This window comes from Rhea pennata, chromosome 1 (assembly GCF_028389875.1).
Source record: "Rhea pennata isolate bPtePen1 chromosome 1, bPtePen1.pri, whole genome shotgun sequence".
NCBI classification, from domain to species: Eukaryota; Metazoa; Chordata; class Aves; order Rheiformes; family Rheidae; genus Rhea; species Rhea pennata.
In genome coordinates, this window is record NC_084663.1 from 150,944,786 (window position 1) to 151,005,733 (window position 60,948).

General features: G+C 37.2%; 2 protein-coding genes across 2 annotated transcripts; both read left to right on the top strand.

Moving 5' to 3' along the window:
• The first annotated feature begins 15,348 nt into the window (after window positions 1-15,348).
• Window positions 15,349-20,943, top strand: SULT1C4 (sulfotransferase family 1C member 4). The gene is made up of 7 exons (XM_062575224.1): window positions 15,349-15,520; window positions 17,080-17,217; window positions 18,527-18,624; window positions 18,942-19,068; window positions 20,181-20,275; window positions 20,497-20,677; window positions 20,831-20,943. The coding sequence occupies exons 1-7, from the start codon at window positions 15,349-15,351 to the stop codon at window positions 20,941-20,943; spliced, it is 924 nt and encodes a 307-aa protein (XP_062431208.1).
• A 7,734-nt stretch (window positions 20,944-28,677) lies between these two features.
• On the top strand, window positions 28,678-60,724 carry GCC2 (GRIP and coiled-coil domain containing 2). Its single transcript, XM_062601646.1, has 23 exons — window positions 28,678-28,761; window positions 31,488-31,550; window positions 32,205-32,289; window positions 33,355-33,422; window positions 34,284-34,388; window positions 35,215-37,710; window positions 38,385-38,454; window positions 39,171-39,271; window positions 39,348-39,446; window positions 41,307-41,426; window positions 42,606-42,770; window positions 43,139-43,243; window positions 43,865-44,027; window positions 44,695-44,795; window positions 44,936-45,013; window positions 46,665-46,802; window positions 48,886-49,007; window positions 50,764-50,940; window positions 52,393-52,610; window positions 53,697-53,891; window positions 54,718-54,857; window positions 55,691-55,892; window positions 57,034-60,724. The coding sequence occupies exons 1-23, from the start codon at window positions 28,756-28,758 to the stop codon at window positions 57,102-57,104; spliced, it is 5,088 nt and encodes a 1,695-aa protein (XP_062457630.1). The 5' UTR covers window positions 28,678-28,755; the 3' UTR covers window positions 57,105-60,724.
• The last annotated feature ends 224 nt before the right edge of the window (window positions 60,725-60,948 follow it).

A 60,948-nucleotide genomic window follows, 5' to 3' on the forward strand; every position in this document is an offset into this window, starting at 1 on the left:
ATCAAAGCACAGCTCAGACAAGTTCCACACTTCAAAGGGAAACAGATGCTTTGAAAGAAAAACCTCTACAACCAAACAATCTCAGGTTGGTTGATTCAGAACATGACAAATGGCTACAGCTGTGATGGGAAACTGCACAGAGGGATTGAGATAAGGCGCATCTAATATCCTCCCTGGCCACGAGGAGGCCCACAAACACCTATTTCAATCCACACAACAAGAGCCACGCAATACTATTTGTTATCTTCACCGGATCCAGTGGCTCCTAGTGCTACCTGGCTGTCTGTAGGAACAGACATTTTCATTTCATAGACAGGTTCCTCTGTCAGTTCTCCCAGGCTCCTACATCAGTGATTTAAGAGCTTATTAAGGAAGAAAGCAGCAGGTAATAAATAGAAAAGACTGAATTTAATAAAGAAATTAGAGCACGCGCAGCACCATGCTTGTGAAAATGGGTGTGTTGGTCCTCTAAGAGCATAGCAGGAGTGCAAGCATGAGGACACTTTGGCAGCAAAGGAGATAAGAGACAGACAAGCTTTGGAGACCAGCCAGTCTTCCTTATTTGGGGGAAAAAAAAAGAAAAAAGAAAAAAGCTCTTTTAGGCTTTAGACAAGGTGGTTGTTGCTGTGATCTGCTACCAATGTTGTGCGACAGTAAGTGAACTGGATGAGTGACTAACCGATGTGGGAGGTAACACGAAAGGAGCAGCTACCACTAGAGTAAATAAACACTCAGTGAGAGTGGTGGCCCTCTAACTGGAGGATCACGGAGTGCTCCCAGTACACTGCTTGGAGGATGCTTTGGCTGACTGTTCCCCAAATAAACCACAGAGATTCAAGTCCTTCACTTGATGAGACACAGTGTCTCTTTCTATAGAAAGGAAAAACAGAGTCTGTCTGGGAAAGTAACAAAAAAAAAGTAGGGAAAATGAGATTTTTAGGATTACTTCTGGGGAAAAATGGGATTTTGATTTGCTTCATTTTATTTGGTATTTTACAATTGAAATTTATTTTATTCTGAACTAAAATAAGGAACTTTTTTTCTGGAAAATAAACATAATGGGGAGTCTTAGTGCAGGTCTCAGTTACGTAACATATACATACACATGTACAGATATACATTCTTATGCTTTGAATCCAAACAGTATATCAGACAATGCCTCTTAACATTAATGGACTGCCTCTGGAGCAGAGGAACAAGAGTTTGTTTGTGGAGTTAGTTTCTGCAATGTGCAATACAGTGGCAACTGACCTTTTAACATGAGAAAAATTACACCACTGTCCGTTTATATTCTCCCTATTAAATTTAATCTCATGTATTTTTATAGCTGTCACAAATAGATAGGATTATTACTGGGATTCTTCCACCTGTATGAATCAGATGTATTATTATGTCTTTAAACACAAATGGGTCTGTCACTGATGCCCTAAAGCATTTTGCAGAACGCAGTGCCCGGTTACTTCCCTACCCTCTCTCAGTTGCTCCCATGGCAGAAGACTGTAACACTAACGATCATTTTTAGATTCACAAGCACAAGAGAATACTATATAATCTCCAGTCAGGTGTTGTTGCACAGTCAGTCTGAACTGATCTTAGGGAGCCCAGCCAAAGAGCAAGCACAAGCCTAATGCGCTCCCTGGCCCAGCTTTGCAGGTCCGTGCTATCATCTGGTTCTCATGGCATGTTGCCACAAAAGCAGATGCAGGATGCAGGAAGGCAGCCAAAAGAAGAGGAGGTGGCTGGGGTACTGCACACCTAGTTTCCTCCTCTGGTAATCCCTAAGAACAGCTTATAGTCACTGCTGCATACTGTAGAGTCCTGCTTCTCCCTGAAGCACATAGCCGGATTTGCTTCATCCAGGGCTAAGAGAAGGGAGCTGGAAGGTGCCCAGGTTACCTGTCTAATACAGTGTCAGGCCAGAGCTGGAGCCCTCTGGTTCGATAAAGCCAGAACACTCCCTCCTGGGACGGTCCTCTGAGCTACAACTACCTGCTTGCTCACATGCAGTGGGTGCTAGACAGGGGTTTACAGTCTTGATGAGGCAATGCTGGCTGCCATTATATGCTGAAAAAGGAAACAAACAGTATATCATATTCAACCCGGCTGCACAGCAACTCATTCCAAGTTTTTGTCCCTATAAATTTACAAGTGGAAGCTCTGCCAACACCTATCACTTAAATAGAGCAGGTTGTTTGCTTTGAATTTTATGGGGACATTAACATAGAAAAATCTTCACTTCTCACCCACTTCTGCACTCCTCGCGTCACAAAGTGCTCACACTTCTGACAAGCTTGAGAAGGTTTCTCATCTGAGCATTCCCTGACCTTACATTTGGAATCAAAGTGTTTGCTAAGTGTTTACTAAGCGTTTGCTTCCAGCTCATAAACGAGAACTGAAAATAGTGTTGGATTCCTGAACATATTGTTCTGATACAGCAGCTTCAGGTGCTAGGTCTTTAGATCAGTTCCCTGCAGATGTGAAGATGATAGAGTGTTTTTAATACATTTTTTATCTCTAAGTATATCACCTACAGTTGCCTTGAATTGACAGAGCTATTGTCTACATGTTTCGGGACATATCTACAGTCTCTGCACAGTAAGGGATGGTTGAGCTACATTCATCAACTTCTTCAAGCGAGTTAGATGCTAATTTAGCGTGTCTCTAAGTTATCTGCTGATAGTTTTAAGACCCATGGGATATTTGTGCCCTTCTAGAAAGGCAGCTGGAGGTCAGGCTGGAGTACCCAAAGTGGTTAAATCCCTGTGCTTAAGCAACTGAATCCATGCAACCTCTATGCCGTACCGGCCACAGGTTAGTCCATCCGCATGCCCTGGAACCAACTGGAGAGCGCAAAGCCCTGCCACAGCCTCACCAGCAGTCACAAAATTCCCTGGAGCCAGCAGAAGGTGCTGCCTCTGAAGAGCCATGCAAGCCTTAGCAAGCCCCTGGAAATCAGGGTAGATTGGTCCCAGGGCATTTTGGTTCATTACAAGGCATATAGCAGTACCAGACTTAGAAGAATGCACACAGTGCTGCTAAAATTCATCCAAGTGATAATAGATAAACTAGGGAAATGCCTTTGTGATTTAAAAATATTAATAGTTTTTAATAGAAAAGGTGTGCTTAATGGCCATGTTGAGCAGGCTACTTGCAATGAAAGATTAGTTAAAACACCCAGTAATGCTGCATGTAAAAGGAAGAAAATTAATAGCTTCTTTGGAGGGAAAAAAAAAAAAAAAAAAAAAAAAAAAGAGTTATATCTTCAAACTCTCACCCCCAAAAGAACAAAACACTTACACATATTTTTGACTCAATTACATGCTGAAGTCTCAAAAATCAGAGGAATCAAAAATCAACGGGATTTCAGAGAGTGTTTTGAAATCAGCCACATACTTATTTTCCCTGTTGAATCAGAGGCCCCCCCCCAAAAAAAAAAAGCTTCCTATTTTATTTATCTTTCATCATAAAATGTGGAGGTCATGGGGGGAGTTTTTAACTGCATTTGGTATTTCTGAACAAATTTCTGGAATCAGACATCTTGTATAAAATGGATTTGCACGATTCCTTAAATTGAGAGCTCAGTAAAAGTCACTAACCTTCTGGCATAAAATTACAATTCAGCCAGCTGGCAAACTCCAGGTCCAGCTTTTGGAGTAGAACAGTATTGCTTGCATTTTTTTGTCTTAGGGTTTTTTTTAATGGTTTATTTGAGCTAAGAGATGGCAGTTTTCTTTACTTAGCTTAGCAAATCTGCATAGCTAACTGTATCAGAAGGGCACAAAAGACAAAATCAGACTTATGTAAGCCTGGAACTGAAGAGATACATGTAAATTACGAACATTATATCACTATTTTAATTTGCCAGATTCGTGGTTGCTGTATATGCCAGTACTCACCTTGTAACTACTAGCTAGTGTTACAGTAGAACAATTAATTTAGAGTAAACCATTTTTAGTTAAATGTCATGTCATTGAAGTGCAACTCAAAAGTGTTTAGGGTCATTTTTCCATATGAAAATGCCATGCCTGAAGAAACAGTGCTGTCACATAGGTCATCCACTTGTTAAATGTTTAGAACCAGGAGATGTGGGCAGGAACTCAAATCTTGGAGCTCCACTGTCACATTATAAAAATGATTGATATTCCACAAGTTGCGCTGTGAACATCATGCACAAAGATAGCCTCAGGAATTCAAAGCTTAGACAAGAGTCATCTTGTGCTGATTGATGGCCCTTTGTCGCTCTGGTTTACGGGTTATGACCATTGGAGACTTCAAAATGAACTAAGTCAAACAAAACAGCATCCTCTGCTCACTGAAGCAAGGATGCAGGATTGAGAAACCAAACTTGTGTCAAAAAATAAAATACTTAGCTCAAAAAATCTGTCAGACTTTCAACACTTTTGACAGCTTCCATATTCAGTGCATACCAAAGTCAGTCTGATGAATGCAGACAAAGCATCCAGAATGTTTCTTTGACAATAAAATAACCTAATCTGGTATATCACCCTTCAATAATTCACATATCTCTTTTATGTAGGTCTCTCTCTCCTGGATGTTCTGTAGAAGAAACCGCTCTCTCTTCATTACAGCAACCAAAAATAAATCACTCTTCTTATATTGGGCAGTACTAGAAATTGTCCTCACACACAATGCAAAAGGAAACTAGTACTTTAATGACACTGATGAGCAGCATCTATTAAATGAAATATAGCTTTTTCAACTACTATAAATATCAAATATACTCCTTCTATATGAGGACTAGCATTTATTGTGAGTGGAAGAATTTTCTCAGCATGTTAAATGCTGAGAAATGTTGAGAAAGTATTATATTAACAGTTGTAAATGCCCAACCCTTAAAATTCAGTCATAATTGTCATTTTTTTTAATTTGCTACCTCCTTTTCTTTAATTTCATTAGACATCCTTAATTTGTCATGTGATTCTTGTTTAAAAAGAAAAATTAAAAAAAATTGGATTAAAACTTTTTTGCTGGAATTTTCCCATTTTGGAAAGCTGCAGTCAGTCTAGAGTTTATGAATGGACTTAGATCAGATATGAACAAGCTAAGAAAAGATACCTATGCAAAGTGTTAAAAAAAAATGAGTAGTCTCAATTTTCTTAATTTTATCCTGAAGGCACAAAAATAAAAGATTTTAACTCAAATTTAATGATCACTAGTGACTTTCCAAGAGACTTTTTCATGAAGATTAGAAGAGTAAAGAATGAACTTTCTGAAAAGATAAGAAATTCCTAATAACACAGAAACTATGCTGTCAAACTTTTGTCATTCATATGATTTAGTCCAAGGCACAAGCATTCTATTGGTCTTTTGTTTTATTTCTATGGATTTCTTACTTCCTATCTGTTCTCTATTTCTCTTGTTAGAGAAAACTGACAGCAAGATCTTGTCTTTCTGTCTTGCAGGTGACATGTACAATCGTGTACTTCAGCATCCCAAGGAGCATGGATGGAGCTACAGGAGCAGAAAATATGACACAAAATACACAAAGAACAAGAACAACCTCCTTTATAGTCTTTGGACAAAGGATTCTCCTCTAACAGATAGGATTTTGTAGCAGTATCCGCATACTGCAGAATTTTCAAATGTTTATAAGATTATTAAATGTCTAACACATTCCCATATTTTTGAATACTCCACCATCACAGCCTAGTACTTCTCCTGTTAAATTAATAGATATATTGCCCTAGATTTCTATGGCAGCTGTATTAGCCATGTACTTTACAAATGAGGGTATTTTCTGGTGTTTTTCTTTCAAATCTTCTTTTCAACATTTGGTCAGACAATAAAGATCAAAGAATTTCTTAGTTCCTGCATATATAGATCTCTATATATACTTAAAATCTACCGTTCTGAACCCATTGTATTGGCAAGCACATTAAATCTACCTTGCAAAACTTCAGGAACCTGAAAAGGTGTCTATGTTAGGAGTCTAGTTGCTTCAGCCGCCTCAGCTGACAATGAAGAGAGGCAGAAATCCACCAAGAAGGGGATTCAACTGCATCTAAAAATGCTGATATCATACTTACATAGTTTTAATCATGTAAAGGGGCACTGACATCTGGCAAAGCCACCAGTTGCTACTAAAATATGAAGGAAGTACTATGGAACCCACCTTGACTGTTTAATTCAAGCTTTAACTGCATAATAATGAATTATACTAGCCCTAATAGGCGTCTCATTGAAGTGTCTAAAATGACATGGGCTGAATCTTAGTTTCTTAACCTTTTCAGTATTTCTAATGTAACCATTCATCTGAACGAGGATCTGAAGAAGACAACTGATTTCTTTTACAACGTTTAATCACTGAACTTGAATTATTACACTTTGCAGCTGGTATGGAAATGAATGACTACATAAATAGTATCTAGCTGTAGTACTCTAACGTAAAAAAACAACTTGTCAGACTTGATTCATACAAATGACCTGTTCTGGGAAGGTTTTTCTAATACACTTTTCACTCTTGTAGAGTTGCACAAGAACAGAACCGTATCGACACGTTGGGTGATGTGAACACTCTGGAGGCTCTTCTGGAGTTTAACACTTCAGGAATAATTTTTGTTGCTGTTGTATCTTAAGGGAAAAGGTAGTAGATATTTTAACCCCAAAAGCAATGTCTTAAAGCATGAGAGCTTCTTCCTATTTGAAGTTCCCACAACAAACAGCATAGTCCCAAGCCTGCCCCATAACACTGAAATACAGATCATTCATTTCAGAATGGTGATAATTTTTCAGAAAAGAGGAACACTGCTGTCTGGTTTTATTTCAGCTGCCTGAAGCAAACAACTCATTCATTACCCTATGGGAAGAAATATATATGGCAGCATCAATCCTATGAATTCTATGCCAGTCTCTCTCCTCCTAGTTATCTATGGGTGCAGTTCTGCTGATGTGAATGGAATAGTCTCTGAAAGAGTGCCCGTAAGAGGGGAGAGGCAGATACACAGTACTAAGTAGATTTTATCAATAAGATGAAGAAATCTAAAAGAATATTTAAAAAGGCAGAATACAAATTTTTCACTTAAATATTTCAGTCCATATGAGTTCCACCAATGTCACAACAGGCAAGCTCTGATGGACATTGAGGTGCCTAGACTCCAGCTTTCACCAACACCAGGTAACCTCATCCTGACATTTGGCCAGTGGTACTGCTAATTTGTTAGAGGATTTTTTTAAATCTGTTTCAACTGAAATTCAGGGCTTTTCAATCAGTCAAAATTTCTTTGTGACTGAAAATGTTAATAGACTTTTCAAAATAAATAAATAAAATCCTTTCAAAATGTGTACCATTAAGGCATCATTGTTGTAAGCTAAAGCTTCTTTCCTGTATCAGAGCATGCATGTGAAGTGAAAATATCACTTGTTTACTTATGGAAAGTATAAGATTTTGATCTGCTAATGAACGTTCCTGATAAAATGTTGGTGGTAATAATTTAATTTTTATACTTACAAGAAAACCTACTAAAAAATTTTACAGCCTTGCTTTCCGTCACTGAATTGTGTTTAACTGAGTAAGATCTTTTTATAACCATACATAAAGATAGTCACTGCCAAGAGGGAATTTTTTATAATCCTTAATAGTAAACATTTCTTAGTGCTCAGATATTTCACATATAATGTTCTTTCTGCTTCCTAACAAATATTGTGACACGTGGACCTATTGTTATGAAAAAATAACAGTGTATATGTTTGAAATATTGCTTGTTTGTAGTATTTGGATTATAAAGTTATGAAATATTCATATAAGGATTTCCCAGAACTAAGCAGCACCAGAGTGAAGAAGTACTATCATTGGACTTGCAGAATTTCAGAGAGAAATTTGGCTAATGATCACAAGTTTGACACTGTATGAAAGTTTCTGAAGCTGCTTTCTGATTCTTCACTTCCAGAGAGATTTCACTGCCTCCAAGCAGATGTTTGTAAAAAGGAGACTAGAGTTATAATTTGGTTGGATAAGCAAATGTCTTTAGATCTGGGAATGACAGCCTTCATGCAATGATGTCCCAGCTTGAACAGCAGATGTGCCACTTAAGCAAAACTCCATTTGATTGTTCCAGATGAAAGGTCAAGATGTTTTAGTGCCTCAAGTAGCCCAGGATAGCACTTGAGCATCCTCATACACTGCCAGAACATCCCAGAATTAAATTCCCAGTCTCCACTCTTCAGCAATAAAGAAGTGTGTATTTCTTCTCAGGAAATAATTGTAAATTGATCATCTTTGCACATGTCTTACTCAGTTTTGCTCTGATCTGATTTCCCAGGTTCACATAGCCTTTGAAGAGATCTAACTTACTGTGGTTGCCAGTAGTCCCAAGGGACCCTTAAGATGGTAGTGAAGCTACTTTTCCTCTTTCACATGCTCTATAAAGGAGCCCCTGCATACAGGTTCTTAAGAGCAGATATGTTTTCCTTGGCTTTCATGCTGTTTTGTTCTGACACTATAGTACAAACACTTAATAGATGATCAAACTGGAGCCTCAGAAAGAAATGCTAGTTGAAAGAGGACAGGTATGTCAGTTCACAAAATCCCTCCAAAGAGGGTTTGCTTACATCTGTAAAGAAGGTTTAATAAACTGAATCATGCAAATGGCCTGCTGAATAACTTCACCTAATACAAGCATAGACAGCTACAAGTAGCTAAGCCGCAGAGCAGATGTTTGGCTCATATACAAATATTTCCACATCAGTTTGACAAGACAACCAATAAAAGAAACCCCAGTACTACTGTGGCATGAAACATATATTTGGATCTGTAAATACAATGCATAACACCTTATTCTATCTATTTAGAAACAGAATTAAAATCCTGGAATTAACTTTAGGAATGAGATGCATATATTGATATAAACGAATCAATAGAGACCTATGGACAACTTGCACTATTTTTTAGAGTGCATATTTAAGAAAGCATTTCTTTTGTAGTATAATTTGGTAGCTGCAGGACAGGTTGACAAGCAGGGCCAGAGGAAATAAATTACTTTTCCATTTTGCACTGCTCTGCGGAGAAGGAAGGTATCTGCTCAGTTAGCATTTACTCATCAAGCTACGTATGCTGGCTACATGGAAGCTTGGACATATAAACCTGGCCTGAGCCTTAGGCTCTTAGCTTATATTGCTCTTAGGCTGCATCTGTCTTTATTTCTGAATGATCACAGCATGAACTGGGGTCTTGGCACACCAGTCCCCCAGCCACATCATATAGTCTGGGGCTTGCTTCAAGTGGGAATGAGGACACAGATGCGTCATGCACCTAAATCCAAGATACGCTCCCAAGTCCTCTAACGTAGATTTTTGCTTGAAGAAACATCCACCTTAAGCTTAAGTGTGATCCTGGATTCACAGGATTCAACACAAGACAAATGAATTGCTTTTATCGTATCTATATCAAGCAATGCCAGTTGTGTCAGCACTGTCCAAACTGAGCTCGCTAGCAAAGTGGAGTCTGCATACAACTGGGAATCATGTATTAACATGCTAAGTAATGCTTGCAAGTAAGTAAATTCCATCATTTCATATATAAAGGGCACCAAACTCTGTAACTGCTTATTATAAGCTTCTGTTTTTCCCTTGTGGCTCTAAACCAAATCTCATTTACAACGGAGAATGTGTTATCCTGCCTAGTGAATACTTGACCTTTTATTTCTACAAAGTAATTTCAAGAAACAATGCCAAAAGCATGTATTGCTGCTGACAGATTGACACTGCAGTATTTCATATGCATATTTTCTTGGAAAAAAATATTTGGAAAAAGCTGTAGGAGTCCAATTAAATTTTATCACCTGACTATTCATGCTAACAATAACAAGATTGTAAAAAAATGTGACTTTGTGACCCCAGCACATGCAGAGTTTGGTCAGAATTATACAAACTGTGGACTCCATCATTTCCTCTAACAGGAAACTCTGCAGGAGAGAAGATACTTAAAGCAAAAAAACAAAATCTGCAGTGTGATGGTAATGGAACATAAGTGCTTTGCTGATAGCAAATATTATTTAAGTATTGTGCTTAAAATTTTTGCTGAATCAAAGCTTTAGGACTTACCTTTCCATGTTTAACACTTACTGTTTTCCATGGTATTTATTTTGCTATTATATAAATATATGACTATCTCTACAGCATGTTGCTGTAACCCAGACATTCATTAATTAACCATCACAACATAAATTGTGAAGATTGGTAGCAATATTCCCTTTTTACAGATATCAGCAGGAATGTTGACAGCCAGAGTCCATTATGGGATATATTTGTGATTAACTCTAGCTGTGTCCCACCATACATAAAGCTTTCATTGCCTCGGGTTGTACCCTTCGACTGACAGGTCTTTTTATTTAGTTGCCAACAACAGCAAGAAGCACCCATCTTTAAAACTCAGAAAGTCTGAAAGTGAAACCTTGGTCTGTTCTGCATGTTCTTCTGTTTCTTCAGAGTATGCATATTTCTGAATGGAAAACATAAGTGAGTACCTCAGGATTTCAAGATATTTCAAATATAATATTAAAATGATTTTGTTAATATCTTTTGTCCAGTAGAGGGAGACGAGAGTTTTAGATAAATGTAAAATAAACACTAAGCATAACAAGGAAAAAATATTTTTAAAAGCTCAAATATATCAGCTGTAGATTTTAATATAGATTTTAATTTTTAATATATAGTTCCCTAGAGCATATAGGCAGCTAGATACAGACCAAATCTGAAGAAAATTAGACTTAAAATCATATTTGTAGTACTGGATATCGTTGCAAGACTCATAGCCTTCATCTCACTGCAAGTCTGACCTGGTATGACTAACAACAGAAAACACTCTTTTTCTAACACATTTTGAAAGTTCTGCTGTGATTCTTGATTAAACCTAAAATGCAACAAGGCTTAAATCCAACATAAAAATTAAAACAGTTATCTACAGTGAAAATGTTCTATTAATGATTTTAAAGAAATAAAAGATTCAGATAGTAATTGGAAGCACAGATTATATCCTAAATAATCTTTTTCATTTTTTTTGTTGTTGTTGTTTTTGATCTAAAAATGCCTAAAAATGATATATTTAGTAGGAGTCAAAGAAGAGATTCTAAATATCCCTTCTTGAAGAATCACAAAACATAACATAGACCTGGCTCCAGAGCCTGGAGGGCTAACAAAATAAATCTGTCTTTACTCATCTACTTTCTTCTAGTTTTGACTCCAGTGTGGTGGTGTGGTATCTTTGCTTAACTTCCCTCAGATGTTATGGTCAGTAACATCTGAATGTCTCTGCTCATATTAGTAGTCATATTAACGTCAAGAACAGCACGGTGTGGGCATGGAAAGTCATGAAGCATAGCAGCAACATGTATTAATGGGGTCTTGACTCAAAAAACTATTTAAGGGCCTCCAGGCTGCACACTTCTGCTTTTCATTTCACATCAAGGCAAAGCTAGAAGAAACAATAATAAATCTATGCCGCCGTATAAAAGCTTGGAAGTAAGTAGTGCAAACATGCCATTATCCCTGAAGCAGCTCTGGCAACCCTGTGCCAAGGGGAGGCTGAACCGTCAGAGTGAGCAAAGGGGGAAGCAGTTCAGCCAAGCACTAAGTACTCTGGAGCGCCACAAAACAAGGCTAGTTATCTTCTAAGGTAGTATTCCTGAAGCTCTCTGTGGCTGTTAAAAACTGGAAAGACAATTTTACACAGAACTAGATGAGAGACTCACAGACAGTTATCACCGGGTGACTTGCTGGCTAACCACATGTAGATTTAAGGAATGGAGATGAGGACAAATGTAAGATAAAAGCATCTCTATTCCTCCTTCGTCCTTCCTTTGCTGATTAGATACAGATTTTATTAACCTAATGCTAACCACCCCAGCCTCACTCACAATGCTGAACATCAAGAATGCTTCCAAGGGCAGGTAAGCCCTATTCCTGATTCACAGTCACTTGTATCCATGCTGTGAGTTACCCAACAGTATCTTCCTGTGACTGTCTCCATTGAATGGCTAGGTAAAGATCTAAGTATGTTCACGCAAGCTAAAATAAAATAAAATAAAACTAGTGCACTTTGCATGGGGAAGCATGAGGAAGCTCTTTGCAGGCAATGTCTGGTGTCTTCTCAGATTTGCCCACAGTCCTGACCCAGAAACCTAGACCATGGGCCAACCAGTTCACCCCCCACATCCCCTTTTCACAGCAGGAGAAATCCATCACCTATTGCCTACTTTGGAAGTAGTTTTAGAGCTGCAGGTGGAGTTTTCTGACCTTGCTCCAGGATACCTGACACAGCAGGCTGTTCACAGGCTACTCAGATTCACAGCTGCAATAGGGGAGAACCAGATGATAGGCAGCTCCTGAGTTTTTCTTTGTTCAAACAGGCTAGCTGGTTTACTTTGAGGATTAGTGCATTATCAAGATGGTTGTGTAACTGAAAGGGGTGTGAGTACCCTTTCCCACTAGACTCTGAACTTTCAGGTGAAGGTAGGTGTGAGAAGGACAAAGGAAATCAGCATCAGCTTCCACAGGGAGGAAAATTACAGCTCCTCTGATCACAGAACCTGAGAATAATGGTCACGGTAAAGTATCATGGAAAACAGAAAGAGAAATGTGACACCTTAACCTTATATTCTCTGTTTGTTCTATGTTACTTGTTAGTTCTGGTATTGTCAACCTTCAGGCTAAAAATCTTGTCTCAAAGCCAGAAAAAATGTTGTTGCCTTAAAGTCAATCAAGTGGTCACTTCAGTTTCTTTGTTTTCTAATTTTTTGGAAACTTTTCCTGAAATTGTACAGTGAATGCTACCTATTCTCTGCTTCCCACACCTCTTCAAAGGGGACCTTCTAACTCTATGTTATTAATTGCATGAAAAAAAAATCATTCTATCCCTCTCTCTCCCCTTCTCTCTGACAATTCCACTTTTTTTCCTACATGTCGTGTTTTCTGTGTACAGAGTATCCTGCAATCACCTTCTCTCTTCGTCTCTTCATTCATTTATAGAGACATACATAGCTCAGTACTTTGCTACATGCTCCTCATTTCCCACTTGTGCCCTAAAATAGAGGGTGACCCTTTGTAAGCTAGATACCTAAACTCCAACCGCAGTCAGTGAAGAACTAAGCCAACAGCTAACAGACTCAGCAGAACACGCCATCTCACATTTGGGAAGCTGAATTGCTCTTTGGACCCCAATGGCCATGCTGACTAGCCCCCCTATTAGGGTAGGATTAGTGCAAGGATGGCCACATCCACATTTGGTTATGATGTATGAATTTTTCTTTTTTAAAAAAATGGAGATGACAAAAAGCCATTTTACATACAAATGCTCCAGGCCATCCAAAGTATGACCAAACAGGACCTTGAGGACTCACAGCACTTGCGTGCATTTAATGGAAGACAGAAGCAATGCCTGTTAGCTATTTTTTCAAAATAATTTTCCTTCATGAACACAGTCAATTCAAGACTGTTTGAGTTCAGCTGAACTGAGCTACTTTTTGCCCAAGAAGAACATTTCCAATGCATACAAACATTTCAAGATGACTGTAGAGACTGGGAACTAGATGCTAAAATATCACCAATACTCTGTTAGTTACCAATGTTAGTATGCTGTTTGCAGCTAGTCTGGGGCACATCAGTATCTCTCCCAGTATAGATTTAAAGATAGGAAGGGACTTAAAACTTTGTAAAGAAACACTGCTTCAACATTCAGTGACCCCAAACCCTGTAATGCCATGCTAGTTAAGAAGTGAACCTGCCTAGATAGCACTTTAAAACCAAAATTGCTAACCTCAGTGATGAAACAGACCTTTAGACGTCTATCAAGTAAGCTGTGTGCAGTACATGGTGAAAATGGAATAAGATTTATTTTACTTCATGCAGTCCCATTGACGTTTGGTGTTAACAAACAATGAACTATTCTAGCAAAATTCAGATTAAATATTAGGAAGAAGATCAATTATTCTAAGACTACTGACAATGATACAGACAAGTTTAAAATAATCTTGCTGCAGCTACTGGCAGATGTTTAATGTTGTCATAGGTAAGGAATCATAGTTTAGATGAGAATTCTAAGTAGTATTCATTCACAGGATTAAAAAGGTGTTCGTAAACCAAGGCTGAAAATTTGTTCAGCTATTGGGTGTTGCTATACCTCCTTCTTCACCCTCCTCACATTCATAGGAGGAATAGAAACTCCACCCACGTTTTCATCCTGCTGCTGCCTGAAGATCAAAGTCAATGCACAGTTATCAATACATCCAAGGACTGAAGACATTCAAGCATGAAAAATTCTCTGACTAGTTCCTTTTTTCCTTTTTTTTTTTTTAATTTCACAGGTCAGTGCCCAGCCATCAACCTGATTTCTTGATCTGTTCGACAGAATCTATACAAAAACAGGTGTAAGTAGACAAGGAAACAAAAGGAAATATTTGTGGCAATGCTTGCTGTTGAGATTGAAGTGTTTCTTCTTTCTTTTCTGACTCATATTCATAACTGAGATGATTTCTGTACCCTCCTGCCCTTAACCAGAATTTTCCTCTGATTACATTCTGAGGCTCTGAAGGTTACGGCTAACAGCTTCTGACTTACTTGGGAGAACTCCAGAAATGAATAACTAGTTATTGTAAAACTGTATGATAGGCTGTAGACCTAACTGGATCGATTTAAATTACTAAAGTCTAACAACCTTTGTTTAATGTTCTATCTCGTTCAGGTTATTTATCAGCATCAAACTTCAGTGTACAGCAAAGAATTCTGAAAGTAGAAAGTTCTAGGAACAAAATACAGAAGAGCCCTGCAAATACTTTTGTGAGTATCAGTTTGTAGCAGACATGCTATTTCTAATTATTCTGTTGCTGGTGATGGTTAAAATAGGTAGGCCCAAGGTGTGTCAGCAAAACTTTATGTTGATTTTCTTTAAGAAAGAGGGGTTGAGTCTTTATGCTGACTTCAGTGGGAACTGTCATACTCTCTCCTCTCTCCTCAAAACTCCAAACTACTTTTTCTTGCCTTTCAAAGACAACCAACTTCTAGTCAGTATCTTACAGTAAATAGATTTGCTAAAATGTTCAACATGGAAATATGGTATTTTTTTCTCTTTTGGAATCTGAGAAAATGGAGTGATTTTTAGAGCTGCTGAGAAACAAGAGCAAAAATATGCCAAGAATTTCTGAAAACTAAATTGTGCTCTAAGGAGTCAATATAGATATAGATACAGATATGTCTAATCATAGGCAAATAAATTAGAAGAATCAGAAGATACGGACTTCAGTCAATAAAAGAGACCCTAAGAATTAAAGAGTAAATTTAGATTTCTTTACAGAACAAACACGTTCATTTCCAATCCTTTCCTTCTTCAAGCAGTACACAATGGCCTTGGATAAAATGGAAGATCTGAGTCTGCAAGAGATAGTGAGCAGCGCTGAGACAAATGAAGTGGAAGGTGTTACCTTAACAAAAATAATATGCAGCATATGGGACCAAGTTTGGAACTTCAGAGCCAGACCTGATGATCTGCTCATTGCAACCTATGCAAAAGCAGGTTTGTGTGTGTAGGAAACAGAAGAGAATTGTTTGGGATATTACTTACTACTGGAATTTAAAATTAAGGTTTTCTATTGCGACTGAGATGTGTTCCATCCCAAAGCAGACTTAACATTTTAAAGAGGTGAAGCTCTGACAGCTGTAACTGTAACTTCTGATTACTTTAAGGGAAATGAAATAACAATAATCCATTACTATCAAAGTTCAAATGATCAAAGCCTGATTACATAGACTTGTTGTTCTCTTTCATTTAGATTATGTGCAGATATATTAATGACAACACTAGAACTTTTCAATCAATAAGTAATGATTTAACAACACTTAGTTAAAATCATTGTTTACTAAGTAAATAATAGAACCTGGCTGAACTATTAATTTTACTATGATTTGGTTAATGACTTGGTATAAATCAGTAGTGATTCTGGGAATATCTTATGAATAAGAAATTAGCTCACTTAATAATGGCAGCCAATAAACTACCCACCATCAATCTACAGTCTACCTAACTCATATTTGTATTTAATTGGAGACTGGCCACTTAGCGCATGTATTACCATTTCTCCTCTTGACCAGCCCCATTATACTTATTACAAAAAAATCCCAATGAATAACAAATATCCAATATTAATTCTGGATGAACAAAAGCATGTACAGTTTAGGGGCTTCAAGAGCAAGTTCAGGAACATTTGATGATCACAAGAAGTTAATGACTGGAGTTAACAAGATTTTTTAAGTTTTTGTTCAGCAAAAAAAAAAAAGATGATTGTTATACAAATTGATTATTTTCATAGGAAAAGTAAATTTTGCTGAAAGCTTTTAGTTTATGTCAGGTATACTGAAAGCAAAAGATGTTATTTTGATCAGCCTGGATTAAAATACCTCAGCCTTCGAACTGAAAAGAAATAAACAGCTCGGAGTCAATTTGACATTACATTGCCACTTCCAAAACTGCATAGCACAAGCACCTTGTTAAGGGTACAGTTTCATGCCCACATTGTTGTCCACATTATCCCCTAGCCTGTCCTCTAGTTGATCTGCTATAGTACCTCAGGGGAAGCATGGTTAAGCTCGTGATCACAGCCATAAGGGAAAAGAGACACATGAGAGACAAAATTCTGTAACCCTTACAAGATACTGCAAAAGCTCAGGCAGATGAAGTTTGATTCAAAAAACTTGCATCGAAATAGCTGAATTTTTGAGAGGTATAAAAATAAGGAGGAGGGAATTTCACTCTTGCAAACAACACAACCTCCAAATAACAGTGAGTTTATGCCAGACCTTTTTTCAACACTGGAGTGCGCATGAGGGTATTTCTATCAACATGAAAAAAGCTGTCCCAAACTGGAGTCCCTGAAACTTTGCTTTGGAAATTACCTCTCTATTTCTAATAAAGCATTTCCCCACCACCACCACTATCATCTCTTTCCGCTTTGTCCATCACCTTCTGTGCTGTCCCTTCCTCCTTTAGTGTGGAATCTATCTTTTTGGTTTCCAGTCCTCTGACAGATTGACTCTCAGCTTTTCCTAAGGGAAAAATAAAAACACTAACATTTTCAGGTACCACGTGGACCCAGGAAATAGTGGATATGATTCAAAACAATGGAGATATGCAGAAGTGTAGACGTGCCAGTACTTACAAACGGCATCCTTTCCTTGAGTGGTGTATCCCAAAGTCTTCGATTCAGAGTTACTCAGGTAAATATCATAGCGATAAGATTGTGTTTTGGACAAAATGAAACAACACAGTCTACCCAGACAGTATCCACTGCTCATGACACAGGTCTCCTACAAGAGCTCTGATTTGCTTTGTCACTGTACGGTGCACTGACAGGCATCAGTGCTCAGTTTGGTCGCCTTAACATAAATATCTAGTGTTATCCAAGCCTAGGCAAGGCTAGCAGATAAGACACAGGCCCTATGAAGACCATGTCAAGCTGGGGTGGCATCTGAAAGCCATGTGTGATACTTCACAGTACCTGACACAGCAGCAAATAAAATAGCAAAATGCAGGCAATTAAATCTCACTCTGAGATTACATGTTATATGGAGCAGAAGCCTGTCTTGGATGTATTCCCAGAAAGTGATTGCTATTTTCAGTAGTTTTACTATTGTTTTTAATAAATTGTGTTAAATTCTAGAGTCTAGTCATCTAAACATGATATCAGGCATTCAGGCATCCAGCAACCCTGACTGTTCTGCAAAGAGATCTTCCTGCAAGACCCTTCCCTCCAGCAAAGAACTCCCACTGCACACTAATCTTTAAACCAGACTCTCTCCACATTTAAAACTAAGTTTTTCTGACTCTACAGTAGGAGTGTTAATTTTTCTCTTCTAAGCCAGACTGTGTGGACGTATACAAGACAAAAGAATGCCTCTCTCTGATAGGGGCAACAAAAAAAATGGGGAAAAATGGATGGGGGAAAAAAAGAAATAACACATATCTACATATCCCCACATATTCCCACGGATTTGTTTATATCCAAAACTATTCAAAATCCACTGTGCAAAGACTCTGAACTTCATCCTTTCCCCTCCTGGTCTGTCTTCCTTCATACAGCATTCAGAAAATCTGGTCACCCAGCATATTCTTTTTGTATCCTAGAAAGAAACAACAGTCTCTTACCTGCAAAGAAAATGGAGACCACCAAATGTCACAAAGGAAAAAGACTGATTGATTATATATAACTTGGTACTTATAACTATCCCTTGGGATGCAGTTAAGGGGGCTAGGCACAAACCCAGGGAGTCAAGAAGAATAAAGTGTTCCCCTTTTCCTCCTTGAAAACATAGGTAAAAATTCCTCTAGAAGCGCTGAAGTTGCTTCTGGATTCTTATGTAATGCTGTGTATGTGTTGCACTGCCACATCGTTTATAGCAGGTGAAGGTGAATTGTAAGGTGAACTGCTAAAAAGTCACAGTCAAAAATCCACATTATGAGAATAGCAAAAAAAGTATTAATGGAGTTCAGATAACAGGTCATTCATTCCAATGAAACATTCCACAGGCCTGGAATTAGCTGAAGCTATGCCTTCTCCACGAACACTAAAAACTCATCTCCCTGTGCAACTGGTACCCCCCTCCTTCTGGAAACAAAACTGTAAGGTAAGGTTGAGAGGTAGGACTCAATTCTACTCTACTTGGAGAGAAAGTGAGATAAAACAAGACTGAAAATGGTTTCCAGAATCCCTGTGAAACCAAGAGTTCTCCCCAGCAATATTCCCTTTAATGTACAATGTGTGCATGAAACTAAACAAGTCATAACTAAGTTATCATAGTTGCATTTCAGAAAATGGCAGCTTCTAAGAAAAATCTCTTCAGTCTTTATCACTCAGGCCCAAGAGAAAACTCCAGGATATGCTTAACATCTATATAGATATGAGGAATTTCATATTTCTCTCTTTTTTCTAAATCCAATAAAGATAATCTACATGGCAAGAAATGCCAAAGACAACCTGGTGTCATACTACCATTTCCACAGAATGAATAAAATAATGCCTGATCCAGGAACCTGGGAGGAATTTGTGGAGAAATTCATGTCCGGAAAAGGTGATGAACTGTAATAATTTGTATAAGAGATTTTATTCATTTTAAAAATATATGATGTTGATCTATTTATTTCAGCTACAGTTTGAAATCCAGTGCTGACAGAGTGATGGAAGGATATCTACTGAAAATGTTTCAGGAGTAATTTGTCTTCATTTGAGGGGTTTTATTAGTACCTAAAAGATGGATACACTCCTTACGTCCCCATTATGAAAAATGTGCTACTCTTTATTCTATCATCACATCCAATTTTCAGGTTTCATCTCTTCTTTCTTTGGGGATAAACAAAACCTGCTTGGAAGCCAGTGGGGAAGGAACAGTGGTTTGATGGCTGCACTCTAGCCTGATATACAAGAAACTAAGATTTAATTCTGTGAAGTGTGAATTTGAGTTAAGAGAGTCTTTTCACCTAAATTTAGCTGTCTAAAAAATTAGACATCGAGACAAAGCCTATTATCTAGCTAGAGAAAGACACCTCCAGAAGTTGATTCTTCCTTTCCTAAAAGAAATGCCTATATTCAAGAAAGAAAAACCTACTCACATGGATGAGAGTCTGCAATTTTTGTCAGTAAAGCTTTTGTAGATGCTTAATGTTTTGCCACCATATAGGCCTAGAGACACCACTACCTTGACCAGCATTGACAGTCTCATATCTATGGGAGACTTTGGGTACTATGTTTGACCAGCTATGACTGGGATACTTCTTGGAAAGAAACAGGCACTTCTGATTGCATACTAGATATTTAAACTAGGTAGAATCATAGAATAATGCAAGTTGGAAGGGAAATTTATCTTTTTCTGGTCCAGCTGATCAGATAAATCACACTCTAGAAATGTCTGTTTCTCTCCATTGGTTGTAAATGCAGCCTAGGCATTTCATTTGATGTATCTCCATTTGTTGCCATCAAAGTCAGACATGAATCCTGTTCTGAACATCCATATGCCTGTGCCAACGTGAATGCTATGTACAGGACAAAGCACAGTAGTCATGGCCACAGTGATTCAAAACCAGCTGGGAAGTGCTCAGACACCAGTTATCAGTGAAACACAGTTTCCAGGCATCGTTAAGACAAACCGAGCATTTAAAGTTGTTGACAATGTTCTTTCTTTTTCAGTGCTCTGGGGGTCCTGGTATGATCATGTAAAAGGATGGTGGAAGGCAAAAGACAAGCACCGTATTCTCTACCTATTCTATGAAGATATGAAGGAGGTAAAAGGATGAACATTATCTTTATAGAACTCTGTTCGAAACCTGGAAAGCCAGTAGCTACTACATACACTCAGTAGTTTTCTATTATAATGCCTGCTGTATCAGTAAGTCTTCAGATAATCAGATCTTTTCATCCTGACAACAATTATACCTTGAACATTACGTTTGATTTCTTTGCTTTTCCTGGCTCCGTATCTTATCTCACTTTGTTGTCTCCACAGAATCCAAAGCGTGAAATTCAAAAGATTCTGAAGTTTCTGGAGAAGGATGTAGAAAATGAGGTTCTAAGCCAGATAGTCCATCACACTACGTTTGAGACAATGAAGGAAAACCCCATGGCAAACTACACTAAAGATTTTGAGGGAATAATGGATCACTCCATTTCCCCTTTCATGAGAAAAGGTGCTGAGGTTTATTATTTTGCATGAGCTCTGCCTTCTTGGTAGTCTGTTTGTTTTGAAATAATCAAGTACAACTGTTTAGTGAGTTACGGTTAAAGGACTTCAAGAAATACCAGCAAATTGATCTTTTTAATTTTGCTTTGCTGTTTTGTAGGGGCTGTTGGGGACTGGAAGAATTATTTCACTGTGGCACAGAACGAGAAGTTTGATGAAGATTATAAGAAGAAAATGGCTGATACCTCTCTTGTTTTTCGCACGGAACTCTGAGCATTAGCAATGGGAACTATTCTTTGTGATCTATCAGCCTTTTCCTTTTTATACATTTTGCTTTTCCTCCACAAAATATCTGTGTTCCCAAAATCCCAACAGCTTTCTTTCACATACCACTGATTTTTCATTAGCATACAATTGCCCAAATTATATGGAGGTTTAGACTGATCTCCCTGAATAAAATAATCCCCTCTCTGGGTACTTCTCAATCATCTCTCCTCATGGTAACTTTCAGTATTAACAAAAATATTTCAGATATGCCTTGAACTTTTGTCACTGTAAAACTGTAGTTTGTATTGTTGGCATTTTCTAATTAACCTCTAACAGAAATTAAAGACCAATAGGAAAAAAGGTGTTAAAGGAGTGAAAAGGATGCTGTCAACATTGTATCTTATTCTCATGCTATACAAACCAATAAATAATCAATAAATACCACTAAAAAAATTGTAAAGATGGTAAAGTATAAACAAAGCACCAGAAGTACACAAAATAGAATCATTTTCTTTTTTTTTTCTTGTTTTAGCTAGACATCATAAATGCCATTGAGATGAAAGCAGCATTTTCAAAAATACTAAATACCCATTATGTCCATCAATAAAGCATTACTAAAGTTTCCTACAGGCATTTAGCTACAATCTAGATGTGGAGGTCATAGTTCCTACTGCAGTTAGACAAGAAGCTCTCTTCACTGTTCCCCTTTGAAATGGATAGCATAATCCCCCACTACTGTTTGGAAATTCTGAAGGTTGGTGTGAAGGAGGACAAGGGTCAGTGTTGCATATTCTCACTCCCTCTTCTTCACCTTTTTATAAGTTTTCTTCAGATGCATCATGCTATTACCTCCTCCTTTTCTTCTTTCTTCCCCTGTTGACCAAACATACACAGCTCCCAATGAGGACTTTCAGTTGCAACTTTAGCATTAGCAGCAGCGCTATGGCCGTTCTTAAAGCTGCAGGAAATGAAATAAAACAATTTATAGCCTACTTAATTATAGACAACTGTTTATCAATTTTGTTTTCAAAGGGCTGCCATTGAGCTTGTCACAAAAAAAATAAACCCTCAAAGAGCTTCTATTTCACTGAATATACTTGCTGAATGTCAGAGGGAAAATAATAGAGACAGGAGCATCTGCAGGAGAATGCTATCTTAGTCTTCATAGTCAGCTTAACACAAAAAAAAAAGGTTTGCCAGGAGTGTTTTTCCTTTGGCCAGTAGAGGGTTTCACAGATCTGGTAATAGAAGCCATTGCCGACATGCACAGTCATTTCCAGCTAGAGTTTTAATCCAAATATCTAAATTGAACACAGTTTTTTAAAGGGCATCAATATCTTGCATCAAGTTTGGAAACAATCAAAGGGGAAGGCTTGCTGTTAAAAGTAGAAGCTATGTTGTTAGTTCCTGGGCCATTATGTGTTCCCCAGAAGCCCAGGAAACACTAAAACTGGAACCAGTTATTTACTACTCTGGTGTAAACATGAGTATTTGAATGGCTTTGAGGCAACAGAGTAGGTTTCAGTAAACTGAGTACCTGAGAAAAAAATTCTAGCAGGGGTGCTGCCATTCCACAAGACAAGGCTACAACATCAGCCTGGGGAACACTCTGTTACTTCTCCGGTTTTGCTTATGATTAACTTATTTTGCTGTTTTTCTATCAGCAGTAGGAGGAAAAGGCGTTGTCTGTCCTCTGGCATATTTCCACTCTTCTGGGTCACTCAACAAACCTACGTAAATTAGCTCAGTTTGTCAGTCTAATCCAGCAGTGTCGTAAGAGCCACCAGAATACAGAAAACATGCTGAATTCAGTAGTTAGGCGATGTTTTATGAGCTGTGCTGAACAGAAGGTCACACACCTGACCTGTTTGCCCCTCCTTAGAAACCTCTGGATCTATCAAAAATGCAAAAGTGCTGTGGGTGGCTGCAGTCCCATCCGAGTGAGAGCCATATGGGAGGCACCATATAATAAGGGGCTTGTGTCACACTGGCTAAGCCAAATGCTCTGCCCTCCTTAGGCAAATCGTCACCTTCACCCACCTGGAATTCAGCTGCTCTGCACAACTGATAGAGACTAACACAGGTCAGGTAGTGAGGTCCCGGAAAAAAGGCGTAAAAAAACACTGGATATGTGGTTATATACAAACAAGATTTTCTGTATCTTAGTGATCTTATCCTTATATATATTCAAACACAGAAATGTTAACCTTTATGACAAAACACAGCTGGCAGGGGACAGAAAAGGAGGGTGTTTCTGTTTTTATGCTTTGTGGAGCCAGCATAGCTAAGAGATCAAGCTGTGGATTGAGTCATAATTTGTAATACGATATTAACTGCACCAGTGTAAACCTTCAGGGAACAATTGAGTGTGCCAGTGCTTCAAGAATCCATTTGTTACCAGTGAGAATGACTGGATCTGGAGCTACTGGCAAAGTTGGGGTAAAGGATTAATAGGCTTTATGCATCTCCAGTGTGGCCTGGAGACTAGTATGCTTTGGTGCCTAGTTACAACAGCACGCCAATAAACAGAGACGTGTGTATGCTTCTGGGAGGATGACTGGAGGGTGCCTACATCTAGAGTTATTTAACTTAGATATCTTTATGTTTGTTATCTGCTATGTACAGGGGAACTTTAAATGATGTGTGATACAGAGATTATTTTCTAATACCAACAAAAATTGTCGAGAAGTCTAATTTATATTTGACATAAGATACTTTAAATCAATGAGCATCTCCAGAAGGAGATTGCACTTAACTAAATTATTTCTAGTCAATTTAAACTATCGTTAAGTTTCCTGTGCAAACAAGAGCTTCTGTATTTACTATGATAGAACTCTACAGAGCTCTAGTTAGAGATGCACTGAACATACTCTGATGCATTACTTTCACCCACTTACCTAGAGGCATGATTTTACTAATTTGCTTACACATGTGCAACTTCCTTTATGTCAGTTTAAAATGGCCTTTTATCAGCTTAGCTGATGCACACACACACACCCCACACCCAGCAGCTTCTTTAATGCTGCTTCTCTCTCTCTTCCTTTATAAGAAAGTATGTCTGTAGGGTTTTGATAGCTCAGAAACCTTTTTATTCACCTCTAACAAGTGTTTGAGAATCAGTATTTAATACACATTAACTATTCACATGTGCCTGTTTTATAGCTGTGCAATAACAATTACCAAAACAAATCCTCTCAATGCAGTGGAGGAAGATTCTTGCTTTGATACGGCCTTTTAACAGAACTACTGATAAGTAAGACTTAATTCTAGGATAATCGCAATCTTCCTTTAGCTTTACTCTCTCTAGGAACCAGAAGAGGCATTTTACTACCACATGGAGTGCAACCTCTTATGAAGCTGACTAGAAGAAGCATCAAGTTTTTAAAAAATTAAAGAAAGTGGCAAAGAGGGCTATTCTGTCTTTTTACCTAGTATTCCAAGACATAAGAAACACTGTTTTACATTCCATTAATTTTATCTTAGATGATCTGCTTCATGCCTGGATTGAAAGTTATTATTTACCCAGACAGAAAATAGATGACAGACTAAAAGTAGGGTTTTTTTCTATTCATCCTAACATGCATATGAAACATATGATTTTTATAATGATTTGACTTATGTCAACATGTTCAGAAAAAAACTTATCTTTACAACAAGGTTAATTATTAATTTGGGACTAATCCAGAGGTATATTGCTATATTTTAAGCCTGGATATGAAGTTTCCATTTTCCTTGTTGCTGAGTGATGCAAAACTTGTTCCAATGTGGTCTGTAGGTGAGGCTAGAGGCACACCAAGAAAGTATAGCACTTCATACTGACAGGATGCAACGAAACTGCGCTGCCAGATCTAAATCCATGGGCTTTGGCTACATAACAAGGTGACTTGTTCAAGCTTTGCCTGTCCTCCAAACCAAGCACAAGCTTAGGGAGTGTGTGGGTGGACCAGGAATGTTGTCGTGTGGCAGCACCGATGGTTAATGTTGGAGAGGCAAATTAGCCATGGTTCATCTTCTGGAAGGGCTTCAGCATCACCTGCTGCAAGGGCAGTTGGTATTTATACGCAGTGTGAGCTCAGCCTACATTTAGGTGAAGTGTGAAGGCTCACAGCTGAATTATGGGCATCTACCATATGGTCACAGAGACAGCTTACGTCAAAGTCAAGTGACTATGGCTCCTGCTCCTGGTAGGGGCAGTATAGATTCAGGTAGAGTCTCAGGCTATACCCTTAAAAATGAAGGTAAATGGAATTTAGAAAACTTATTAAAATTGAGCCTCTTCGTTCATAGTAATCTGTTTGTTGCACTGATAACCCACACTGGTGTATATTTGCTACCGTTCCTGCATACTGGATTTAAAAGTGCTTTTGTGTTAGCTAACAATGGAACAGTCTTTAAAAGCCAGACCCAACCCTAAGTGCTCAAACAAAATGTTTGCTTCCTTATCTCAGTTTAAACTTAATCTTTGAATATGCTTGGTGGGCTCTGCAGATTAGTAGTAGAAGAGTGAACTTCTTAACTCTGTGTCCTGTTGCAATTGAAGGCCAGAATTAAAGACTGTATATACAATTTCTTCTTTAATATATAACCAATCCTTCACAAACAAAGCAGTAGAGAGATAAATACAGTGTACAGTGTAAAGGTAATTTTACCCCTGCATCTTACTCATACAAACATTCATATCAGCACCCTCTGCTCCCTTTTGCATCCCTTAAATTTTTCACTATACCTACAGTCTGTTTAGTTTCACTATAGGAAATACCCCAATGAACCCCAGCCAACAAAATGGCTATAGGCACCAAAGAGTTTAAGGTTCATTGCCATGAGGAAGAGAGAATATTTTGTTTCCAAATAGAGAGTCAGTAAGAATAATTAAAATGATGTAAATCCATACTTTGCCTTACTTTACTTCTGCTTACAGAAAAGCCATAAAAGCTGCTCAAAACAAAGATACAGACAAAAGAGTTTATTATCCTCTGAAGCTATTGGAAAGTCAGATTCTACAGTTGCAATTGTTTAAAGTATGAGCTCTGTAAGCTGAAAACATTCACTGGTTGCAAAATTATAGCAATTTTCTCATTCCATACCATTCAAAAAATTCCTGCAGGTCTAATAATTGCAGCAGAACAAATCAAATCAAATCAAATGCAGAACAAGCATTTGCACACCACCTAAGTGTAATGAACAATCTCAGTCCTGTGGAACTTGACCTTTTAATGAAAGTAGAATTTAAAGTTTGCTATGCTCTGCCCCATTGCAACTCATGAATGTCTTGGCAATCTTGGTTTACTTAAAAAATGCTTTTTAAAAACATGACTAATTGCCTTTTACAAAGATAATAAAATTATAGAATAAATGGAACATATAAATTATTCTTCTTTTTCTCATTTATCTTGTCCCAAATTAGCTCCATGCAATATATATCATCTTCCCAGCTCCTTCTGGATGGATAAGACATATTATTCATAATCTGCTTAAGAAAATTATGTAAAACAACTGCAAGTATGAATCAATTTTTTCCCATGAAATATGGATCAGCCTGTACTCTATTGTAATAAATTGAAACAATCAACAGTAAAAATCCTCAATCTTTTTTCTTCTAGCTATTCTAGAAACATTTTTTTTCTCATTCTCTACTGTCCCCTAACCAAGATGCTTTGCAATTGCTTTTGCAATTTAAGACCAAAATGAATGTCAGAAGTATTTCATCTGTAAAATATAACCAAATCCTTGCACAAAAGGAGGGAGGAGTGGAGATTGGCCTCTCTCTGTCAAATACATATCTCCCAGGAGTAGGGAGCTATATCGGGGGCCGAGTGCCTTCTAGTTAGAATGAGTTAGTTTCAGAAAGCCTATGATAAGTGAGCCAGTTGTTCTTGTCTTCTGTACAAACATATCTGAAAAATCTTTCTGTACCTGCCTTGGAGCATTTCCAAAATCAGTTTCTTCATAGACTAAACCATGTGATGATTGGATTGTCATATTTTTTGAGGATAGAAAGCAGGAACAAATTTCCATGAAACATTATTTTCTCTAAGTTTTTCCAAAAAGAAGGTAAGCTATCCTATAATGTTCTCTCCAGACTTGCAGCTTCAATCAGAGACTGAACTGGAAGGACAAATCAGTGTAGTGCAGTGTAGTGTAGGGCCAAAAGCTATTGCCACAAGAGGGTTTTGGAATGACTCATGCAAAAGTTTCTTCCTGAACCTACTTGAAACTCCTACGTTAGACCATGGCAGCACTGTCCTAGGTGCCCAGTTCTAAGTGTCCCAAAGTGGATGGGGAAAGAAAGTTTCTAGTCTACCTATGCTTTGGAATATAAGAATAGAAATTGAGAAAATGTGGCTTCTTGGGGTTTATCAAGAGCTATGTCTTGTCAACAATCTCTTTGAGGGCATGGGACTATACACTGCTACTGCAGTTGTTTATGGGCATACGTTGTAACAAGTATATACAACATATAATGAACATGTTGGAGGAAAAAGATACGGAAATAAATTTCTGAGGTATCTGTGAACAACCTTTCTACCTTTTGTCACTATTTGTCATTTGAATTTCAAAATAAGAATGACAATGAGGACACTTGGTAAAAATGCAAAATATTCCTCCCTTTTGAGAGCAGCATTTTGACTAATGTGACTTTTTTCATTAAAATAACAGATAATCTCTCATGACGCTCTAATTAATTTGGTGATATTGAATATTTATTTGGTGAATTGTAAACAGAATAATCTGCCTAAATTGTTTTTCCCAAGCAGCTTCTCATTAAAAACCAATTACTTATCATGAAAAGTCAGAGATCCTTCAAACACTACTGAAGTGCATGCATGATTAAAAGAAAAAATTAAATTAAATTAAAGTATGTGTACTCTAAAAATATTAGTAGGTACTGCTCCACTCATTCACCTACCCAGATGTGACATGGATTAAAAAAAAAAAAAAAAAGGCCTAATGAGAAAACTGAATTGCAGGCGGTAATACCTGTCTACTACTATTTGCTCTGCTAACAAGTCTTTCATATACCACTCTTGATAAACTACGCACTGCTTCCATCAGGATATTAAAACAGGATCTGAAATCTGGAAGTCCCTGGCTGAGCACACGGCTGCCAAACTCCCGCTCCCCTCCCGCAGCAAGCGCACAGACTGGTTCAGGTGAAGCCAGCAGCACTGTAGCCGTACCCATTTCCTCGGGCCATTTTCCTGACACGGAAACCGATTTTCCTGCGACAGGGCAATTATCACCGTACGGCTTAAGCCATCTCTCAGGTTGCTTTTGCTGCTGAAGCAGCACCTTAACAGCCTTGCCACGAAGCTCCGACATTGTATGTTTGCTGTGGAGGGCTGTGCTGTGCCTGAACCGTTGCCTAAGCCTCCCTTGGAACAAACTGGTAGCTGTCATCTCGTGGGTGTACGATACTGTGCAGGTAGGCCTGGTCTAGCGAGTTCGTTTTCAAGGATAGCATTAAACCTTCCCATCATAATAGCACTGGAAGAGGGCAAGGGGAAAACAGGGGAAGACTATTCCGGGCACTATTTGAAGGCGAGCGGGTTATGTGCGAGTTCATACGGACGGAGCATTCAGTGGGTTTTTTTTTTTTTTTTTTTTTTTTTTTCGGTAACTGGTGTGTAACCGCGTGGGGGCGGCGCCGCCGCCCGGTCGCTAATTATCATACGGGCGGGCATGGGGGGCGTTAGCGTCAGAGGCGTGGGGCGGTGACGAAGGCGGAAGCGCGGACGAGGACGGGAGGAGGGATGTAGCGGCGCCGACAGCGGCTGCGGCGCTGCCGTCTGCCCGCGCCCGCAGCGAGCCGGCTGCGCCATGGAGGTAACGGGGCGGGCGCCTGGCGGGGGCGGCGTGGCGAGGGTGGGGGGGAGGGGAAAGAGCCGTTGCGGGGAGCCGTTGCGGGTCGCGTGACCTTGGGACCTCCGCGCCGCCCCGCCGCGAGGCGCAGCCCCCTCTGGCGGCCCGGCGGCCGTTGGTGCGCGCGCTCCCCCCCCACACACACCCACCCGCGCAGCGCCAAGGGGGATCGGCCGCGCCGCTCGCCTCGGGGCCCGGGCCTCCGCCGCCCTCCCCGTGGCTTAACGCCCCCTTCCTCCTCCCCCACCCCGGGTCCGCTGCTGTGGGGAGCGGTAGGCAGCGGACTTTGCTCCTTCGCGGGGAGCTCTGCCTCCCCCCCCCTCCCCGTGTGTGTGTGTGCGTGTTGGGGACGGGCTCCCTTCCGCAGCAGGGGAGCCTGCGAGCCGCGGTGCGGGCTGCCCGAGGCGCTTAGTGCTTCCTGGTGGAGGTCATCCTGATCGCACAGCCTGGTGGCGAGCGACCAGTATTGGCGCAAGGGGGAGGGAGGAAAACGTTCAGATGAGGTGCAATGCATGTCGTGGGTGGTTACCCATCTTTCTTTAAAAACAGAGTGAATGAACAGGCATTCCTTTTTATGAGGATGACTTAGTGCTTTAACTGCGGGTTAACTATGAAATGCCTGCCGGCATAGGCAAATCACTGAAGTACAGCTGTCTACTGTATCTTTCATAACTACCAAGTTGAATCTGAAGACAGTCTTTTAAATTTATTACATGGAATTAACTCCTAGTAGTTGCTGAGTTGGGCACTTGCTAATTATGCCCCTGTTTCCTAAAGGAATCAGAATTAAAAATGTTTTAATGTGATTCAGTGTGTTTAACTTTGGTGACAGCTAAAACTCATGCTGCTCAGGAAATCACTATTCAGGTTGGTCATTGCTGTCACAGGTTATGTTAAAGTTCAATATATAGTATTCCTACTTTGGTTAGTCTTTCCAAAAGTATGTTCAGTTTTTGTAAAAGCAGTAGAGAGCAGTTAAAAAAATACAAAACATGTACACTGTGACTTGGAAACATCTTAGTGTAAATGACCTAGGCCTTAAACTTATAATTTTTTTTTTTTTTTAATCAGTGAAGCATGGAAACATGCTGTTTTTCAGAATGATAGAGTAGAAACTTGGGAATCCTTACAGGATTATATTCAGCATTGTGTTTAATAGATTATCTCTGTTGGCTCACAGCTGAGATGCACCTAATCCCTTGAATTTAAGTGTTTTTTTTTTAATTACCATCTTTCTCAGCACTCTTTTAATTAAGACAAATAAAGCCCTCTACATGAGCTGCTTGTGATATCTTTTTACCAGAACAACAAAACTGGATGTACCTCTTTGCATGATACAAAAGTCTGCCCTTGTGCGTATTAGCGTAAAGAAGAGTTAAAAGCAACATGCAGATCTATCTGGCTTCATTCTAACATCAAGACATATGTGATATTGTTAGTTTTAAACAATACAGACAATTTGTAGTATCTAAGTATTCTGTGTAGGCATATTTTTTGTAGCGGCAGTGTTTTGCTAACAACAATGCTCAAATATTAAGAATTTAAATGCTGAAAAAGTTCTGTGTCCCAAGAAAAGCTGAATCTTAAATTTCTTTACAGCATTATTTTTTTTTAAGTTCAGTATTTCTTTAATGAGCAAACTGTCTTCTCATAAACTTGTCTTCGCCTTCTCAAAAATTCTAGCCCATGTAGTACAGAGAGATACTGTAGCTGCCTTTGTCCTTGGTCTGTACTTGAATTCATATTTCTAATTATGGCATTTCTTATTATCTCTATCAGCTGTTCTCTCTGAATTGTTAATTAGTGATTATCCCTACGAGTAATATTTAGATCCAGTTTCTTTTTTCCGGAGTTTCTATTACAGGGTTTTCTTTATCTGAATAGGAGAGTAGCAAAATGAAACTGAAGGTAGTGTCTAGTCCAATAGTATGAAAGAAAAAGCAAGCTGAAGTCCAAAGCTTGGAAATGCTACCTGTAATATTTTGAAAGTGTCTGTCTCGTTTTTCTTTACTGCATTTTAGTTATGTTTATTTCTTTATGTTCCCAAGTATATGTAAGCATATCTTGTATAAACCTACTGTGAAGTAGTAGTCTCCCAAATTATATCTGAAGAGACTTACAATAAAAAGTGTTATACACTTAGGTAGAAGGGCCAGGCTTTACACAGTCTTTTCAAATGCAGTTGTCAGGCCACCTCTACCATATGCTTTAGTGCTAACTAATGTGCTTTTTTTTTTAAAAAAAAAAAAAAGAAAAGTGGTTGTTACTTTTTTCAAAAACTTCCCTAAATCTGATTTAACTGCCCTTCCTCTACAAGCATTGTCACTCCTGCCTTTTTACAAACAAGTGTTTTAGTAACAAATATTAAGTCGCATTTTCAGAACCAGTTCTAAATAAAATGATTTTTCTGTAGTACATTAACTCTGCATAGAAGCTAAGTAGTGGAGTTGTAGTATTATACTGATTTAGAAATTAAGTTTTCTATTCTGCTGTTGTATTGGACTAATCACAATAAATTTTCAAGGAAAATTTCTGCATTATTCTTCTGACTAGTCCTACAAATGGTTAAACTTTCTTGAGCTCCCACTATGTTTGCTTATTTACAGTATATGCAGACTTTCAGTTATGTCCTTCAGTAGTCTGCCAAAAAAAAGTTCAGTTCTCACATATTAGACTTGATTTCATTTTAGGTACAAGATGCTGGGCAAGAGATGGTGGCTTCTCCTGTCACACCAGGAACAGGCAAATCAAAGGTAATCTGACTTCACAAATTTAATTTGGATACAGTTGTTTATAGGGTTACAGCTTCCCAGTAGGAAAATGTAAAGATATTTATATACAGTTCTGTATCTTCTATACTTCTTGAAAATTTGATTTACAAATACTAGGCTCAGAAAGCCTGTTTTGGAAATCGTGGAACAAAAATGCATTTTAATGTATTTACTTCCTGTGATAATATTTGATAAGATATTTAAAGCCTCTGGTTCTGGAAATAGTCTCTTTTCTTATGTACCCACACTTGCCTATATTGGCACTAAATTAAAAAACACTAATGTTAGGTCAGCATGCTATATTTAAAACACTGTTCAAACTATATTATTCCAAAGATCCAGCTACTTTTTTTTTTTCTTACAGTCCTCATATTTCTTTTTCTGGTATCTCTCAGCCTATCTATTGTATTGGAGTCCTGCCCATCTAATGTTACCTAGTTATTCTAGAACAATTTTGGAAAAGCACCAGATTAACAGTAGTTTCTGATATTGCACTGTTACATCCTTGCAGATACATGATAAGACAGTTTCTTGCCCTAAATCTTATCATTTTGTAAATCAGATGCTAAAATACCTGTTTGCTGTTTATCTGTGGGTTATAGGAAGCTAGGTTTTGTAATATGTACTTTCTTACAGCTGGACACATTGCCCAAAGAAGATCTCATCAAGTTTGCAAAAAAACAAATGATGCTTATACAGAAAGTGAAGTCACGGTGTACAGGTACCTTACTGAAGGAGTATTTCTACTTTAATGCTTGGTACTGCTTGACTTTGTTAAATATCACAGCATGCTTATACTAGGTAGACTTAATTTCTAGGCAAATATCCTAGACTCTTCTTTCTTTTCCTGAGATTTCACTTTTTTATGGGAGGATAAAGACTGAAGTTCTTAAGTAAAGGGGGTGGGAGGGAAGAAACATTGCTTTTTTTCAAGTATTAAATTTAACTTTGACTCATCAGGCAATGTGGTATGATGAAACAGTAGCCTGTGCAAGTTGAAGGGGGACCTGTCATTCTGTTCCCCATACCTATTGTAGTGATAAGCTTTTCAGGAAGCAGATAAGAGGATCAAAATCTCTAATACATTTTGTGTAATTAATTGTGCATAATTAATCCTATTGTAGAGCATAATAGCATCTTTAAAATGGCTAGCTGCTTTATATTTGATTGATTTACTACTTTAATGAGAAACTGTAAAATATACTGAATGGAATTGTCTATTAACTACCCAAAAGACTATGTAGTTGAAGAAATATATTCTATGAGCAGCAGAACTAATGAAACATACTTTCTTAAGGTTTTATATTCAGCATCTACTGTGCATCTGTACTCTCGTGCTCTGTTCCCTTCCTCTCCTTTGTGGCTCTTCTTCTGGTGTCCCCCTACCCACACTTTTGCCACTTCCATTTGGTTAGAGTTATAGTTATGCTGACTGGTGATAACTTCCCAGCAGAAAAATAAGGCTAGAGATGGCTCTTTCTCAGTGGGGTCATTCATAGGTAACCCCTAGAAGGGCAAAATCTTATCTTTAGAGTATCCGTAGGAACTGAATATCTCTTCTCTGGCTTAAATTGATTAGGTCAGGACCAGGGAAGGAGTACTGGATGTTTGTGTGCCCACTCTTACTGTTTGCAATATTACTCAGTAACAAATGAAAATTGGTAGTGTAAAAGACATCTCAGATTTGGACAGGCGTGGTGTTGTGTTTCAGATTCATTAATAATTTGGTAGTTATAGAGCATCAGTTAATATTTGTTATGAAAATTCTATACAACTTCTTTTTAAGAACTAGAGAAAGAAATTGAAGAACTCAGATCAAAAGCAGCTACTGGAGCAGCTGATGATGTTATTCAGGTAGGAATACATAATGTGTTTCTGATACATATATGTTGTTACTGAAATAGGTTTACAGAAATATTTTCTTACGTATAGCAAATAGCTGTAAAACTGTTACTCAAATTTACTGGAATCAGTTTCAGAAATTCAAAATACTTTCCAAAACATCTTCTTCTCTTCTTTCCTTAATCTCCCCACCTCCCTGCTTTACTTTTCAGAAAAACAGTGTTAGTTCTGTGAGAAAATAACTGTATAGAATAGTACAGTCTCTTGGCAAGAGTTTGTCCATGCATAGTAGGTTAGGGAAGCTTTTGTTAATCTCGGAATGACTGCTATGGGGAGGACGGACTTCAGCCATCAAGGAGGCTTCTGAAACAGTCATTTGACAAGTTCAGAAATTCACGGAATTAAAGTCCTTGTCACAAGAAATCTTCTGGAGTGTAACTGATTTTTCTTTTTTTAATTTTAGTGGGAAGAATGCCTTTCTAAAAGTAAAGGCTATATAAAATACATCAGAGTGAAAATCTGTGTGTGATAGGGAGAACTGTCAACTGGAAACTTATTTTCAATAGTTTAGATGGAGATTTTATTTGCCTTCTAATGCAGGGGAGCTTTTTTCTCTTCTTCTCGCCTGATTGTAAATAAGTAACATGATTAGAAGAGAGATTTTGAACATATGTTACTCAACATCATTGTATTAACGTACCTATTCCCTATCTGTGGTATTTGGGCTGAAAGTAACTTTTAGATCAGACTATTTTATTTAATTAACCAAAAAACCCATTACCAATATCTGAGTTCTTAACTACTTTGCAACAATTACTCAGGCTTCCATTTTAAGTAACCCTTCTTCTAATGTTCTTTCTCCCTTAACCTTAGGCTCTCACAGAAAAACTGGATGTTCTACTTCTGGAAAAAGCTGAAAGTCAACAACAGTGTGTAGCTTTGAAAAAAGAAAATATTCTAAGAAAACAAGAGCTAGAGGTACTAAAATGGACAATCAAACATTACTAAAAATATTTCAGACTAATATTTAAACTCCTAGTCTTGTTTATCGTATATTGTTTTAGTCTTTTTCTTCATTCAGCTATGTTCTGTTGTACCTTTTAAAATTTTTTTTTGAAAGGTTGCATATGTTAAAGCGTATTTTATCTGTAGGCTCTAATTTATAGTAGCATTTATAGGACTGAAAATAAATGTATAATTCTTAGACTCATTGGTTAGATCTACAGAAATCCAAGAAGAGTTCAACCTGAGCATTAGTATCCTCCATATGTGGTGCCTTGCCCAGTCGATCAGCTGTGTCTGTCCATGGGAAACATTCAGACTCTTTCCTAAGGATAGCTGAATGTGAAACCGTAAGCCAAGATGCCTAAATCATGTCATTAATCTCAATTAATAATGAAGTGTAGTGTATAGAGTCAATTGTGTGGAATTGATAAACATTATTGTAAATGTAGTATTCCAGATACTTGGATTTGATGCAATAAAAATAAATTGATCTTTAATACATAATCAGAATAGCTATTAACTTTGTTTTATTAGAGCTGAAATTTATCATGAACATTTCATGAAAGTATACTAGTAAACCTGGTTTAATACTTAGTAGCTTTCCTACCTCATTTAAAAAACGATACTGTTGTACCTGCTGCACAGTTCACTGAGTTGAACTGTCCAAACACAGCTGGATGTTTAAAAAATGCAGATATTTCTAAAACTAGACTCCTAAAACTCATCAATTTAAACAGTTTATTTGGAAATTATTAAGTTAGCTGTATTTAATAACTTGAATTTTTTGTTGTTGTTTTAGGCTGCAGTGGCTAAGGCAGAAGAATTGCAGAAGGAACTGGAACAGTCAAGTATTGACTCTGTGAATGAAATTAAAGCTCTGAAGAGTGAATTAGTAAATGCACAATCCAAATACAGTGAGGGTTTAACAAAGCTGCTGAAAGAATTAGAAGAAGAAAGGAAGAAACAAAGGGAACTTGTAGAACAAATTGAATGTCATAGTAATAATCAAGAAGAAGTTAAAAAACTACAGGATGATGTTCAGAGAATTAGATCTGCTTATGAAGAGCAAATTTTGTGTCTGAACAAGCAGTTGGAAACTATGAATGATGGCAAAAACAAAGAATTGGCAAATCTGCAAGAAACTATTAGAAGGAATTCTCAGTGTTACCATAATGAAATCAGTAACTTGCATGAAGAGCTTAAAAAAATGAAGAGTGTCCATCAGGAAGAGGTTTCAGAGTTGATGCATCAGATTGAAATGTCCTCTAAAGAAAATGAAGAAAAGCAGAACCAGATAAATCAATTGCAGAGGAATTTGGCAGAGCAGGGTATAATAAAGGAGGAAAATATGAAGGATGAAGTATATGCTGGTACTGACCAGCGTGAATGTGACTTAGAGCAGTTAAGAGAAGTCCTACACAAAAATACAGAAAAACAGGTAGATGTTGTAGATGCCCAAGAAGAACCTTCTGTAGAAGCAAAAATGGAAGAAAAGGTTAGATACCTAGAGCATAGTTTAGAAGAGCTCCAGTCTCAACAAAGTATATTAAAAGATGAGCTAACCTATATGAATAATGTTAAACTAAAACTGGAAGAAGAAATCCATCGCATAAAGGACGAATATTTTCATGAGCGGGAAGACTTGGATTTTAAGATAAATGAATTGCAGCTTACTAAAGAAGATTACTGTTGTGTAATTGAAAAACTAAGATCAGAGCTTCAAGCAGCAGGACACCAACATGAAATCACTTTAGAAGAGCATAAATTAGAAACTCAAGCTCTGAAAGAGCAACATGAGAGAGAAGTTTCTAAACTGAATACAACTCTGTTATCTAATGCTGAAAAAGAAAACATGGCATTAGTCTTTGAAATGCAGGAACTAAAGGAACAGCTTGAAAAGCTAACTCAGGAGAAAGAAGAAGCAGTGTCCAATTACCACAGCCTGAGAGAAACACTGGAAACTCTACAAACTGAGCTAGGGGAATCTGCTGGAAAGATCAGCCAGGAGTTTGAATCAATGAGACAACAGCAAGCTTCTGATGTTAGTGAGCTGCAACAAAAACTCAGGGCTGCTTTCAATGAAAAGGACATTCTCCTTGAAACAGTAAATCGCCTCAAGGAAGAAACAGAAAAATTGTCATCTAATCAGCTTGAGGTAGAAGAACTTAAACAAAAAATTGTTAGTCTTCAGGAGGAGAATGAAACAATAACAAGCTGTGTCCGCCAAAAAGAGACTACCATAAAAGATTTGGAAGAAAAGATCATTGTTCTTACCAATAAAAATCAGGATATTTTAAATGAAGTAAAATGCTCAGGTAAAGAGAGAGAGACTCTTCAGGAAGAATGCAAGCAAGAACAAGAAAAAGTTCAGGAACTTCAGCAAGAAGTAGAAGTTGTTAACCAGTACAATAATGACCTGGAAAAAAAGGTAAATGAATTAACAGAGAGACTGAATGAAGCTTTAAACAGGAAGAGTGAAAATGCACAAATGCTAGAGCAATTGGAAAACCAGATTGAATCTCTGGTGCGTGATAGAGAGAACCTTTCATCTGAAGCAGATATTCTTCGTGAGGAAAATAATAAGATCATTCGGGAAAAAGATAAATTAAGTGAAGAGCTAGAAAAAATTGCATCTCAAAAAGAAGCTTGGTCAGTATTGCAAGAGCAGTCTGAAAATTTAGAAAAGAAATTACAAATGATAACTGCAGAAAAAGACCATTTGTCAACATTACTTGAAAGTGAGCAAGCGCACAGAGCCCTTGTCAGAACTCAACTATACTGCTTAATTGAGCAAGTGGGGTCCAGAGTTTCAGGTTCTGAGGAGGAACATGATTCTCTTAGCTTACTACAGACTGCAAATGAATGCTTGGCAAAAATGAAAGAACAACAATGTGTTACTCTACAGAATGAAGAGAAAGCTTTTCATCTGCAGCAAGAAGTTGAGAGACTAGAGCAAGAGGTCATAGCTCAATATACAGAACGTAGATCTCTGCTTGAGGACTTTGGAAAAGAAAAGGCTCTTCTAAGAGAAGAATTGGAAGGAGCATTGGCAGAAAAAGAAGCACTTCAAGTTGATATCCAGGAGCTGAAGAACGCCAGTGAAAAAACAAGGATTGAAAACCAAGATCTTTTGGCTCATATTGAAGAGATTTCTCAAAAACTTGCTTTTTATGAGAGTCAAATACAAGAACAGCAAAAAAGCTCTGCTACAGAAAAACAAGAAGACCTAAATTTCATTCTGGAACAAAAGGAAACTGAACTTAGAAATGTGAAAGACGAACTGAGTTCTCTAAAGGTTATATTTTGTTATTGAAGTATACAGACTAAACCTCTAAAGTCTTCAGAATTAAGGTTCAAAAAATACTTTCGTTCTTTCTCTTTTTTTCTTTCCTTCTCCTTTGGCTCAGAGTGAGTTTCCCTTTTAAAAAAAACACACGTTCTTAATATCCTAGCACCTCAGATTCCCCTCTCCTCTGCTGGCGGAGGAGGGGAGAAAAATAACAATGTTTACACTGTTTTACCAAAAGTTGCTTGTACTCTCTTCTCTTTCTATCAGTACCCCTCGCAAAGTGATCATTTAAGTAGATGGAATAAATGACCTAACAGTCTTTCACTCTAACTTTCTATGCTTGTATCTCAAACAATACTAACTGCTTGATCTGTAAATCTATTGCTAACTTCGGTTCTGTGGACTTGATGCTTATGTAAAATTGATAGCTGGTTAGAATCCCATTTTTTTATTCTTGGACAGGATGGAAAGCAGTTGTTAAAAGGTTGGAATATTTTCCTTTTGACATAAATATGCTTCTCAGTTACTGAGCTAATATAAAATTGTGCATACAAGCTTTCTTGGTAATGAGAAGGTAGATATAATTCAGCCATAGCTGGAAATTTATTGGTTTGTTGAGGAAAAGTAGTCATTATAAAGACATGTTTGTAATACTTCTTGTATGTTTGCTTATAATACAGGATATAATGGAGACATTGACTGGGAAAAATGATCAACCATCTTCAGTAGCAGAACTTCAGGAAAAAATTGGTATCTCTTTCCTTATTGTGATTATATAGTCAGTTTTTCTTTTTTGGATTGTGAAACATTTTAAATTTATTTTCCTCTGTGTAATTACCCTGTATTTCCTTATTTTTCTTTCTATAATTACCCTATATTTCCTATAGGTCGAGGGAGGTTGGAAAGTAGATACCCAAACAACATCCCTTCCATCAAAACAATGTTCCTTCCATTAGGGATTCAAAATAACGATAGCAATTGAAATCTGTTATGATTTGGTATTTCTTAAGATACTTTTTTTTGTTTACATTGGCTATAAATAATGTAGTGGATTTCTTTATTTTTTTTCCATATGAAAATAACTGTGTCTTTGGGAGGCTTCAAGGTGCTGAAATGGGAAAATAATACTTTTCCAGAAAGTACTACTACTTCATTGCAGTTATTCCAACACATTAGAAAAAGTGATTCTAAGTTGTTACAACTGTATGTAGTAGATGAGAATATGGCTTTTACTGTAAACTGTAATGAAAGTGTCTGAAGAAGGAGGTTGTCCCCAAACTACTGGGCAGCTAGATGTTTTATCTTCAAACTGAAGTGCTTAACTGAATGAAAGAGGAATATCTCCCAGTGGTACTGGATGTTTTGTTTTGGTTTGTTTCAAATTCATGCTGGTATTTGTGTCGTAATTGAATTTCATTTCTATTGGTAGGGGAGTGATATTATTTATTTTCTTTTATGTGCTTTAGGAAATCTGGAAAAAGAATCTGCAGAAAAAACAGAGAAGCTTAATAAAATTAAAGTTGTTGCTGTAAAAGCAAAGAAAGAATTAGATACCAGCAGAAAAGAGGTACCCTAAGTGCTTATTAATGTGAAAAACTGCATGTGGGATTCTGTTTTAATGACACACACTTCTTTGTAATAAGGTGCAGACTCTGAGAGAAGAATTGGAGTTGGTTCGATCAGAAAAAGATCAGTTATCCTCTTCGATGAAAGATGTCATTCAAGGAGCTGAAAGCTATAAGGTAAGATTAGAATCATGTCTACAGAAGACAGTTAAATGTCAGGAAAATACTTTGCTAAAGTATGTTTGACATGGCTATTCAGCTGCACTGAATTCTAAATAAAGGAATGTTCAGTAATGTAACTCTGCTGTCAAAAGAAAATAAGGTACTTCCTTTCTGTGGGATGTTATTTTTAGACCTCTTTAGATGTAGTATCATATGTATCAAAAAACAGGTTGCCAAGGCAAATCCGTTCTTACAAAATTTTCAAACTACATAAAATTGGGAATCAGTTAGAAAGTCTTTAAGTGGTAAAGACACAAGCTGACAATTACTGTACATTTCTGGGCACATGAAGGAGAAGCAGGTGATAGGGAACAGTAAGCATGGATTTACCAAGGATAGAGCATGTCTGACCAACCGGATTACCTGCTGTGACAAAATGACTGGATTTGTGAATAAAAAGAGAGCAGTGGATGTCATTTACATTGACTTTAACAAGGCTTTCGACAGTCTTTCATAATAGTCTCCTGTCCTAGTTAGGATGTTTGACATAGGTAGGCATCTGAATGGGTTTAAAAGAAAGAAAGGAAGAAAAAAAGAAAAGTTGAATGGCTCTGCTCAGAGTAGTGGTTAATACAACTCTGCTCAGAGCTGTATGATGCCTGGAGACTAGTAACAAGTAGGGTATTGCAGAAGTCTATACAGACACTTTTTGTGTTTAACTTCTTTGAGTGACTTGAAGTGTATGCTTATCAGTGATGCAAAACTGAACTGGGGGGAAGAGTCAATACACTTGAGGGCAAGGCTGCCATTCAGAGGGACTGGACAGCCAGGAAGAATGGGCCAACAGAGACCTTTGCATCTGTATTTGTTGAACCGAATCACACAGAAGGTTGAGGTTGGAAGGGACCTGCGGAGATAATCTAGTTCAACCTGCCTGTTCAAGCAGGGTCACCTAGAGCATGTTAGACATGGGTTGCAGGACAAGTTGGTGAGTGAGTGGCTAGGGAGCACCTGACTTGAAAAGGATTTGCGGTCTTGGTAGACAGCAAGCTCAGTGTAAGCCAAGAGTGTGCTCTGGTACCAAAGGTGGCCAGCAGCATCCTGTGTTGTATGAGTTGGAGCACAGCTAGTAGATTGAGGGAAGTCATTCTTTCCCTTTGGTCAGCACTTGCAAGATGACATTTAGAATATTACATCATCTAGTCTTGGGTACCCTAATACACAAAAAATATTGATAACCTGGGGTGAATCTAGTGGAGGGTGACCAAGATAGTTAGGGGGCTGGAATACATAATGCATGAGGCCAAGGGAGCTGAGTTTGCTCAGCCTGGAAAAGAGAAGACTTCAGGGGGGTCCTAATAGCAACCTCCTAGTACGTACAAAGAAGTTACCAAGAAAATGGAGCCAGCTTCTTTATGGCAGTGCAGAGTAAGAGACAATAATCAGAAATTGAAACAAGAAGTTCCAAATGCATGTAAGGACACAATTTTTTGCCTTGAGGATAATGAAGCATTAGAACAGGCTGACTAGTGAGGTTTTGTCACCTACTTCCTTGGAGGTTTTCAAGACCTGAAAGGACAAGGCCCTGAGCTGCCTGGTCTGACCTCACAGCTGACCCTGTTTAAGGAAGAGGCTGGGCTAGAGACCTCCTGGGATCTCTTTCAACCTGAATTACTCTGATTCTGTGGACTCAAAAGAATTTCTAACAGAGCCTATAATGGAAATATAGCTTTAGTTTCACTCTGTTTCTGATGTTGCGATGAGTTATATGCTGAACTACTAGAAAGTTAAATAAGTGCCTGAGGTTTAATGTGTACTCAAGCAAACAATGTGTATAGTAAAAATTAAAGCTTTTTCTAATGTGTGTGCGCTAAGAACCTTTTGATAGAATACGATAAACAAGGAGAACAGCTGGATTCTGAAAAAGGCAGAGCAAATAATCTTGAACGTCAGATAGATGACCTCACAAGACAGCTACAGATGTCATCCCAGGAGGTTAGTTCTATATGTGTGTCGGAGCTATTAATTAATATATATAAGTTATTGTGTCTGTCTGTTAAACTGAAGTTTCTTCCTTTGATTGTTACTGTATGTATTTTTATAACCGAAGTCCATTAGTTGAAATTCTTTGTTCCGTCCCTGCCTCCCAAATCTGGTGTCTGTCTGGGCTATGACAAACAAAATTATAGATATTCAGAGTGACTTCACTCTTTAACAAAAAGTTTAATTTACCTCACAGAAAAGAGCAGCTGATCAACACTAGCTTCAGCTGAACGTAATTCAATCTTTTTATGCCTGATACCTCCCATAGTATCAGATGGACATAACATCTGTATCAACATCAAATTTTCATTGGTCTTTCTGTGACTCTCTCTCTCATTCTTGTCATTAAATACAGTAACCTTAGTGCTAAGTTTTTTCCTTTTTTAAGTCAAAATATTTTTGTTATTTAATCAAAAGAGAATTAAAAAAAAACTAAAATAATCATGAGATTTTTACATCATTCACAAGAGTTCAAACTTTGGGGCACGTTGTGGAGTACTGTAGTAGAAGTCAAAAGAGTCTAAGATGCTAATTAAGGAGCTGCGAAACATGTTTTGTAAAGCTAACTGAAATAGTTCTGGGATTTGAGATTCAAACTGCCAAGCACAGAGAACTGCACTGCAGAACTCCGTTCAAGATACACCTGGGCCACTGTGTTCTTATAAATGGAAGCTAGTAATGAATAGCGTAAGAAGAAATAAAAAGTTGTAGCATATATTCTGACTATGATGGAGCTGAATTTTTCAGGTTGTTACAAAGTGTTTTGTAAACAAGATCACTGTTGAAGTGTTTGGCAGCTTCCTTCACTTACACCTCCTTCTTAACCTGCATGATAGAGACTGAGATAAAATACGGAAGATGTCAAAATAAACCTATTAAAATATTGCAATTGTAGCCCAAATACTCTGAACAAAATAGTCTAGCTATGCTAGTGACTTATTTTAGCCTATTTCTCAATCTTTTTCAAAACAATTAATGTGGACAGGATCTTACAACATCATAGTTAAGTAGGAGTGCTGTTTGTAAAGCAACTGCGTGGAAATCAGTGGGTTTTTTAATGTGGAATACGTGGAGTATCTTGTTGCACAGAAATTCAGCTTTTTTACACTCTTTCCACTATGATCATTTTAGCATGACCAGTTACAGTCTGCTAATGAAGACCTCCTAGCTCGTGTTGAAACACTGCAATCTAATGCTAAGCTGCTGGAAGCTCAGATACTGGAGATGCAGAGAGCCAGAGCAAAAGTTGACAAAGAACTGGAAGCTGAAAAGCTTCTAAAAGAACAGAAAACAAAGGTAATACTTCATAGAGACGGTAAGTGAGATGAAGCATTACTTTCACTTAATGTGACTTTCAGTAGAGTTCTATAAACTATTGGGTTTACTTTTTCATGGAACAAATTCCATACTTGTTGCCTGATTCAGCCTTTTTGAAGGTTCGATCTGTTCATTGACACAACTTTGCAAACCCATCGCTTAGAGTAGATTGGGGCTTGTGACAGAATGTGAAACTCCCTGATTTTTTGAGGTATTCTTTAGTGCACTGTCATTTCTTGAAGACTCCTATCTTTATTGTGCATGTGGCATATGTGTGCAAATTGGTGTACTATGCTGACATGTATTTTGAAATCAGACTGTATTACTGAAAAGTATTTAAACTTCAGGAGCATAGTGGTGCTGTCAGAGAACTAGAGGAGCTTCAGATGCAACTTCAGAAGGAAAAGAAGCATCTCCAGAAAACCATGCAGGAACTAGAGCTGGCCAGAAAGGTAGAGTAATTGTTGCTGTTCATGTTAATGTTTGACTACCAAAGGTTTGGCCCATTGTGCTATGTTGAATACTCTTGAAAGTATTCAGTGTTCTTGAAAGAACATCCACCTTGTTCTGAGGACCTTAATGCTCAAGGTATGCAAAAAGGAAGAGACAAGTTTTATCCCTGGTTTTGTGTTTAGAGACCTGAAGTGTGTGTTTTTTTATTTGGGAGGGAGGGCATGGTTACTATTTTTTTTAGCTTGTTACACAAAATACTGTGAGTAGAAATGGGACTAGAATTCTGGTCCCTGGGAATAGAATTCTGATCTCTGGAGTATTCTCTGGTACATTATCCAGAAGCTGTTTCTGTTTTAGTGAATGAAGGCGGTAGGGACTAGTACCTGCAAAACTTCTACTGGCAAAACTGCTAAAACTTGCTAAAACTAGTAACTGTTTTTCCATGTTTTTGATTCTTGTTTGAAAACGTATTAGTTACTGAAGGCATGAAAATTTGATGGGCGAGTGGATAGGTTATAAACTTTTTGTTAGCTGGAGAAAGTAGTTCTTAATGTATTTTAAGTCTTCAGCAGCAGCCAAGGCAGGTTTTCAGCTGTAACTTCACTGTGTATAACTTTCAGGATGCTCAGAAGAGTACACTAATGGATATGGAAATAGCTGATTATGAAAGGCTAGTAAAAGAACTTAATCAGAAGATTATTGATAAAGACAGTAAAATAGAAGATCTTGAGCAAGAAAAGGAGATTCAGAAACAGAAACAAGAAACCCTACAGGAAGAGATAAGTGAGTAAACAATAACAGCAGGAGTCACTATGGTATACTTAATAATGGTGTAACATACAACTCAGAAACACTTTCTCAAGTCATGACTAAGAGAAAGGATTACAGGAAATACTAAACGATTGCAAAGTCAAAATTCCTTTTCCATAAAATAAACTTGACTAGATCATAGTCGTCGTCTGGGGATTTAAAATCTGTCACGTGTTCATATGCTCTAGGTGACCCTGGCTGAGCAGGGAGGTTGGACTAGATGATCTCCAGAGGTCCCTCACAAACTTACTAATTCTATGATTCTATGATAAGTCATTTGATCTAGTACTCAGAAATAAAAGCCAAAGGGCTTACTTAATGAACTGTATTTCTTACCCATTAACTTAATCATAATTTTGGAAAGTGAGTAATTGACAGGTGGGTTCACTCTGGCATACCATTCTAATAAAATTTTACTATGTTTTTAAAATTTCATTTCTTTCTATCCTTAAGTATAAGTCTTAAAGAAAATTGCTTTATTTAGAAACCTACATGATACTTATGCTGAACTTAATCCAAGCTACTTGTTTGCAGTTCTCTTAGGAAATCTGCCAGAATTTGTTTAAATATTTTTCCAACATCTTTAAGGAAATACAGGGGGGAAGTTTCCCTTGCACATAATTGCTGTTTTCTGCATTAGAGTCACTTCAGTCATCTATGCAACAGGATGAGGAAAGAAATGCCAAGATAAAACAACTACTTGTGAAAACCAAAAAAGAACTGGCTGATTCAAAACAAGCTGTAAGTACAGCTCTTAATGTCTATATATTCTGCTTTTTAAACCAATTTTTAAAAGCTGGACTTGTAGCTGAATTATTAAGTTGCTAGATTTGGTTTGGGGTTTTTTGCTTTGTTTTTAACTAGCTAATTTTATCATGCAGGAAAATGACCACCTAGTGCAGCAGGCATCATTAAAAGGGGAGCTAGAAGCCAGTCAACAACAAGTGGACACCTATAAGGCAAGCAACTTCTTTCTGAGTAAAAGGCTCCTTATTTAAGTAATAAGGGTGTGATTGCATTAGGCAGGTGGAGCATTTACTGAAGAATGCGAACATGCTGTTTTTACACCTGGTCACTGTTCTATTTATTATGTTAACTTTGTCTTTTTGCTGCTTCCCACAGATACTTCCCCTGTAGTGTGCTTTAAATTGCCAATGTATATAGGAGCATTTAGATGATGCAGAATAAAGAAAACAATGGAAATAGAAAAGAAAGCATAAAGAGTGACAAAGATAAGCTGTTCCCATATGAGAAGATAAGTAGGCTAGAACTATTTTTCTTCCTGCCAAATTATTTTCAATCTTCATGAGCTTGGAAGAAAGATTTGAAAAATCAGATGCATTCCCATGTCAAAAGCATAAGAAGCTAAAGGAAAGTACAGCATTACAGTAGCTCCTAGCTTTGACAGTAGGCATCTCAAAGCCTTCCTAAGCTGTGGATAGCATCTAGCTGTCCTGTTTTAATAGACAATGATGAATCTTCCTTCATTAATGAAAATAATTCCTTTTTTAAGCTCATCTTATGCTTCTGGGATCTCTGCCTGTGGCAGTGGGTTTTTTCATTATTACCCATTACATGGCAAAATACTTCAAGTTATCTGGTTTATTTTAAAATATACACAGTATGAGACTTGTGCTTTCCCCTCCAACACCCTATGACTCACTTTGTTGCATTTCTGCTACAGAATTTTTTGTGCACTTTTTTTTTTAAAAACTATGAATGTTTGAGTTTCTACTAGATTTGGAAATAAGTGAAACTGTGCAGGCTGACAAGTTTCTCCCTCTGTCTAAGCTCTATTGATAGCTTCTAAAATGCACAGTTTGTGGGGCTGTTGTGCTTCTGTATGGCATCTTTGCTGCTTTTTTTTTTTTTTTCCCCAAAGAACAATAGTGACTTGAGGAAAAAAGAGCATACGTATATGAGTGCTTGTGCCTGCATAAATGCATGCATACAGAATGACAATCTTTGTATTCTCATTCAATATGTGGTCTTGGAATTTTTATTAACAGCATATAAAAATCTGTAAGAAGAGAATTAGATTTGGAGTTGTTAATTTGCTGTATTTTGAAGCTTCGTGTATAGGGTGTTCGTTGTTTTAAGAGGATAGTTAGCTTACTGCTTATTCTTTTTTATTTTTTTTTTTTAATTTTTTTTGTTCCTTTCCTTTCTCTTTCCCTTGTAAGAGAAGACTGATCAATCTGAAGCTTGTAACGGGGATAAATTTTAAATATTATTTAAATATGGAAGCTGTTCAATTAAAAAATGTAAAAATACTGTCAGTGAAGGCTTGGTAACAGGAATTGAATGTAATGAAAGGTAACAGAGGGAGGAAGGAAGAGGGGATGATTTTTCTTAACAAATGATACCTCCCATCACAGTATTTTCCTCAAGTTGTCCCTTTAAACACTCTACCTTTTATTTTTAATTAAGCACATTGTAACCTATATCCCTCCTTTATGCTATTTTTATTGGATTTTAATTTTACATTTACTCAGCTTGCGCAGAAATTATTGTAGTTAGGATTCTGTGTGCTCTGTGACATGCTCACTTGAAGGGGGAAGAAAAGTCTCTGTCATATTTGAAACTTAAGTTTCAAACTGACTTTTTCAGATTCAAGTGGCTATGCTTGCATCAGAAAAGCATAAAGTCCAGGAACATCTGCGAACTTCTTTGGAGCAGCACCAGCGTACATTGACTTCTTATCAGTTAAAAATTGCAGCCTTGCAAGAAGAATGCAGAACAGCCCAGGTACTCTGGTAGAAGAAACAAAGTTAGACCCTTTAGAAGGAGATGTATTTTACTCAGTGTCTGCTTCTCTAAACATATTTTGCAGATCTCTTATCTTGCTTACTTGTCTGTCAAAAATTGGGAACTATCCCAGTGTTTGAAGTATTTGAGTAGCAATATAGAGGACAAATGGACTCTGTCCTAATTGTTACGCATCACTTCTGATGAAATGTCTAGACTGCAGCCTTATATGCCAGTAGGTCTTTTTGTTTGCATTAGAACTGAAAATTTTGTGGTAGGGTGAAAGGGAGGGAGTTTAAGATGATCAGCAAACATATGCTGTGGAGAAAAGAGAAGTATCAATAAATCCTTAAAGAAGAGGGGGTAGGAGTAGGAACCCAAAAGACAAACAAAAATACCCTACAATGGAATATTATTTGTTCCATGTAAGAACAGTTAACATAACTATCCCTTTAAAAAAAATCCTCTATGGAAAATGAATTTGCAAGCACCTTTTAATACACTGCCTTATGAGCAGCTTTTTAATGGAAGCTGAGGTATGCATGAAATTGGCACTGTTGCTGAGTTACTCTTTGAATTATTTTTGGCCTAATATGAAACTATGTTGGTTGTTCCTGAAAGTTAACCTTTATGTTAAAAGTGCACAGGTGCAGAATATAGTAGGAATAATGTTCTGTTGAAACTGTGTTTATATAGCATACTGCACCACTCTACATGCTATTGCATGGTAGGTGCGAATAAATAATAAGATTTGAACAAAACCTCAAGAAATTTCTAAATTGTAAGAAGATGAAGTGAAATGGGCAAACTCTGTGGTTACTGCTACAGGAAACTTGCCTGAGTTGTACTGGAAAATATGGATTGCTATTTTACAAGTGCCATCTTTATTATTGAGGATTTAAGATATACTTATCCATGGTCACTTGCTCATTGATATCATGAGACTATTCAAAATACAGATCTACTGTGGTGACATGTCTTAAAGCTGTTGGGAGACCAGCTTTCCTCTTTAGGTGCCCTGCATTAAAAATAGGGGTTGTTGACACAGCAGATGGAAAATCTTGTCCAAAGGAAAGAGGGATATCAAAGCAATAGTAGGTCAGTAGAAAAGTTATGCTGACGTATAAGGGAGCATGCCAGACGACTTTGAAATATTGTACAAATACAGTTTGACTACAGGAAAAGAGAAGGATTAGTTTAAAGAAAATGCACACAAATCTTTCACGCTGCAGGAGAGCTGGAGCAGTGGTTAGTTAGGCTCAGCACTGTGGAAATTCACTTAGCAGTTCAACTGAAGAGAAATAGAATAAAATGTTCTGTTATGCAAGAGGTGGATTTTGGTAATCTCAAGAATGAGTAATTAATTCACCTGAAACTGACTCCTGTAAGCTTCTCTTAAGAGACAAGAATGAAAACCCGTGTCTGTGGTTTATTAGAGGAATACACAAGAGTATTTAAAGGTTGGTATTTTTCAGATGGAATAATTTTTACTTGCTGTATTATGCTAAAGGACAAAGCCACTTTTTTGTGGGGTAATTTTCTGTATGTCTGCAGAAACCAAACATATGTATTGGGTAAGTTTAAAAGAGAAGATGAACCAAATGCCCTTACAGAGGTCAACTAGAATATTATGCCTGCCATTATGTTACTAGCTCAAGAGTGACTCAAACATTTCTTTCATCTTTGAATTCTGACACTTGGGTAGTTTAAAAAGAAGACAGGATTATCCATTTATTTACTTATTTTTCCATCTTTGTCTTCCTTCAAAGCTATTTGATAGAAGAGTCCTTTGGTTGTGAATATCTGTTGAATGTAACTTTTGAATTTGAAAGACAATTTTTTGATAACTGGTATGTTACAATATGAGTGTCCTCTTATATTTATTTTTCAAATTTTACTATAGTTTGATTAAAAACTAAAGAAACATTGTTCTGTTATGATAACTGTCTTTTTAATTATCCATTCAAAAGAAAGAAATGCAACTTTATTTTATATTTTATGCAAGAGGCATTTCACTTCAGAGAAAATAAATGGGCAGTAGTCAATAGCACAATTTATTATGGGTTTGTTTTCTACATGATAGGTAGAACAAGCAACTGTTACTTCCGAATTTGAGAGTTACAAAGTCCGTGTTCATAACGTTCTAAAACAACAAAAGAATAGATCTGCTTCTCAGACAGAAACTGAGGGAGCCAAGCAAGAAAGGTAAAACCAAAATTATTTTATATACCTACAGAAAACACTGATTCCTGGGTATCATTTGTCAAAGACTAGCAAAGGCAAGCACAAGCAATTTCAAGTGTATAACTTTTTGCTAGAACAAGTAAAATGACAGAAGGGAGGTGGTTTGCCTCCCCAGTTTCCTTTAGTTTAAATAAAATTGAGTGGATAGCTCTGTTTTCCTATCTTGTCTCTGACCCGAGTTTCTAATTGTAGCTACAGCTGTCGAAAGAGGTCATTAATTTGTACCACACCTTAGTCTGTAGCTGGTACTATGTTAGTTTCTAATTCCTTGATTTATTTGTCTTTTGCTCAAACATTTATTTTTGAGCAGATTACCTGTTGTTGTCACAGTGCAAGAGAGAAGTGAAGTATTGGGAGGATTTTCTCTGTTTTTAAATGAGCAGAGTTAATCCTCACTTTCTGTGTAAAATTGACACATCATTTTCTCTGAAAAGCATTGAAGCAAAAACTCATTTCCAGCTAAGAGATTGCTGCTCTTCAGCTGAGCTCATTTTGAACTTTTGTAGGAAGTAAGCATTGTTTAGTGTAGATAAGGCTCTAGCTGCCACTTCAGTCATCAACTTAGACTTTTTCTATCAGATTCATGAAATAATAGGATTTTTTTCAGTTGTTACACAAGGGGAAAACTGAAAAGTTGCATTGCCAGAAGTTCTCTGAAAGTCATTTAAGCATAGTTGTAAGCCATGTAAATTCAGAGCCACTTCAGAAAATCTGTTCAAATACAAAAACAGATCTATTTGTCAAAGTAGGTCGTTGATAGCTGTCCTTGGTGACAAACTGAATCTTGATGCGTAAGATGACACAGGTAATTTCTGGCACAGATCTGAAAATAGTATGCACAATTACTGCTGAAAATCCACCAGAGGGAGACTTTTGTTAGAGGAATTAGGTGAGGGGGTTTGCTCTTCCATCTACCTCGTCTTTTCTCTGAGGCTAGCAAACTGTGAAAGTTGTATTTCTTTGTGTCTCGGCAGAATTTTAAGAAGTTGTGGTATTTTTAAGCTATTGTGAAAGAGGGTCACTTTGGAAACAAAGTAGACAGGTACTCAAATAATAAATAAGTGGAAACAGTTTTCAAAGAAATTATTTCTGGGCATCAACTCTAAAGGTTGGCTAAATGTGTAGTTTAGGAAATGATGGGGATGTCTGCATACAAAAATACAGAAAGCATAGAGTAAGAACATGTTTGACTTACAAAAGGAGAAGAAAGTCTGCTTTTGATTTGTGATCAGCAGCGTTTACCCATTTTTATGGATTGATGTTGCTTTCTGTTCCTTTGGTGAAAATCTCCTCCAACCACCCTCCTCTCTCCTGTGTTCAGTCTCATCAAACTGATATGTTTATTAAACAAACAAACTTCCCTCCCTTTGAAGCAGAAATTGATTTTTCCTATCTGCATCTGATGTTTTACTCTCCTTGTTTTATTTCTCTGAACTTCTTCAAAGTAAAAGTTACAGTAGTCACACTTTCTACCCCATTAGTTGTGTTTCCAGCCGTTCAGATAGGATATGATCAATCTTTTTGCAGCTGTGATGAAGTTCAGTCAGAACTCTCATAATAGTCATGTTTTAGGATTATTGTGGTTGTGCTACTGCATTGCTTGGAAAAAAGTACAGATTAATTCAGATCAGCTACCCAAAATGTTGTGGATGTAATGTAGGTTATGAAATAACATAATTCTCTTTAAAATTTATTCTTTTCATTTTTCCGCTTGTAGAGAACACTTGGAAATGATGATAGATCAACTTAAAGTTAAACTACAAGACACACAGCATAATTTACAGATCAGTGCAGCTGAACTCCAAGCATTGCAGTCTGAGCATGACACCCTGCTGGAAAGACACAATAAGATGCTGCAAGAGACTGTTGCAAAAGAGGCAGAACTCCGGGAAAAGTATGGTTGTTTGAATAGATACAGAAATTTTGTTTTGTGGGAGCTTTCTAAAGCCTGGGCATGCATCTGGTCTTGAACTGTGCTTCCCAAGAAAAGGGCATAATTGTTGAGAAAGTTAAAAAGAATTTTCAAAATAATTGTTTGCTACTCTTCGTCAACCTTCAGAAGTTTCAGCAATGAAAACTACGCAGCAGCCAGAGTTTGAGGTTTCTGCAAGTTTTCTACCTTCCTATTTAACTATCACATTTAAAAAAATATTTAAACATACTGATTTTAGTAACTATTTTTAAATGTGATGCTCATCAATACACCTGTGTCAGAATGATCAACTAAATTTTATGTACCCATTTTCTGTGAGGGAAATAACCTAGTTATAGGCAGAGCAAACAATTTAATTGACAGAATATACAGTCCTTTGTGTACCAAATGGCAGTCTTATGGAAGATAATGAAATACCTGCTTCTCACAGTCCTGACTTGTTATTTCTCGCAAAGTGAAAGAAATCTATATTATCTGTGTCTCATCTCAAAAAATCACAAGGGTATGGGGGTACCTAATACTAGAGCTCTCAAAAGAACCTTTCCTTGGCTTTGCCTTTTTTTTTTTTCTTTTAAGGTTACACAAACTCACATGAGACAGTTGTTGGAAATTACAGCTTAGTCTTAGGGATTTTCTGACTTGTCTGTCTTTGCACTGTTTCATCTGTTCCTTGTGTTCGCATGATGATGCACTGTAACCAACCAAGTCATGTCTTTCTGCAGATGTTTAGAAACTGCCTATATCACTGTAGGTTACCTGTATACCCACATAAACTAGCTCCTGGCTGCTAAGGCTAAATTTCAGTTTGCAGGCTTTTAAGGGTAAATCCCATGATTAGTTTTTCTGTATGTGCACTTGTTTAATTACTCTTTGACAGTATTGCTTCTGGAGTGCCTCCAAACTGAGTACAACTGCTATGGTATAGACTGTTTTTGTGTGTGTGTGCACTGGATTTTGAAGCTAAAAAAATCCATCTTAGCTTCTTGGAACCTTATGTTTTTGAAAGTCCTGCATAAATGTTGGTAAATGTTAAAGGAAGAAAAATATAAGATATGTGACCTGACCTGTGCAACACTAGTTAACAGTCATACTGCAGTTTCAGATTTTAAGAATGTGTAAACCAGAGTGTTTCCAATACTTACTTTTTTTTCTTTTTTTTTTTTTTTTAAGATCTTTGCATTTTGTGTTCTGAAATAAAACCAAATATTCATTTAGCACAATACCTTCATATGATAGGGAATAAATACATTTTTTTTCAGTCCCATGTTTGTTTTTTGAAAAGAGAAATTTAAATGAGAAAAAGTTGCATGATTATAGACACAAAAATTAAAACTACTACTCTGAAAGCTGTAACACAAAATTCACCGTCAGATTTTTGTTGTTTCTTGTGTTTTGTGTGTACACTGTTTTCAGGCTCTGCACAATACAGTCTGAGAACATGGTCATGAAAACAGAGCATGCCCAGACTTTGAGTCAGCTGACAGCTCAGAATGAAGCTCTCCGGAACAATTTCAGAGATCAAGTCAGGAACCTGCAAGAAGAGCACAGGAAAACAGTAGAGACGCTTCAGCAACAGCTGTCCAGGGTAGAAGCCCAGTTCTTCCAACTCAAGAGTGAACCAAATGCTAAAGGTAACTTTCAATCATAAAAACAGGTTTTCTTGGGATAGATGCAAATTTGTGTAGCTGAGACAGAGTCTGAAAGTTCACTGCTATGGATGGGTCTCTAATACACATGAAACTTTTCCCAGAGAATTGGCAGCATGCCATATAAATCCACTAATATCAAGTAAAGAAAGGGTCTTTTGTTATTACTGTCACTTCAGAATCAGCATCGTTTCTCTTTCTTCAGTATCTTTGTTGTCAGAAAGGTGGAGGAAAAATGCTTGTAATGATGTGCTCTTACCAGTTTGTCTCAGATTTTGGAGTTTACTGGACTTTGGCTAAATTCTTAACAAAGTTTGATTGCATTGTATCAGTTTAACTTTAGTAACCTTAAAAATAAAAGTATAAATATATTTAAAAAGTACTTCAACTTGACACAGTAAAATCAAAAGTTAAGACTCATACAGCAGGTGTACGAATAGTGAACATATTGTTGAAGTCAGGCATTTGTTTGCCAAGCAGTGGTAGCAGTTCAAGAAATTACTCTTTCCGTATTTTAATGTCTCAACTGCAGTGCAGTAACTGATTGCACTGAAGCAGCAGGAAAACATGTTAAATAATAAAACAGGCTTATTTACATCACCTGCAGGACTACTTCAAAGAAGTTAATTCTAATTTGCATGAAAAATGCTTGGTGCTCTTGTCATAATTATAACACATCTGCAGGCAGAACTGCATGAAATTAACATTACTAATCAAATGTAGATCATAGAATGGTAAGGTTGGAAGGGGCCTTTGGAGATCATCTAGTCTTACCCTCAAGTGTAGCCCATACAGGGATTGAACCCGCGCCCTTGGCATTAGCAGCACCACACTCTAACCAACTGAGCTAAACAAATAGCTTTGATTTTAAGTGGTTATTTGGAGGAGAAAGGATATAGTTTTTATTGTAAATGGTGGGTGTATATCTTATTTTCTCCTTCTTCACCCTGCCTCCCCCTGCCTTTTAGAAGACTGCATTTTATATACTCTTCTGTAATTTAAGACAGTCACACCTATGAAGTAGCCTGGTCCGTTTCCTTCTGATGACAAACATCAGTGGTTATCTTTCAGGTCCAGCTGTTTCAAATCCAACAACAAAGAACTTAAGAGAACGGCGAAACACTGACCTTCCTCTTCTTGATATGCATGCTGTAGCTAGGGAAGAGGGAGAAGGCATGGAAACAACTGACACAGAGTCTGTCTCTTCTGCCAGCACCTATGTACCATCCTTGGAACAACTTTTGAACTCCCCCGAAGCAAAACATGGTAAATAGAATGTGTGGCTTTTCAAAGCATTTGCCTATATTAGTTACAGAAATTTGTACCCTCAAAATATCTGAGAAAATTATGTTTTCATGCTTTCAGGTTTAAGGCACCAGTCTATTTGGTGCCACTGAGTATACAGTGTCCTGAGCTTCAATATGATTTTTGTCCTTGAGTGAGGGCTAACAATAAAATGTTGCTACAAGATTTTATGATTTGAATATTCCATATATATTGACTTCCTAACGGGAAAACAATGAACAAGTCAGTAAATCTGTAAATAGTTAAAGGACTTGGAGTATTCTGGACTAGTCTCTACTAGAGACAGTTGCATATTGATCTAATTCATTTAATGAAAGGAATCTTTGTTTGTCTTGTGGCTGAGTAGAACAGGAATTAATTGATAGGTTTTTTTTTTTTGGTTAAATGATAGCCAGCTTGAAGAATGATGTCTTAAGACAAAAAGTAGAAAAATATAGAGTAGTATTTAATTAGGTTTAAGAAGTCTATTGAAGACTTCTGGAGAAATTTTGAAAGTTCCCATCTATGAGTTAGTAATGAGGGTTAAAACAAAACCACGTGTTCTGGCTTACTTTGAACTGATTCACCGATCTGCTTCCAAAACATTTACGTATATAAAAGTAGATAACAACCTGAACATTCAGCAGCAGAAATGATAGCTGTTAATTTGGAAGTCTGACTTTGTGTAGATTTTATTTCCTATATAGACCTAAAACTACATTATTAAAGTCCTAATGTCAATTTAGTATCATAAAGTAAGTGTAAATGGTTTATCATTTTCTCAGTTTTCTTTTCCAATTAATTGCAGAGCCACCTCAGTGGCAAACAGAGCTGACCAAGGATGAACTGATTCAGAAGCTAAACACAACAGCGAAGAGTGCTGATCACTTGAATATATTACTTCGTGAATCAGAAGCAACCAATGCAATCTTAATGGAACAAATCAAGGTTAGCAGACACTGGAAATGTGAGAACAGCTCTAACTTCTACAGTCTATGCCCCAGACTAAATGTTTAATACCAAATATCTTTCAGAAAATTCCAACATTTAAAAATTTGTTGATTAGAGAAAGTTAACTTGGTGTTTGGGGGAAAGAGGTGTCTATGCTTTATTTTGCAGGGCTAATTAGCACTTCCAAAGTGCCTCAATAACCACACCCACCAGCTTCCTAAGGGTTTTTGGAGGGTGGGGTGACCGTTTAAAATCAAAACCCTCAGAGTCTGAGGTTTTAACATCTAATCAAGAGCCTTTCACTGTTTTCACTCAGACAAAAACAGCACATTCCAAGAGAAATGTTATGTCAAGTTTCTCCTTCTGTAACCCTTTTTAACCGGTTTAAGTTAAAAGGTGTTTTAAGACATACAGGCACTAATAGAATTTGGTTTGATTTGATTGTACCTCCTTGAGCTTTCTGGGAACATTTTTGAAGCAACCGATTAGCTAAGCATGCTAAGCTTTCTTATATAAATTGCTTCATAATTAATTTTGTTAAACTTTTGATCCAGTTTGCATATTTAGCTGTTCAATTTTTAATCCTGATCACTGAAATGGAATGGTTAAGTTATTCTACTAAGGAGATATACTATTATTTTAGATCAATACGAAATTATTTCTGTACAATATTGTCACCTCTTTGGGTTTCATTCATTACCAAGTATGTTGATGAGCTCATGCTGTTCTTTCAGAAGCAAGTTGCATAACTTGCTCTGTTTTTCAAAAGGCTTTTGTTCAATTATCCATTATATGAAGCAAAGAATATTGTATGTTTTTTTCATCTGCAGCTTCTTAAGAGTGAAATAAGAAGATTGGAAAGAAATCAAGAGAGAGAGAAGTCTGTGGCTAACCTAGAATACTTGAAGAATGTTCTATTGCAATTTATATTTCTAAAATCAGGAAGTGAGAGAGAGAGGCTTCTTCCAGTAATAGATACCATGCTGCAGCTCAGCCCAGAAGAGAAAGGAAAGCTAGTTGCAATTGCCCAAGGTATGCCCTTATGTTCAAAACATTGACTTAAAAAAAAGTGAATATAGAAAAGACAACTGAAGTTTTGTGCTTTAATTTACATAGACGTTTGTGCTATTCCGCTTTGTGTTTCTCAGTGCCAATAAGCTAGTAATAAGCGAGGGAGTTAGTATTAAAACTTTCATAAAACAGAACAAATACCCCAAAGTATAAATAAAATTAAGGTAAAGGTATAACTACTTCTGAAATAATTATATATATTTGCTTGACTTTAACAAGAGAAGGTTTATGTTTGTTTGGATTTTTCTTTCTTAGAAAAATGAGTTCGTATTTTGAATAAAATTAGAGATTTCTGCTAAAGTGACATGAAAGTAGAGGTTCCTATAAATGGATGGGGGTTCTTTCGGCATATGTTATGAAAAGATACTAGAAGTGGTCCTCACAAGGCCATATTGCAGATCTAATATTTAGTATCAGTATGTTAGCTTTGAAAAATCACTTCAGCAGAACTTAATTTTAGTTTAAGACATATAGAGACTTGGAAAGGAAGGAGAAGAGTTAAGCCTTTGTAAGAAATTAACCCAAAAAGCTGACTGAATAATAGTGTTCTGGCCCCTGTTCAGATATTCTATTTTCAGATTTGTCCTCTTAAACTTTTTAAGTGATTCTCTGCACCTTTTCAGTAAGGTGTAGCTGCTTGTACTTCATGAGCAGCTGACCTGTACTTTATTTAAAAAAAATTATATTGAGAAAAACTCAGTGCCACAATCCTTATTAATGTGGGATATTTTTTCACTGATTATTAGTGCTTAAAAGTAATGCTTTGCGTGAAAGGATTTGCATTTGGAAAGATAAGAGGTAAATTATATCCATAGAATCGGGATGTTCTGTTAATGAATGCTGACTGAATTTTTCAGGGAAAGCTGATAAGAATTTTAAGAAGCTCTTTAAAGTACCCAAAATAAAGTGTACATGATGGTAAAAATGCATGTACATGACTTCAGTAACCTGAGTGTGAGTACTGAGTGTTGTTACCTTGTCAGCAAGTTTACAAGGACAGCATTTGAAAACTGACAAAGGGGAGAAAAAAATCAAGGTCACCAAACCAAATAATTCAATGTCTAGTTTCATAAACTTAAGGTACGTTTTTCTTTTCCTTCAGGTGACGAAGAAAATACCTCACGGTCCTCTGGGTGGGCTTCGTACCTCCACAGCTGGTCAGGACTTCGATGAGACAGTAGAAATACCCATTTTTTAAATATATTCCACAGCTGCACAAACAGAAATCTTAATGTAGAGGAGTAACTCATAAGAATTGTAGCATTGACCAATATATTTTTGTTTCCCTGTGTTATTTTGAGCTTTGTAGACTAGTCTAAGAAGCCCTCAGTTCTGAAAGACTGTCCTGTTTTATGTCCTGACAGCAATGATCTACTTAGTTCTCTTGTAAGCATTTTAAAAAAAAAGAAAAAAAGATGATGATCAGAAGCATATGAGAAGTGACAAATTGATTGTAAGTTATTTGGAAACAGAGTTTGACAAATCTGTGACGGGTCTTGTGATACTGGTTTAAAACATAATGTAGTAACTGGAATAACTAGACTTTTAGACTTAAAGCATTTTGAAGTGTTCACAGTTTTTCACATATTTGCTTTCAGCTTACTACTCCGTATGGTTCATGCTATTTTCTGCATGTTGAAGAAGCTAAAAATCAAGGTAATTCCTCTCTGTAGTGACACTTAAATTCTTGAAAGATCGTTTCCAAGCAGAAATGATATTTTCTGTTTTGAGCTGACTAAAAGCTTAGTCTTGGTTATGCTTTTGTGCTAAAGGTTAATTGAAAATAGGAAGGTGAAGGTCTACAAAATGTTGTATTATAAAATATAATGTTTGACACACCTAAAGTGTGGTACTGTGGTAGAGATCAACAGCAACTGTGGAAGTCTCAGGATGTTACTGGGAGAATCAGAGGTCATAAGTGAGCTGTAACTTCACAAGAAGGGGCTTAAACTGTGACTTTTAAACCTCAAGCTGAAAGTCACAAAGACTGGGAAGAAGCATAGCATCACTCTTTAGTGATGCCTATGCTTGAGTGAAAAGACCACTTACACTGACTTAGTCATACAGAGACAGTAAAGGAAGAATCTCAGTTTATAGGCCAGCTTCCTAAGAATAATTTCTGAGAGAAAGGAAAAAGCATTTGCTGGTAGGTACATGATTGAAGAAGTCGCATCCTTCTCTCTCACTTCTCTGTGTTTACACACATCTTCTTTGCACAGCTTGTTTGCACAGGTGATTTAGGCTCTGTTCCAGGTTCTTCAGAAGAAGAAGAAAAAAAAAACATCGCTGCTATAGAATATGAACACAGCACTTCTTTCTTCAATCTTCTTTTTGTGTTTCTAGCCTATGCTACCTTTCACTATCTTAATTTATTTGTATATTAGTAAAATATGTACACCTGCTTGTACATCCTGCTCATCTTCCAACTGGAGTCTTTTAATTTTTTCATCGCTCTTTATTTTTCATCTCCTCTGTGCTGTTTTACAGTGTTAAGTCATTCCCTGGAATATATACTAAATTGTGTTCTTTCTTTCCTAGTTGAGGCCCTGAGGAAGTCATTTTCACTTAAATATTACCTTATTCAGGACTGAGATTAATCTGGACATAAGAGCAGAAAAAATTAGCCCACTTTGAGAATAAACTGTTCAGCAACTGTGCTTTTGGCTTCTTCATTTTTTGGCTTCTTATGTATATTTCAGCACTTAGCTGACAAAGCCAAAGGTCTTTATTTGGATTAATTATTTTCTGCACAGTTTTAAGTACCTTCCCTCCTCTAACTGGAAACATTTGGTGTGGACTTTCAGATCACAGAACTGTCATTTGGGAGAGCAGGGATGAGTCTCTTGGGCATCTGCAGGCTGGAAAAATAGAGCCAACATGAGGCTACATTCAGGCTTTCTTTCACTGCTTTTGAAACCATAACCATATCTTCAGCATTGATGACTCACTCCATATCTCAGATGTTTAATTCCAAACTCTATAATTTGCCTCTGGACTCCATTAATGTTATTTAAAAGTGTGCCAGACCAGAGCTAGAGGAAAAGGGGTTTCAAATATGCATTAAAAAAATAAGTGCAAGTCATTGCTGCTGCAGTTTTAACAATGGAAGCACATGAGTGAAATGGTATGACTTTTTTTAATCAAATTCAGTTTGTTGCTGACCTGATTTAGTCTTTTCTGCATGTCTGCTCAACTTTCAACAGCTGTGACAACTTCTCTTAAAATGCACATATTTCAGAACTGTAGATTATTTAACATTGTAAACTGTGAATAAATATATATAAGTATCATATATCCCTGGCTGTATTTAATACCAGTTGCTCATTGACTTTTCTTCAGGTCGGAGTTGCATGCTCACTGATTTTAGTAGATCTCAAGTATTATACTTCTGAATGTAATGGACACCTCTTGCATTACTATATTTGTTTTTTACTTCGGAAGTTTAAGGTCTTGAAAGATTAATGTAAAAATATTTTAGTAACTATAGAATACAATTTAGTAGCAGTTCAGGTTGCCAGAACTTGCCTTTGTGGCAACTGTCTGAAGAAAGCAAATATATCAAAATCTAAAATGCACTTGCAGTAAATGGCATAGAATGTTGACTGGAAGCAGGATTATTTTGCATAGTAAACATTTTATATTTCATATATTTGCATTTGTAATATATAGCACTCTAGCTGTGATTTACTGTCAAAAAGTAATCTAAAATTATAACTCGTACTGTTGTTCCTTGGCATATTGTGGTGCTCTTTCTTGGAAGAGCAATGTGGCTTTGCTTTCTGTTTTTATGATTGTTTTTTACAGTGCCGTAGTTGTTAGGATGTTTCCCAGAAAATGTAGCCCATGCCCAAAGAGTTTATAAGCTTAGGACCAAATCTTACTCTTCTATCAGCCTACCTTCAGCCCAACCTTAAGGAGATCACAGACATTCTAAAAACAAACAAACAAACAAATCCTCTAGCTATTGTCGTTATGTAGAGTATATGTAGAAAGCAGGTAAATAACCAAAAATGGGAGGGCTTCTGAGTTCCCAGGCCTGGGTGTGCACTGTGGCGGCCCTCTGTATACTGGCTGCTTACGTGTACTGGATTGGCAGCAGTATATGCCTTCTGTGTTCTTGCCTTCCACAGAACGGATAGCCATCTGTGCACGCTAAATATGCTCCAAAAGAAAAACAGGAAGGCAAGAACTTGTAAGGCTGTAGTGTAGATGTGGTTAGTTGGATTTGGGGTTCAGGGAACGGCCAAAGGGAACCAATATTAGAGGTCATACATTTGAGTGGCGGGGGGGAGAGGTGCTTCCCCCTCTTCTTTTCTCAAAGCATAATTGAGAGGCTATGTGGTTAGATTCCATTCTAAATTCTGATCTTCCGTATCTCCCTCCATCCTTTTCCTCTGTTTTTTTTTTTTTTTTTTTTTTTTATCTTGAAATTGTGGAGAGATCTTTAGAAACTTGTGTTTATAAGGATGTTCTGAGAAGTTCTGAAAGCAGCTTTACTGCCTATGCTTTGACTTGTGCCTTGAGTTCACCTGGTGCACCAATACTTTCTTAACTTCACCTAATAGTTCTACTGTTGCTGGTACTGTGAAAATGCCTTTCAGAACCTTGCAAATAGTGGTTACCTCCCACTAACTGAGACATCAAATGTATAAAGAGGTAAAAATAAGTATTTGTTGCAGTAATTTCAGAATTATTAGTCTGACTGTATAAAAAGTGGTTTGGTTGGAAACATGACTCAAAGCAGTGATATCCTTTCCATGTGGCATCACTTCAATAAAATTCATCTTTACTCAGCTGTGTACCTTTTTTGTTTTGTCTTCCCCTCAAATGCCTGTTAGCTGAGAAAATGATAATTAGTTGATTTGTTTCAAGGCAGAAAATAAGGGGATATTTACTGTAGTATTTATTAGAGAAAAGAGTGTATCGATCTACTGTAGAAGGGCCACTGTTGTAGCAGTGCAGTCTTTACTTTTGAACACAATAACCATGTTCTATATTTCTGTGTACTGGATACAAG

What these genes read in the sequence shown, in the direction of transcription:
- SULT1C4 (XM_062575224.1), top strand. Translation starts at nt 15,349, where the DNA reads ATGGCCTTGGATAAAATGGAAGATCTGAGTCTGCAAGAGATAGTGAGC. An exon ending in GAAATTCATGTCCGGAAAAG is followed by an intron (nt 19,069 to 20,180) that starts GTGATGAACTGT and finishes TTTCTTTTTCAG; the next exon opens with TGCTCTGGGGGTCCTGGTAT. An exon ending in TTCCCCTTTCATGAGAAAAG is followed by an intron (nt 20,678 to 20,830) that starts GTGCTGAGGTTT and finishes GCTGTTTTGTAG; the next exon opens with GGGCTGTTGGGGACTGGAAG.
- GCC2 (XM_062601646.1), top strand. An exon ending in CTCCCCCGAAGCAAAACATG is followed by an intron (nt 53,892 to 54,717) that starts GTAAATAGAATG and finishes AATTAATTGCAG; the next exon opens with AGCCACCTCAGTGGCAAACA. An exon ending in GCTAGTTGCAATTGCCCAAG is followed by an intron (nt 55,893 to 57,033) that starts GTATGCCCTTAT and finishes CTTTTCCTTCAG; the next exon opens with GTGACGAAGAAAATACCTCA.